At 37.0% G+C, this 72089-nt stretch overlaps 3 protein-coding genes and 1 pseudogene across 3 annotated transcripts; 2 read left to right on the forward strand and 2 right to left on the reverse strand.

Moving 5' to 3' along the window:
• Positions 1 to 6748: 6748 nt before the first annotated feature.
• Positions 6749 to 7828, forward strand: LOC142635574 (uncharacterized). The gene has a single exon (XM_075809710.1). It carries the CDS (start codon positions 6749 to 6751, stop codon positions 7826 to 7828), a length of 1080 nt encoding a protein of 359 aa, XP_075665825.1.
• A 21-nt stretch (positions 7829 to 7849) lies between these two features.
• On the forward strand, positions 7850 to 10403 carry LOC142635575 (uncharacterized). Its single transcript, XM_075809711.1, has 5 exons — positions 7850 to 8081; positions 8448 to 9030; positions 9122 to 9290; positions 9661 to 10106; positions 10235 to 10403. The coding sequence occupies exons 1-5, from the start codon at positions 7850 to 7852 to the stop codon at positions 10401 to 10403; spliced, it is 1599 nt and encodes a 532-aa protein (XP_075665826.1).
• Positions 10404 to 19170: 8767 nt separating this feature from the next.
• Positions 19171 to 29123, reverse strand: LOC142633706 (alpha-glucosidase-like; annotated as a pseudogene).
• A 3968-nt stretch (positions 29124 to 33091) lies between these two features.
• Positions 33092 to 43853, reverse strand: LOC142633707 (alpha-glucosidase-like). Its single transcript, XM_075807948.1, has 5 exons — positions 43559 to 43853; positions 37669 to 38369; positions 35848 to 36078; positions 35115 to 35761; positions 33092 to 34138 (listed from the first exon to the last, which is right to left on the reverse strand). The coding sequence occupies exons 1-5, from the start codon at positions 43834 to 43836 to the stop codon at positions 33260 to 33262; spliced, it is 2736 nt and encodes a 911-aa protein (XP_075664063.1). The 5' UTR covers positions 43837 to 43853; the 3' UTR covers positions 33092 to 33259.
• Positions 43854 to 72089: the final 28236 nt, after the last annotated feature.

A 72089-nucleotide genomic window follows, 5' to 3' on the forward strand; every position in this document is an offset into this window, starting at 1 on the left:
ATCAAATACATGATTTTTCAAAGCAAAAAATAATTCTTGTTTCACAACAAGGTGGAATGTTATATGGTTCGGGGTCTATCTCTTTTTATCATTTTTTTTTAAGATTGTATTTTTATTATTAGGAACTGAGTTAAATACTAAATAGTTAAGGGTGGGATTTATTGTTAGGCTAGTTTTTGAATAAATCATATCTAGTTTTTCTCACTGATAGATATATAGCTTGAATAAGGAGGGTGAAAAATCTTATTATTGAGTGAAATTTCACTTTACAGGTTGGTTTCCTCAAAAAAAAGCGAAATGCTTACCAATTTATGTTGTCATTCTGCCTTATTGGGAGGTGCCACAAATAGATTATGAACATTGAGTTAACTCAAATTTTTGTAGTGTACGTTGGCTTCCACTTTTGTGTTATTTTAAAAAGATAATTGGTAGGTAGTCTTATCTCAATTTTCTTATGAAAAAATATATGGTAGGTCTTGATTTTTTTTTTTTTTTTCACTATATAAATTTGTTTTAGACTGGATTTGATATGGATGTGTTGTATGTACTCTATGTTTGTAGCAATAGTTTGGTTTTTTTTTTTTGACACTGAAATTGGAGTTTCTGTGAATCAAGCTGGCATGCCAAAATTTTAAATTTCTTTCACATTTGACTGAGTACAATTGGGTGGCTTTCGGAAGAAATTTCACGAGTGTGACATAAAATGGTCATTGATAACGTTTTAATTTATTTAAGAAAGCAATTTGATAAAGTATTGTTTATCTTGTGAGTGATGCTTGTGTGTAAATCAAAAGCAATATCTTGCTTAGTGACCCTCCATTTCTCTCTTGTTCGATTATTTTACTAAAAGCAATAACTGTATATGGGAGTAGAGAAATAAACAATTCTTTGCGATGTCACATCTCAATTCTCATATGATATAATTTATAGGACTTGCCTTTCTACTAATTTTTAATTGTTTAGGATATTCTGCAAAACTATCCCCTTTTCTTCCTTAGGTGGTGGTGTATTTCAAATTTCCACTGCAGGTGATAATATATATCCTTCCTAATTAAGGTCTTTCAGAAGAAAATACAAAAAGACCATAAACAATTACATTTAAACATAGATTGAGTACAAACAATTTCATATCATTGCTATTTCCATAATATCTTCTTCTAATTAATTGTTACTTCCTGGTTTGATTCTTCTCTTGAATGCTCATTCTATCATTCCATGAAATAATTCCTCTCGTTTTGGGAATGTCAAAAAAGGAAGATTAAGGGATATTTGGATTTCATTTCTTAGTTCAAGTTACATGTAAAAACTTCTTCTTTGATCTTGTCTTCTACTGTTCAATTTTTCGAGTTCAAGATTTGATATCAGCTTTCGGTTTTTCCTTAATAGCAAAATCGCCCAGCGAAAATACTCAAACACATGTCAATTCTTTATATATAAAAAAAAATGTATATCCCTAACTTCATCCTAAATGTTATCATTCATCGTAAATCCAAAGATGATATATGGTCACTCCAAACTACACATTACTTCTATAGTTTCAGGACGAAATGGCATAGTATGCCAAAATGAAGATCCGAGACAAGTTGTCGGGTTGAAACTTGTTCTTGTATGAGTTGATGTTTTAGATCACCCATGGTTTAGAAGACTTTTCTTAGAATATTTTTGTTCACTTTTGTAGACAACATGGTATTTTATATTATAAATGAATCTTTTAAGAACTAAATAGATGATAACATATGAATTTTATTATATGCAAGATCATGAGTGAACATAATTTTGATTTGAGACACTAAGTTATTTATTTGTTTATTTTATATGTCTAATATCAAACTAGACCATACTTATTACTCGTTAGAGTTTTTAGGACATTTTTACCAAGTCATTATTGATAATGTTTTAGTTTTGTTTGTTATTATTATTTTTTTTTTTTGGTAGATTTTTTAGTTTAGTTAGTTAGTATGAATATTCATTACCATTCATATTATTTCACATCTTGGCAACTTAGTATAATTGTAATTATAGCAACTGATAGGGATACAATTTTTTTTCACAACTTTTTTTTTTACTATTATTGCCTTAATTTATTGTGATCAAAGCAACATAATTTTTACATAGGTCAAACATTGACAATACTTTTTTGTACTACTCAATCATAATGGATCACGTCAGCAGTTATATCAAATGTTATGTTTACAGACTCTTATAATGACTCATAGACAATCAAATGAAATAATGTGATAGGAAAAGCGGTAATAGTGGTGTTACAAAAGGGTCAATGGAATGACAATTATAATGGCACTAAGAAAACTAATGGCTAGGAGGGCTGTGATAGGGGTAGTTGGCAAAGTGGTAGTGATGTTACAACAATTAACAATAAGGGTGGGGTAAGTAATGCTGGTTGGGGGGACTGTATATATTTGGTACTTCTACAAATGTTGGTTGGGGAGCTAGTGGTGCCATTTTTGGCAAAAAGGGTGTAGGGAATGAAAATTGGGGCAATAAGAAAACAATTGGCTGGGAGGGCTGTACTAGGCAAAGTGGTAGTGACGCTAGTGTGGTTGGGGTAAGTTGTGCTAGATGGGGTGCTAATTTTGGATGGAAGTAAAATAGTTTTGGGGTGGTGAAATCATGTGCACAGAGAGTTAACAGTACTGAGATCCTCTTTAATTGTTTTTACCCTCGTGACCAAATATTATTTGTTGATTTGTTTAATTTTTGTTTTCCATTTTCAAAATTGTAATATTTGTTTGTCTTAGCTGTATAATTCCTGCTTCAATTACAAATTCTATTGACGGAGTGCATTCGTATTGCATGTCATATTGAACACTTAAGATTAACGTCATTCGTATAGAAATAGTAGAAACAATAATTGATGAATCATGAATGCACCAAAGACAAAACTTTTGATTTTAGTTGAAAATGTAATTATTGAAGGGAACAATGTCGTCAACTTTGGAGTCAGCTAATGATGCTTATTAAATTTCATTCATTGAAGTCTTTCATAGAAATTTGTTGCTAAACCCCTGAAGTCATCCTTGGATTAGATCCTCCCTCCACTGGTGGTTTCATCCCTACACACACACACACATGTGCACGCAACTATAGCTGTTACAACAACAGTTCTAATTATTGTACAAAACCCTTGTAAATAGATCATTGTAATTTGTAACTGGCTTTTCTATAATGAATTTTTCTATAGGACTGGTTGTGTCCCCATTGTGATTTTCACATTAAAATGCACTTCTTTGGTTTTTCACTTGCTCACCAAATTTTGTGTCGTGCTTTTCTACTTTCTTGTATTACTTATAGATTTGGTAATTGCTTAGCTGTGGTGAAATATAATTATCTGTGTGGATCACATGTGGGTCTAAACAAAATTTTTCAAAGTCAAAACTAGTTAGGGAGGAGGCGAGGAACTTCACCTCTTATTCACAGTTGTGAATATATAGTGGTATTATATGGATAACAAGAAACAGGCTTCTAAAGTGACAATATGGGGAAGTGCTAGATCATTTGACCTTAATTTCACAAGTTAAACCATTTATTTTCTTGGGAATTCGTAGATGAAACTAAAGCTAAACAATGGATGGGAACTCCCCCCCTTCCCTCCTTAATCTCCTCCTTTTGTGAAGTTTAACTTTGATGTTGTGGTCAAAGAGGACAAAATGTGCATAATTGTTGTATAAAGAAACCAGAAAAGTGATTATTTTTGTACATAAATTAGCCATTATGAGTGGATGTCAAATGTAGATAAATTTTGATTCTTTTTGTGAGTTTCTATCTGAGCTCTAAATCATATATGAAATTTATCTTCAACCAATAGCATACGATAAGTGCAGCTTTAGTGTTGTAATAGAAAAACATATGGATGATCAGAACAAGTTAATGCCAATTATTTTTTGAATAAGCATTTGCATTTGTGTCTCATTTTGTGCATGAAAATTAAGCAGTACCTCTTGAAGAGAATCTGTAGTATTATATTTTTGTTATGATTGTTGCGTTGATTGATGTTGGTGATTGGGCTTCATGTGGACCTCGAAAATTTGGGCTGGAAAATAGGCAAAAGAGGCTAGGAGTCACCGTGAGGGCAGAGTGCTACTAAAGATACAAAGTGCCTAGGTTAAAGAAGGGCAGCCATATTAGTATTACGTTGTTTTTATTTTTTATTTTTTAAAAGAAAGTAAAAGCTTTTTTATTATTCATAAATTGTGCAATACCAACGTTGCCCCTTTTTGAGCTTTTTCTCTACCTATTTGGCTGCTTCATGCCCCTTTTTGCAAGATGGAGATTGTATTTAATAATTTGTTTTTACTTATAAAAAAGAATAGAAAAATAATTTTTTTTCTTGGACTGTTAAATTGGCTTTTTGACTTTTCTACTAGCTAGCTAAATCTTCTGTGCATAAGAACATTTGGTTTGACAAGCTACTTTTGAAGATGTTAACACATAATTCTCTATGCAGCCATTGATCAACTCCACTATCAGGCTACGGGACTCATTGCTTCCAAAAGGACGAACCAAAGCTAGCTGTTCCTCTTTTGATACTTATTGCTCAACATCGTTCTTTGTAAGGTGTAGAACTGTAATTGTTATATATATATATATATATATATATATATATATATATATATCTTTTTCCTTGGGATACATTGTTGATTACAACGTGTTTTGTTGTTACAATATCTTGCTTCATTTGATGCTTTTGATGCATCGTTGTAAGTCTTTATGTACATTCAGATTTGTATGATAGGGCCATATCTAAGACATATGTAGGCCCTATCAAACAAATTTTCAACAAAAAAGAATTGTAAAACAAACACAGTTGGGACATGCATGCGTGCAGTACCCTATTGGAAAGGGAAGTGGAATTATATTTGAATGGGTGAATTTCTCCCCCTGTAAAGAGAAGTGGTACTATATTTGAATGGGTGAATTTCTCGCCCTTGAAATTGCATGAAGAGACGCTTGAGTGTGTGTGCGTGTGTATACACACACACACACACACACACACACACACACACACACACACACACACACACACATATATATAAATGCAACATGAACTTCCTCTGATCCTTATTCCAGACTATATGTCTTCTCTTTTGGCTAACTTATTTCATAAATGAAATCAAGTTTCATAAATTAAATTAATTTTAACCTTTTGTACAAATTGATATTGCCTAACGTTTTTTATAAATTAAATCAACTTTAATCTCCCTAAGAAAATGTGACAATCGACTCTCAACAAGTAATTAGTTATTAATTACATGGATGCATTAGGCTCTTTCTCACTAATTGGATCAACAAATCTTATCGTTTTTTCGAGGCAACTTAGACCAACTCTTGGCACCTCAAAGAAGTGGGCAAAGCCCCATGCCTATATATTTTGAAATAACTAACTTGTTATTTTTCTTGTAAATAGAATTTAAAAGCCAAAGCACAAGCTCTCATTCTATCTGGTGCGGGCAGTAGATTTTGGCCTGCAAGTGACCTGCCTAAGGTTCTGATAATTATTTTCTTACATCATTTTCTCCTTAACTACAAGTGAGTTCCCTCAAACCTTTTACTATGTGGGCAACAATTTTATTTATAGCCGAAATGAAATATTACCATAGCTTTGTATTAGTATATGTGCTCTATTACAATTCTATAGAAAGGCCTAAATTGAGTAAGCAAGATAACCCTTTTTCTATTCTATTTTGTCATTAACCAAATATTAGTTCCAATGAAATAACAATTAATGATTCTTGTCGAGGTCAATGGTGACGTAAGTCACAAACTGTAAATTTTTATTACAAACTAAAATGAAATTTCTCATAGTTCGTGTGTAATATAATATTTAGCTTTCTTATACATCTTACATGTGTGCATGATTGTTACCAAATTTTCAACATGTGGTCCAATCTTCTACATCTTACCGTACTTCTTATTTATTTTTGTTTCTTAATGGGAGTTTCAGGTAGGAAAACACTGAGCCACTTGTGATTCTTCATCTTTCACTGCTTGCTGAATATAAGGTAGTTTTATTTTAATTACTCGCCTTGTGGGACATGCATCTGGGTCTAATATATGAATACAAAAAAAAAAATAAGTAAGAGTATTCCCTAATCTAGCTGTAGTTGCCCTATAGCCGTTTGTTATAAATGCAACTAAAACCCACCACCTATACAAGTGTTTTTAACAACGTAGCTATAGGTCCCCTATGTAATAAGTAATAACTGTCACATGATCATAGCTGCATTTAGTTTGACTGTCTTAGTTGTTTGAAAATACAACTATAGTCACAATAAGTGAGACTTTAAAAAACTTTACATCCTTTGTTGGTGAAATTCAATTTACATTATAATCTTCAACAAATTTGTTTAAATGCCACCTTAGCTTATAAGGTTCATGGTTAGGGGTCTACTATTTTGTAGCTAGAAAATGTTATTGTCAAACAAAACATCCTCGATCTTTCTTACCCACGTGAAAATCATCTTCATATGAATACTATATTTATTGCAAACCCATCATCCAAAGACACATTCTATATTAGTAGCCAACAATTTGACAATAACCTAAATGCACTAGCATGCTTTTGGTGAAAGATAGGATTGTTTGACTAAAATTTGTCCTCTATTTGAAGAACATTTGGTTCAACAAGTTTCAATGGTCACTCATATAATTTCATCTTAACTCATTTGAAGGGTTACTGGCTATGCATTACCAAATGTTGTTGTAGGTCAGAATTTTGAAATCTTGTATAGCAATGGATAAAAGTTGGATGAAGAAGCAGAGGGGTTCAATGGAATATATTGAAGGTGTACTTAATTTTGTGGAATTTGCATCTGAACATGCAAGCGATGGGAAAATCTTTTGTCCTTGTACCAAATGTGTGAATTTGTGTTTGGTCCCGCCAGGGGTGGCACGTGAACATCTGTGGAGAAAAGGGATGCTTCAAAGTTACACACATTGGAAATGGCATGGGGAATTGGCCGATGTGCCAACGGCCACCAAATGTGGGAGTAGTCATGTGCAAGACTCCCTCGAACAATATGGTGACTTTCATGGGATGTTGCATGATTTGTGCCCCACACATGAAATGCCACCCGAACCAATGGAAGAAGGTGAAAGAGTGCAAGAACCGGCTGAAGGCCAACCAACTGATGGTGCACAAAAGTTTTACAACATGATAGATGATGTGGACAAACTCTTATATGCTAGTTGTACAAAATTTAGCATATTCTCAGCCATCGTTGTGTTGTTCCAGTTGAAGACTCTTTGTGGTTGGACGAACAAGTCATTTACTATGTTGCTTCAAGTCCTGATGGATATGCTTCCTTCAGATGCTAAGTTGCCAAAGGACCATTATGAGGCTAAGAAGATTGTACGAGACTTGGGTTTGGGTTATGAGAAGATCCATGCTTGTCCCAATGATTGTATGCTATTTTGGAAGGAGAATGTTAACCTCGAGGCATGTCCTTGTTGCAAAATTTCAAGGTGGAAAACGAATGAGGCATCCGTTACAGGTAATAATGCATCATCTAGTAAGGGAAAGAAGAAAGCTGCAAAGATCTTACGGTGGTTCCCCTTAAAGCCAAGATTGCAGCGACTGTTTCTGTCACCCGACCTAGCTAGTTCTATGAAATGGCATGTTAATGGTCGTACAGTTGACGGGGTAATGCGGCATCCTGCTAACTCGGATGCATGGAAAATGTTTGACAGTACGCATTTACAGTTCTCGTCTGACCCTCGTAATGTCAGACTTGGTCTAGCTGCGGATGGGTTCAACCCCTTCGGAATTTTGAGTACTACTCACAGCACTTGGCCTGTCATGCTAGTCCCTTAGAATCTCCCGCCTTGGCTGTGCATGAAGCGGTCATCTTTGATTCTATCACTAGTTGTTCCTGGTCCTAAATCGCCAGGGATTGCGATAGATGTGTACTTACAACCCTTAGTAGAAGAACTGAGGGAATTATGGGATGTTGGAGTAGAAGCGTATGATGCATCTTCAAAAAATGTATTCCAATTGCGTGCAGCATTGATGTGGACCGTACATGATTTTCCTGCGTACGCAGATGTGTCAGGTTGGATTACGAAGGGTAAGTATGCGTGTCCTTGTTGTGCATTAGAGACTGACTCTCAATATTTAAAAAATGGTCACAAATTCTGTTACATGGGACATAGGCGATGGTTGGGTAGGGACCACGAATTTCGGGAAGAAGATACATTATTTGATGGATCTACTAATATGTGAGTGGCTCCTATGCCACAAGTTGCCGCAAGCATAATTGTGGACACTAAAAGTTTAGTTGGACGTTGTCTGGGAAAGAAATGTCAAGAAAAATACAAGAAAAGAAAGAGAGGTGAGGCAAACCAGTGTGTTTGGAAGAAGAGAAGTATTTTTTTCAACTTGCCTTATTGGGAGGATCATAAGTTGCGACACAATCTTGATGTGATGCATATAGAGAAGAATGTGATGGACAATATACTTGGCACGGTGTTGAACTTGAAGGACTGGACAAAAGACAATTACAAGGCCCGCCTTGACTTGGCGGACATGGGAATAAGGAGTGAGCTCCACCTACGGCGAAAAGGTGATGATAAGTACACGATACCGCCCGCGTGTTTTCGTATGTCTACATTGGAGAAAGATGGTTTCTTGCAAGTTTTGCGGGACGTCAGAGTGCTTGATGGATATGCTTCCAACATCTCACGCCGTGTCAATCTGAAAGAACGCAAGATTTATGGTTTAAAGAGTCACGATAATCACATCCTGATGCAACAACTCCTTCCAATTGCTTTACGAGGATCTTTGCCATCGCACGTTACTAGGCCTTTGATAAAGTTAGCATGTTTCTTTAGGAAAATTTGTTCGAAAACCCTTACGATTTCAGATATAGCAAGTGCTGAGGCAGTCACGTTGTGTGAATTGGAACAGATATTTCCTCCATCTTTCTTCACTGTGATGGTACATTTGGTCATGCACTTGGCTACTGAAGCCAAGATTGGTGGTCCAGTTCAGTACCGTTGGATGTACCCCATTGAGAGGTAAGTCGTATGTGATACATGTACAATATAAAAGTAATGTGCGCTTTGTAAAAACTAGTGTCAATTGCTAACCTTCTCATGCGCATTATAGGTACCTCTCACGTCTTAAGTCTTACGTAAGAAATAGGGCTGCTCCAGAAGGGTGTATTGCCGAAGGATACATAGTGGAGGAATGCTTAACGTTTTGTTCACGGTATATGGAAGGAATTGAAACTATATTTAATCGACCCACGAGGACGATGGAGGAGTCAACAGGGGCGGTTTCAAGTGTGGCACTAGGCAATAGGAGTTGACCCAAGCTCATCGCTACGTTCTATTCAATTCCGACAACATTTACCAATTTCGTGAGTAAGTACTACGAACACCAATATAATTGTATGAAAATCCAATGTTCGCTATGTGTGTTAACACTAATACAATTGCCATCGCATGCAGGATGCACAAAATTTTGATGGAGGATGAACTTCGAAGGGGCCACAGTCATATATCCAATGCTATTATTCATAAGCACCACATGGAGAAGTTTTGTGGCTAGTTTAGGTCTCACGTAGGTGTCACTTCTTAAGCTTGCAACTTTCCCATAAGTAGAATGACTGTACTAATGACGATAAGTTTGTTTGGTTATATTAGGTGATGTCTATGACTGATGCTGATAGGGAAAGTACTGCACTTACTGATGCACTTGTCACACTTTCCAAAGGGCCATATACTTTAGTTAATCGGTTGAAACATTATGTCATAAATGGGTTAAAATTTAGGAGTTCTGATGTCGAGGCTAATAGAACAACGCAAAATAGTGGAGTTAGTGTTGCCACTGAAGGTGGCATTACGTACTATGGTGTGTTGAGAGATATTATTGAGTTGAATTATTCTGGTAGTATCAAACATGTGTTGTTCAAGTGTACATGGGTTGATGATCAAAATAGGAGGGGATATAAGACTGATGAGTTTGGGTTTCCTATGGTGAATTTTACTCACTCCATACATGGTGGGGAGGAAATGGTGCATGAACCATATGTCTTGGCGTCTCAAGCTATACAAGTATTTTATGTTGAAGATAAAAGGGACAAAGATTGGTATGTCGTCGTTAAAATGAAAGCCAAAGATATCTTTGATGCCGGTATTGGCCCAATTGCAACAAGGATGACACAGATGGGTTTCATGAGAACATTCCGTATAGTATAAGTGGTAATGATGTTCATAGGGATGACCTTCGTTGGGGTCGAGATGATGTGGAGGGAATCACAATTGATGCCTCTGTCGTTGGCAAAAGAGATCTTCATGAAATGGACAACTTGGATGATTGTGAGTTCATTGATGATGAGTCCAACGATGAAGATGACAACGCAGTCGAGTACAGCGATGATGAGTAGTGTAATAGGATACTGCTGTTGTATGTGTAATTATGTTATAGTTATTATTGAAATTGTAAGTAGAATTTGTAAAGGTCTATTGTGTGCAACGTTTGACAATGTTGCATATATATGTGGAAATTGTTTTTTCTTCATGTTGTTAAGAAATAACAGTTTTAACGTATATAATTATCTTTACAACTGACATTTCTTCATGTTCTTATTTCTTCATGTGATTGCTTGTTGGCTATAATTATCTTTATTTTTGTGTTGTAAAGGGGTTGGACGCAAGAATGGTGAGGAAACGTCAATTAGGGATGGTTTACGTTGGGCAAGGATCATCGAATTCCCAACAAAGGGTGGAGGCAGTAGATCAAGAAGCACATCATTCTGAGGAGGCAAGACCGGTGGGAAGTGAGGATGAGACACAGCCCCCAAGTAGTTAACATGTCACATTATCTAAAGTTTGATGTTTATTGCTAGATGCATAATTCAGTTCTAATAATCTATATGTTGAATGAACATTAGCGTAGCATTTCGGTCCACTTTGGTCCATTCAGTATATGCGGTCCACTTTGGTCTGTTTGGTCCATTCATTTCCCTTGGGTCCAATTTGGTCTGCTCTATCCATTGCAGTACCCTTCAGTCCATTTCGGTCCAATATGGTCCATTTGATCACTCCGGTCCAATTTGATCAACTCCGGTACATTCCATCCACTTTGGTCTATTTAGTGCACTTAAGAATGATAAAAGATAAGTTTGGGTTGGAATTATACATTCTAAATCTGAATTTATTAAGGAAAAATGAAGGCAACCCAAACGAAGTGAGGTTGCTCATCTTTTCAAAGTAATTGATCCCACAAAATCTTGTCATAGTAAAAGGTCATAATTTGATTTTCTTTTTATTTTTATGAGTGCCAACACATAGTTTTGGTAAAGTGCTCTCCTTTATAGTTGAAGTTACAACCTTTCTATGGGACTTATAAGTTACTATTAAGGAGAACTGGTTGGAATGTTATGAACTAGTAGTCATTCTAATTATAATGCAAGCTAGTAACCAAATGTTATCAACAATTAACTTGGTCTAGTAGGGGAGGTATTGGTTGGTTGCGACCTCATTAAATCCAAAGTGAACTGAATATGTTGCTGTAATACATGATTGAAAGTTACACTTGCACAACCAATGGGTTACATGAATGCGTGGGAGAAAGGCCTAAATTTACTCAAGTTTTGTTTAAATGAAATCATAAACTTTTTATTATTTCTGTTAGTAGGTAGATGCATAATTTTTGCGTGGTGTGATATTTTTTAGTACTTGTGAGCTTTGATAAATCAGTCCTAATATTGGTGGTTTTGTATATACAGATGATTACGTTCAAACCCCAGCACCGGTACAAAATCTAGCACCAGAAAATAGGCGTGCAAGACGTGGCAGAACAAAGTTGGCTGACATATGGGCAATGACTGGTGACGAGTACAAAATCCCATTGCCATTAAATGCTGAAGGCCAACCGATTGACCGAGCCGGGTCTTTGTTCAAACGGTGGTTGGGCTCGTTTTGCGAGAATGGCCTATTATGCCCGCTTACGCCTGCTGGGTGGCCAAGCGTTGCTGAAAAGTATAAACGGGATTGTTGGGTGGAAATTGAGGTACTATGAAAATAAAGTATAAGTTATTACATTTATAGCTGCTGTCCAATTGTAAATATCATATTCAGCCGCTGTTCTAATTAAGTTACTACATTTTGGTAACTCCACTTTTGCATTTCAGAAACGATATATAATTGATCCCACCATTGTCACACCACCCAATCAAAAGGCATGGGCAATGCATCAGCTAGGGGAAATTCGGAGAAATCGGAGGACGAAGTTAAAGAAGAAAGTAAAAAAAAAGAGGCATGACACGTGAACAGGTATTGGCTGCAATACCGGATGACGTTATGGGGGTCCAATGGAGGGAGATGGTTGAGTATTGGTTCAATGACAAAACAGAGTTACTGACTTTCTTCGTCAATCTCATCTTTGTGGTAATTTAGTCAAGCGATGTATTGTTTTGTTTTTTTAGTATTGATGGTAATGTGGTTGCAGACATTAAGTGGGAAAAACGCGGCTAGTCGAGGTAAACAGGAGGAAATAGCCAGGTCTGGGGCCAAAAGTTTTGCACAAATTTCTGATGAAATGGTAAGAAATAAACTTAGAATTCGTGAACGCCTATTTATGGTTTTAACCTCATTTCATATGCTTTAGGAATAAGGATAAGTTAGTTAACTTATCTTATTAATTACATGGATAGTCTCATCATTTCGTAGCTATTATTCATAACTTAATAACTAATAATAGACATCTGTAGAGGCCTGCTTAATCCACCAAATGATGTAATATATTGGTTGTGAGAATCCTCTAACTTATTGGTCAATATAAATTTATCTTTATCAAAACATACACTATGAATTTATCCTTTGATTCCTTTTCTTTATTTTCATTTATATGTTTATTTTTTGGTTGAGGATTGCATCATTTTTATGTTGGGCAACCAACTTTTCCACCATTTCCTCAATTCTAGTAGGGTTGACGAGTGCTAGCTAGGTTGTATTAATGACCTATTTCCAATGAAGAGAATCATTTTTCCACCAACGTAATGAAGAGGATTTCACAAAATAAACCCACAAACTCAAGAAAAATAAAAGCCGCGTTATGTTTTTATTAGACAAAGTTCACCCACTTGAAAAGCTTTGTGTTCGAACTACTTCGAAAAGTTTCCTTTTTGATTGTGTAGCCAAGCTTTGGAGAGCTAGTTTCTAAGGAAGCTTTGAAAAAAAATTTCCTATCGTAGAAGCAAGTTTTTTCTCAATTCACTATGTTTCATTTGTCTCTTAAACAAAAATAAACCCTCTAGTTGGGGATATGGAGAAGTTGCTTTTATAATGAAAATTGGAATTGTTGGCCGTGTGTACACGGTATGTGCAGCAATGTTTTGATTATACTGGACATACCTGTTAACAACATGAATGCCTTAGTGTTTAGTGTATGAATTTTGTTCGTCATGTAGGCGAAAGCTAAAGGGGCGCCCGTTGAGCGCGCAGATGTATATCAGCAAGTATACCGCACCAAAGATAGAGTTGCTATTAGTAGCCGTGTACAAGAGAACATGGTAAGCACAACTTGATCTCACGGAATTGTAGTGTATGTTGTGTTTGTATTGTTTATGGTGTGTAATATGTTGTGGTTTGGTTCTTGTGGGAAAACAGGATAGGATGGCAGCACTGTTGAATGAACAGGGCATGCGACTAGAAGGAGAGATTGGTAGTGAAATCCTCTGGTTGAGAGACGATGCGTATGCTCGGGTGATGGATCGTCCAGAGTGCCCCGGACGTGTACGCGGGGTAGGTTTTGGAATCACCCCATCAGGAAGAAGTGCCACCAACAATTCACTAACTCCATCGTCGTCAACCAGGACAACGCAAAGGATTTCAGGGTTAGAGACGAGTCATGAAGAGCTTAGGGAGCAACTAACTCAATCAGAGGCAAGGTATAGGGAGGAACTGGCTCAATATGACGCGAGGCATAGGGAGGACCTGGCTCAATCTGAGGCGAGGCATAGGGAAGAACTAGCTCAATCTGAGGCAAGGCACAAACAACAATTGGACGAACTGAGGAATTCAATGAGAGAGATGTTTGACAAATTTAACTCACTTGGCCCAGTTATCCATGAATTATATCCTTCTCAGGTAGCAAACAAATGTTATTTAACGAAACTCTACTTTTTACAATGCATTGTTATGTGATATTAATACAATGCCTTTAATATATATGTAGAGTGGCAATGCTTGATGGGAATGATGGGAATGCAACTGTGTATTCGAAGGTAAAACAAAATTTCTTTAAAAATTTCTCTAAAAACAGTATATATATACATATGTACATACCATGCTATGATGGATAAAGAAGGAACCTCAGCACTCAGTATAGTAGGAAAGAAAACTTTATGCTGGTGAATATGTTATAAAATATTATAAGTTGATTCAGGATGCATTTCGAAGGTTTTGGGTTTTGATATAGTGACTACTCTAGAGTATCGCATTCTTATTTGGCACTTGAAACATGAAAAACACACTTGCTTGGCATATGCACATCTCCATGACTAGACACATGAAAAATAGGTAATGTAAAGGGAAAAAACAATAGCTCTCATTATCAATCTGAACCATGTATTGCTGAACTTGATTGAATTGAAAGTTTTGACTAGATTTTTTTATTCTCTCTATGTTTTAACGAAGGGTAAATTGACTACACAACTTACTACACTACTCTTGTTAACGAATAGTTGAACTACAGCTAGCCTTCCTCTCATGTTACTAAGTTGATGAAAACAACATAACTGATATGGGGCATAGATTGATTCGTAGTACTATATTTTCGTTGTATTGTATTTTTAATTGAAATGAGCTCTCCCTATTTTTAAATAATTTTTGTCCCTTCCATTTTGCCATTTGAAAAGCGAAATCACTCCATAATTAGGCAAAAATAATGTCAAATTATGTCTCTCTCCGTCATAACATTATTCTGCCAAATTGTTCCATGATCATGCCTTTTGATACAAATGTTTGAATTTGAACTAATGTTTAGAGTATTATGTATTGCAAGCAAAAATTTGGCAAGTTTAACTTGACAAAGAATAATTTGTGCAGTTTTACCATGAAGTGGACAAGAAAGCGTATGTCAAAATGGAGCCAAATGCCACTGAGGAAACTCTTGATGCCTTACAACATGTTGTCATTCTGAGCATGTTGTAAACTTCTTTGTGAATAGACGCAGCTACAAACGTTTGTATATATATTTTTGTTAATAGCCGGTTTGGCTATTTGTGATGTTGTTGGCTGTGGCTGTGGCTTTTTTTGATGTTGGAAACTGGTTTATTTTGGCAATTTTTGTGTTGTCCACTTGTTTATGGAACTTGTGTTGGGAAGTTGTGATAGCAGGGAACTTGTGTTGTGTTGTGATATAGCAGGGAACTTGTTTGTTTTGATAAGTTGTGTTGTGTTGGAAACTTGTGATAGCAGGGAACTTCTGTTGTGTTGTGATATACTGCAGGGAACTTGTGTTGTGTTGGAAACTTGTGATAGTAGGAACTTGTTTATTTTGATAAGTTGTGTCCATGATTTGGAAACTTGTGATAAGTTGTGTTGGAAACTTGTGATAAGTTTTGTTTGAAACTTGTGATAGCATGGAACTTGTGTTGTGTTGTGTTGAGATATACAGCAGGGAACTTGTTTATTTTGATAAGTTGAGTTGGAAACTTGTGATGTTCACTTATGACTGACGAACTTGTTTATTTTGATAAGTTGTGTCCATGATTTGAAAACATCTGATAAGTTGTGTTGGAAACTTGTGATAGCAAGGATAAATCAATTCAGTTGTGATAACAGGGAAAAACGAAAGAAAAAAAACAGGGAAGAGGGAAAAAAAAAAAAAAAAAAAAAAAAAAAAAAAAAAAAAGACGCTATAGCCGCGTTTTTTATAAACGCGGCTATAGTTCTAGGCTTCTCAGCTGACAGAGGGCTATAGCCACATTTTTTATAAACGCAGCTATAGTCCGCAGCCTGTAGCCGCGTTAATAACCGCGGCTCAAGCGGGTCTGTAGTCGCGTTTTTGGAAAACGCGGCTATAGGTCGCTGACTATAGCCGCATTTTTCTATAGACCTGATGCCTATAGCCGTGGTTCAAAAACCCGGCTTCAGGTCTAGTCTGTAGCCGCGTTTTTAAAATTGGAAGCTTCAAGAGTTATAACAAGAACACAAAAGCAAGATCAAATTTTTTTTTTTTTTTTCATGGTGCTTAGCTCAAAAAGTTTTATGTATCTCCTTGACTCTCTATTTTGTTTCTCCAACAACTCAATTCGGATCAAGGCAAGCAATTATTGTACTTTTTTTCTTTGGTTTTCAGAAATTTATTTTAGATATGGTATTTGGGTTCTGATATAATTTGGTTTATGCATGTTTATCGTGGCTAACTTTACCGTTGCCTTGGTTGAACTATAGAGAGATGGTTGTTGTTGTGGGCAATGAGGGGGTGGTGTGACAGTGGAAGATTAAGCAGTATGTGAACCTGCAATTGTTGCTGCTTTTATCGTCACCACTGCCCTTAGCAGGAGCACTTGGTTTCTCCGCCATGGACCTTGACTTGAGGAGGCTGAGGTTTTTTTTTTTTTTTTTTTGGGTTTCATTGATGGTAGGCTTTGATTCTAGTAAGATGGTTTTTTTTTTTGGGTAGGTTGCTGTGTTTATGGGTTGCTGGGTTTCTTTGAATGTTCTCGAACCTATAATTGAAACACTATAAACTTTCAGTCCCAGCAAAGTTCTCATAGCTACACTCAGCAACTTAATTCAACTCTATCTATCTCAATTTTTAGGGTCATAATTTCTTTAGCCAGGCAAGTAAAGTAGTAGTAAACTAAAACATTCAAATGTTGCAGTAACTCATTTGTGCAGTTTTTTTATCTATCATATTGTAAAGATACAACTGTAAATGGATTTGGATTTTCAGCCCTCCCACAATACGGTTTAAGGCTTTGCATTTACAATAGAATGTACATATACAAGAGTTTGAATTATATTGAATACAAATGAGTTTGAATTACAAATAACTCTATCTAACCGTTATCTTATCCCACACCAAATCTTCACCATTTTTAAGTTTTAGATCTTGATTTTTATAATTTTCTTATATTTTTTGTGTTTTTAACTATGAAAATATAGAGGTGAGTTACGGAAGTTTAACGGAGTGAATCTCAGGTAGATAAAGTACTAACTTTTAAACCAAAAATAGACAACTTAAATTTTGGTTAAACTATAAGTAAGTTGTAATTTACCTTTAGAATATAGAAGATTTATGAATATCTAAAATGAATTATTATATTTCAATATAATGTGAATCGAAAAAACATAAACAATAAACACGATAGCTTTCCAATCAAGTTTCATCAGTGTTTGAGAGTGTTTCAAAATTAACCCTCTCTAAAAGTGTCATTTTCTTCTTTACTCCAAAGAACAAATTGAACATTCTGAAAGCATTGTCAAAAATGGTTTCCATATATTTTTATTTTAATCCCATAAATGGATTTGTCAATATTTAAATATAAGAATTGGAAAACCTGAAATTTCAAATGTCAATATCTAATCTTATTAGGTTGGTCATACTTCTTCCTCCTTTTTTTTTTTTTTACATAAAAATCAAATTTTGATCATATATCTGCCTATGCCTCAACTGTATCCAACGTTGCTACTCCTGCTTTATCCCTACCACTGCAAAAATACACTATCAGCTTATCCAATCGCCATGTAGGTTTTCCTTGAGAAGATGCAATGTGCAATAGTAATAATGAGAAAATCTAAAGATAATCTCTAACATGGATTTTGGTGTTTCCTTCTTCATAATAATTTCATTGATAATTATTTTTAGTTGAAATGTGTTTTACATGTTTTCCCCTATGTTCACATGAATGCCTAAATAAGATAAGTCTTGAAGCGTTTAAAAACCCAATCATCCCCCTTAAAGTGTATTACAATTGTTATGCGCTACAGTGTAATATATTGTTCAAAGTGCCAACTATATTCTCTTATCAATATTATTAATTTTAGGGGAAAGGTTTAAATGCCTCCGAAACTCTTAAATCCTATTGTATGATGCTATATATGTATGACATTATGTTGTGATTAATAAAGTTATTTTATTATTATCTAAAATAATGGTAACATGAATATTTAGACATTAATGATCATATAATCTATGAGATATATAGTATGTTATTTAGTCACAGCAGATATAATAAGATGCATAACATAATTTATATATATATATATATATATATATATATATATAATTTAAATACTATTGATAGTCATTTTTATATTTTGTTAACTCTTTAAAAAAAATTTGTAAGGATATTATTAGTTGTAAAATGTAAATTGTCTTTTTTTTTTTTTATAATTGTGAAACACTTTTTTTTACGATTCATTTATACTAGATTCTTTGATTTTTGTACTTAATAACTTACTTAGATAAATATTTATGATGTAGTCTCACATTTAATTATAAAATTAAGAAATAAAACTCTTTAAGAGTAAATAATTTAGAACATATGTCGCAAAATTAGAACTTTAATTTGCAATTCTAATTTAAGTTTCTCTGAACTTCACATAATATATATATATATATATATATATATATATATATATATATATATATATATATATATATATAACTAGTATGTAACCCATGCAAACACATGGATATATTTAAAATTAAGCCAAATTTTTATTATAAAATATAAATAATTAGTCTTGTAACACATGCATACATATAGATGCATATAAAATTAAACACAATTTTTATCATAAAAATATAAATAATTGTCAATGTTTTTTTAAAGTAAAAGTAATTTGTCACATACTAAAATTCTTACCAAAATTTAATACTACTTATGATTATTTTTTTTGAAATTTTTAATAAGATAGAACATGTAATGATCTTTGTTGTGTAATGACTTTTATTGAATGTTGAGGGCGTTTTTATTTGTGTATGAACATATATTTATTAGAAAAATAATAATTTTATCAGTGCTAATTGTGAGTGAGATTCATTAATTAGATAATGGCATCACTCTAAAAAGAAGAAAGAGAGACCCATTATTTTTTTTATATCCTTCTTGGTAATTTTCTCTCAACTTCAACCAAATCAAATGCTCATTGTAAACAATACATGTTAATAGAATTTACCAAAACTCGAACAGATTATTCAATTAATACTTAGAAATTTATTAAAATAGCGATTTTTTCCAGCAATAAAATTTCAAACAGTTATGACAGTAGAGTGCAACTGATACTTATTCTCTTACGAGTTGTCACACTATTTCAGAAGTTTAACTCCAACTTGAACTCCTTTCCTATAAGAAGTGACAATTTTGAGACCTCTACAGTATGAAATCCCAGGCTGTCGAAGCTTTCCTTTATAACTGAGTTTCCATTCAAGTTTGTTCCATTTATAGTTTCTATTTCATATCTCTTCAATCTCTTACCCTTCTTCAATCCTATGAAAACCACTTTATCTATGATCCACTTTTGGCTTAAAGCAAAACCTCCATTCACAACTTGTGATTTAACTGAGACTTTATTCCCTATTATTCCACCATAAAATCTCACTAAACTCCAATTCCCATCTGCTCCTCCCATCTCAACTTCCTCTCCATCATCCAAGAAAACTTCTCCACTGCTATTTCCACCATTGCTGACAACCACCAAGAGTTGGAATGCAGTCTTCCGAGCTGCTTGTGTTGTCATGGCCTCTCCTTGCATGGCCAGAATATTACCTTCCCGAACATGCACGTTTATATGATCGGGTGGTGCATCAAGCTTGATATACTTTCCTGATTTAACACCCAACGAATGGGAGTAGTTAAAGAGGTCAAACCAGTTTCCTGCAGGGAAGTATGCATCAACTGAAACAGCTCCTGACTTCAATACTGGTGAGACCATTACGGCTTTACCAATCAGAAATTGTGCACTGATTTCGTAAGTGTTGATATCTTGAGGGAAAGAGAAAAAAAGGGGTCGTGCAATGGGGGTTCCTCTTTGGTGTGCTTCATACATTAATGTGTAAAAGTAGGGGAGAAGCCGATAGCGAAGCCCAAGCACCTTCCTAGCTATTGCAGCAACTGAATCCCAAAGGTAGAGTTCTTGACGAATAGTATACTTCTCAGAGTGATCTCTTGCGAAGGGATAAAAAGCCCCTAGCTGCATTTGGAAAAAGTACAGATATTAGGTGCATAAATATATTCAATCAAATAATAAGAACGATTTTTCTTTATTCCCTATTAATAGCACTCAGACTTCTACGCCTAATCACTTTGTCTCTCGTAGCATTTGCAAAGATATTCAATATATTTCTACAAAATGATATTAAAAAACCAGAAAGATAAACATGCAGAGAGAGAGTGAGAGATTGCCGCCAATGTTATACAAACTTTGGAAGCATCACTTCTTATAAAATAACAAACAAACAATAAAATTGAAACAGCTATAATACATTTTGGTTTCTCATCAAAATTAAACAAACAATCAATTTGGTCCCTAACTCCCTATAGTTAATTTATACCATATTATCATTAAAGCTTTGGATTATTGTCAATATAGTCCTTTAGCCTAACTCTATTCACTAAATGCCATTAAGTGTCACATGAATAAAAAAGAAATCAAAATCATATCAATTTGGTGAAAATGTTATAAGCATAAAAGGGTAAATAAAATTGTAATATTGTGAGAAAAAATCACGTTAATTTTTTGTTTTTCAAGCGAGCATAGGAATTCCTCTTCATCATCATCCTCATCTGCTTCATAGGGAAGTTCATTGGGATCCCCAGATTCAAGCAACATGAGTATGAAAAGATCACTACCCACCAACAGTAACCTTTAGATCAATAAATATTGCATGACCATAATGAAAAGATCCATAGCTAGTATTCAGAGTTTCTTCATCCCAATTGAGCATAAATAGAAGACGCTCCATAGCAAGTCCAACACCCTCACCACCCATGTCAAGGCCTACTTTGACCACAGCAAAAGAACAGCACCAACCCTTCCTCCTCCACTATGTCTGTCGTGCAAGTGCCCTCTAACCCTTCTTCACTATCTTTGTTAATGACAGGTGAATGTTGAGACTTGTGCACTCGATATGGGTGTATATAGATCATATGACACTTAATGGCACTTAATTAACAGAGCTGAACAGTATGACAACAATTTAAATTTGAAGGGATCAAAATCACTAAAATTAGAACTATGGGTCCGTTTGGATAGAACTTATTGCTGAAAACTGAAAACTGAAAACTGAAAATACTGTAGCAAAATAATTTTAAAATGTGTGAATAGTACCGCGGGACCCATTTTTAATGAAAAAGTTGCTGAAAAGTAAAATTTGTGGGTCCGTGAACAGTGCACGAATGCACTGTTCACAGAAAATTGGGTCAACACTTGCGGCTGGAGGAAAAAAAAAAAAAAAAAAACAAAACACAAAACGCGGACGCAGAAACGCCTATCCAAACTCCACCTATATTGTTCAAAGAGCAACAAGTCTAAAGTTAGTGGGAACAAAATATTACTTAATAAAGAAAGCAGAAGCTGGGGGGGGAGGGGGGGGGAATGCTTCACATAATCAGGTCATACACTCCCTTTATCTACTACAAAGTCTACAAAACAGTAAAATATCATATCAAAAGCTAACTAGAGCTTGAGAGGAAAAAAAAAAAAGTGCAATATCAACTAATCGTTTTGACATCTATCAATTTTTACCTGAATCCAACGCCCACAAAGTTCTTCAGTTGTATTTCCTATAAAACCACATATATCTGCTCCAACCATTGGGATGCCAAAAAGTCCAAAATTCAAAATTCCCGGAATTGAATATGCCAAATCATTCCATGTAGCAGCATTGTCTCCAGTCCAGTGTGCCGTGTACTTGCCAGAGGTTACAAAAGTTGACCTGGCAAGTATAAATGGCCTTTTACCAGTCACATTAATTAAGGCTGCATTAGTGGATTTGGACTCTAGGAGTCCGTATAGGTTGTGGGCATTGTACTCCGTAATGTTACCCCAGTGTAAGGATGTTGCAGGGACAGTTCTATTATTAATGGGCCGCGAAACTCCAGCATTGTTAATTTTGTAGGGAGGGTCATCAAGAGTAGAATTTGGAGTAGGAGGAGAAGTTATAAAGTTAGAAATCTCATTCATGTCAAGCCAAAGACCATCGAAGGGAAGAATATCTTGAAATCTTTTTACCTCGCCACCCCAAAATACTTCACTAGCTGGATTTAAAAAATCAGGGAAGTAGACTAGGCCAGGCCAAACTTGGCCCAAGTAAGGGACACCATCACGTTTTATGAAGACATCAGCTTGCATTCCCCTTGTGTAGGTTCCATCTGTCTTATTCACACTGATACCTGTAAAATAACACATTTTTACATTAAATAAGAGAGTGAGAATAGTTACAGCTGAAGAAAACAATTGCATGTCAAGTAACGCATACCAGGATCCAAGATGAGCACATATTTCTGATCATTTTGATGAAGAGTATCAACAAATTTTTGCATTTTGTCCAATGGGAAGTTGATGGGATGAAGGGTAAAATCCTTTAAGCCATCCATGTAATCAATATCTGTCCACATAACTTCAAGTGGTATACCAGCTTTTGCATAGCCAGCAACCACGCCTTCAAGGTCAGCCACATTCTTGTAACCCCATCGACACTGATGAAATCCTTTACATAAAGTTAACAATAATCACTTGGGTTAGAATTTCTTATAAAGTATGTCATGATAAACACATTGCAGGTCAGATCCTAATTTGGAGTGAGTCACTCCAAGTGACGATTATATTGGCATACAATTGAAGCCTGAATATAATGGAATGTCTTAAAAGTATCTTTAGAAAAGAACAACTCATTACGGCAATTAATTTTTTCAATTGGTCCATCAAAAAGCCTTGTTTCAAATTCACATTACATCTTCTAATGTCACACTTTTCTTTTTCTTTATAAGTACTCTGTAACCCACTATGTTCCCAATAGAATTACATATGGTGTCTTTCTATAAAGGTGACTATTACTGGTAGTATTCATTAAACTTCAATTTGGTCAGGATTTGTATTGCCCTATGTGATGGACCACTACCTAACTTCTGAATTGACATTGGGAATTATAATAATGCAATATCTAAGAAAGCAGTGTAGAAATTGAGAATAGAAATAGAGTCACATCTGGATTTTTAGAGACACTTACGTACGATGTACTGTCTCTTAAGCTTTGTCACTTTTATGTATTGGGTCACACATGGATACAGGATCATTATGCACACCTTGCCAGGCATGCTACTCCTTTGTTGATCGCAAAAAGAAGTTCATTAATGTATGCTAAACACATCTAATGTTGAAGTGTACTCATAAAAAAATAAAATAAAAAATCTAATGTTGAAGTGTGTCAAACGACATTCTTATTTTAGCTCTTAACTCGATGGAATTGAGTTCTTTTGGAGTCAGAAGTGATGGCACTATAGGTTGCATGTATAACCAATATTTAGAAATAAAATAAAAAGTTAAAGAAAGTATTACATATGACATGATATATGAAGGTAATGTTGTAAATTCATAATTCCAATCATAAGAATCACAAATTAATATGTTTATGCATTCATTCTTAAAACAATTTATTAGATTTGAGTCATTTGACCATCCATCAATATTAAAAAGAATGTTGACTATTACAATCCAATCTACTCATTTGAAACTAAATTGATGAGATTTTAAGAATTCTATTGCAGAGTTATCTAATAAGAACTTCAGTTGTGAAGGCTAAGTTTGTAAATGTTACCTTGTAAATTTTGCAAAATCTTCAGCATTTTTCTATTCAAAACTGAAAAGGCAAACAAGACAAGAGCTGAGAGAAGAGAAAAGTTACCGAAGGACCAATAAGGCATAGGCGTGGGGCGGCCGATGAGTTCCGTATACTGCTCCATCACCAACTCCGGCAATGGCCCAGCAAAAAAGTACAAGTCAATAACCCCACCAATCACCTTATACGTAATCCTATCACCACTGTATATCACATCCATCCATTACTATTCAGCAGCAAAACACCATGACTTTGAATGGCCGGTGATGATGATGATGATGATGATCTAGCGTCCATGTAAAACGGGTGCGACCCATAAAGATTGACATCGAGATTAGCACTGGCGATATCGGCGTTCCACAAAGTGAGCGTCTGAGTGTCATCGGGAACAAGCTTGAAGGACCGCTTGGTTTGCTCCCCAAGGCCATAGAGTGAGGACTTGGTTTTGGGGAGCGAGGAAGAGAGCTCGATGTACTGATTTTTGAAGATGAAGGGAGTGGAGGCGGTGTCGAAGATGGTGTCGTTTGTGGATTTGCGGGTGATGGAGAAGGTGAAGGGAGTGGTGGTGTGGAGAGTGAGGATGAGGTCGGAGTTGGGATCGGAGAGGGAGTAGGAGGTGGTGGAATGGGAATGGGAATGGGAATGGGGTGGAGATGACGGAGTTTCGGGGAGAGAACGGTGTAGTGGGGAGTGGGTTTGGCGGGGGATGATGTCTTGTGGGATCTCCCATCTGCGGTGGTCGGAGTCTTTTATTTGAATTCTCAGCCGATCCTTGGTTTCAAAGCTGTGGACAGACAGCTACCGATCAGCCAAAATTATTGTGTTAATTATCAGGCTGTGCCCAAAAATTTTAAAAAAAAACCCGCCTGACCCGAACTGACGCCACCCAATTTGTGCCAATCCATTAAGTGAGGTGTGTGCTGGTGTGGGCTGGTTTGACAACTAATTTAGTGTCCACTTATATTTATGAAATTTGAGTACGTGTCAAATAATAGATACCCTTTACTTTACTTTACTTTACAAGACATTAAGTGTGCGTTTAGATACCGTTTATTTTGTTAAAAAATAAAAATATAAAATAATAAAAATATAAAATTACTGTAGAGGCACGAATTAATATTTATTGACCTAAATGCACAATACAAAAGATGCTGAGCTGAAAAAAATAAAATAAATAAATAAAAAAGTAAAAATGCAAAAGCAGCAGACGTGAGACATATCCATACGGAGCTTAAGTTAAAATTGATCATAAACATAATTTTAGTTATAATTATAAAACAATTTTACAATTATAATTAAAATCATGTTTTGATTATCAAAACATTATTTTAATTGAATTGTGTACGATAATGTATAACTTAGTAGGGAAACAATAATTAGCGAATAATTTTTTTTTTTTTGAAAGCTTTCAATTTTAATTACATAAAACTACTTTTAACTTAAATTTTTTTTTTTTTTTTTTTTTGTCCATAAAGGTTCTACCATTGAAAAATAATTTATTGTCCAATGACTTGACTGGCGGGTTGAACCGGGAACTGGACATTAATCCAATCATGTTGTCATTAATAACCAGAAATGAGGGAAAAAAGTAACTTCATCTAAAAACTGCCAATTCGATCACTAAAATCGAAAACGGTTCCGGTTTGACCAATTGTGGAAAGGTCAGGCAAAGTGACAAAATAAAGCATAAAAGCAGAACACGATACACCATGGAACTGTGTTTCCCAAACAAAATGCAAGACTTTTTTTTTTTTTTTTTTTCCGTGGAACAAAATGCAAGACTTGATCTATGTAATGGAAGAGCCATGTATGCACCAACAACAATTTTTTATATATACTTTTAATTTTTTTTATATAAGATCTAGCCTCAATTAAGTTTATAAGTAGGTAAAACTTCTTCTTAAATACTTGAATTTTAACTTTTGCCTTGTATACTTCACAAATACTTATATTTGTAAAATAACCATTACTCTAAGAGTGAGCTGTGTAGCAACACTTCTTAATTGATCTGGCTTTTGCGAGTTTAGTAGATTGGTGGAAGATGTTCTAATAAATGGTGAAAATGTAAATCTGGCAGCAGCAGCAGTGGCACTAAAGTGTGGCTTTTGTTTTTTTGTTTTTGATGAACAAAAGTGTGGCTTTTAGGCTGCGTTTGGTTGAGTGTAAAATAATTTCAGATGAAAATATTTTCAGGAAAGGAAAATATTTTTAGGTGTTTGGTGGCATTTTAAAAAATACTTTGGAAAATATTTTCAAGTGTTTGGTAACATTCTAAAAATGCAAATTTTTTACTGATTTTTCACATTTTCTCAACCATTTTCTCACATTCCAAACAAATTTTATAATAGAACATTACAATCCATCAACTTCTAAACAAACAAAAATCAAATAAAACACCATGGTCAAATCATTCGGTCAAAAACTGAGAGAGAGAGGTGAGACAGGGAGGAGGAAGAGTGAGATCGGTGGGTCACCGCACGTCGATCTCGCCCGGCGCAAGCTCGACGGCGGGCCATTGGATTGAGAACGGCGTGATCTTGGCTTCACCGGCGTGATCTGACCGATTCGGCTCTCTCTCTCTCTCTCTCTTTTTTGGTGTGGGTCGTTGCTCTCTCCCTCTCCTTCTCTGTTTTCCAACGAAAAACTCCATTTGAAGATAAAATAGACATGGAAAATGTTTTACGGGTGGGAGGGTTTATTTTACGGTCAATGGTTTTGATTTTCCGTTTGACCAAAATTTTAGGTGTTGCCAAATACCCGCAAATGCTGAAAACATTTTCTGAAAGTTATTTACTGTTGAAACAATTGGAGCCTTAAAGTCATAAATCCAACCCTAGCAATATCAGATGATATAATCCTCACCGTTCAATCATTCAATGGTACACCTGTCAATATGCCTCCTATGCCTCCTTATTTAAAATATTCTTAGACGCGTGATGCACTAGTAGATCCCAAATAATAAAGTAATAATATCAAGTTGCAAATGCTTGTATCAAAAAAAGAAAAAAAAGTTGCACATGTTACAATATTCTGTGATAAGATAGTCTAATCGTGCAGGAGAATTATCATTATACGTAAATTACTTTTTGATGATGCGAAGAAAATCAGTAGGCTGGATGCTTCGGACTGGAAAGGACTACTGGATCTTTCTACGGCCTGAAAAAGAAAGAAAAGCGTATCAAAGGCGACCGGGGCTGCCGGCCAAAAGTCCTCCGATGGCAAAGTTAGTTTTTTCCTCTAAGTTATTTGAGTTCCAACTTTTTTGGAGTAAAAACTGAACATACCTTGGGTTTGTCTGAAACGGCCTTTATATAGTGTTATCATAGGCGGTTACCAAAATTGGAACTTCTCCTGGCTTCAAAGAGAGATAGAAATCAAACGTAACTTGCATAACCGTCTGGAAGTTATGCTCTTGTTTCACAACGGATACCTGGCGGTTACGCGTGGGATAAGGGATTATCATATCTCATTTGGAGATTTTCCTAAGTGTGACACCCTCGTCCTTGAGTTCCTCAGTTGGGCGTGCTTTGTTTCACACGCGGGGGCTGCCTCGTCTAACGGGTGAATTTGCTCAAGACGAGGATGTCGACACTCTGGACGAGTGCATCACTCTGATGGTGCGTACCTCGTCTTGAGCTCTTCTTCCCTGGACGAGGCACTTGTAGGTAAGTTTCTGAGTGTTTATGGTAGTAGGTGGGCTATGGACGACCTGTATGGACGACTTGGAGATAGGCTATATTATTCCCCTATCACTTTTAATATTTAAATAATGTTTAATAGACAAGTTGTGCGTAAAATTATCAGCATTATTAAAATTATGAAAACTTGTTAACTTTTTCAAAGTTAAATATTCACATAACTTTTTTTCTAGAATGATAAATATACACATAACTAATTGGCAACACTTTATATTTTTATTACTTAAAAATTATTAATTAAAGTTTGTAGTATAACTTTAGTATTTTTCATAATTCAAACATTTATTTTTTAAGCAATTAAACAGTTGAAATTCAACAATCACATCAGTTTATAAGTTTTAAATAGTATAGTTTGTAATATTTTTAGCATTTCATGAAGAGGCCTAACATGAATAGAGTTGTTCTTATAAAATAAAATTTGAATTCTTATCCATGAATGTCCAGGCCTAACATTCTTATCAAAAAAAAATTTTGAATTAAAAAATAAAAATAATAAAGTTAACGTGTGTCAGGTGGTAGTCTGAGACTCTTGAGTGGTCTTGTCTAAGTAAGACTAGTATCTCCCATTTGCATTTTTTGAAAAAAAGATTATTAAAAAAAAAAAAAAATGTATGGCCGCATGAGTTAGTGGGTTACAGTCATGCCACTTCGTTTTTTGAAAAAAAAAATTAAAAAAAAAAAAAAAATGCACCATGAGTTAGTCATTCTCTTGCCACTTGCGTTTTTTGAAAAAAAAAAATATTAAGAAATAAAATAAAAAAAATAAAAAAACGATGTCTGTAACTGTTTGAGTCAGTCATTATGCAAGATATTTTTTTTCTCTTTTGATCTCAGCCACAGACATCTTCTCTCTTAAGTTGTTTTCAACGCAGATTTCTCCTCTTTACTCTCATTTTTCCTCTTCACTCTCTAGACTTTTGCTCTTCTCAAGTCTCACACTCTCACCTCTCAGACTCAGAAGTCAAAACTCAGTTTTCTGGGTTTGATTTTAGTTTTAGATCTCTCTTTTTCTATGTGTGTGCGATAGACAGGTGGCCACCGACCACCGCGCCGACTAGAACCACCACCGATGTTGCCGGAGAACGGTTCCTCAGGCGCGGCGGCGGCGGCGGCTCGGGTTTTTAGGAAACCGAATGTTCTGGTGCGGTGCAGAAACGGCCACAAAAACCGGCCGCACCGCACCATGTACAGCCTGTTTCACATGCTTAACAGTTAACAGCATTGGTAACTTCCAAAAAAGTTAACAGTGATAATATGAATATAAATATGATGAGCAGATTTTTTCAGATAATGCACAGAGAGCAATAGCATATAAGCAAGCATACCTGGCAATGAAGTTGAGATTCTGAATGTCAGGCCCAAATATGGAGGAGCTGTTAATGACGCCAAGATATGCGGTCAATGATTTGCCGGAGGGATCAATAGACACGGATCGTATTCTGTATCCATGCCCAGCTGGGACTGCATCTTTTTCTTCTAATCTGCCGTTTGAGCGGGGCAAGTAACAAACCAAGATACAGAAGAAGATGAAAAGTAGAGTCTGGTTTTGTTGATGATGATGTTGAGGATAAGATAAAGCTATTGCTTTATTTTTTTTCTTCATTGTTCCTATTTTCTATAGTGAGTTCACTTGGGTCCTGGAGCCTTTTACAATTTGTAGTTTTATACTGATGTAATCATGTATTAACAGTGAAATACATGATAATGATATCAATAATTTTATAATCAATTTAGGGACTGGTTGGTTGGATTGAAAAAAGGGACGATGAAAAATAGGAAAAGGAGATTAGAATAAAAAATAATATTTTTTACCATTTGGTTGAGAGAAGGAAGGAAAAAGAAAAGTTATGGATTCATAAGTTTTTTCTCTTCCTTCTTTTTAAATACAATTTTTTTAAATTAAGAAAAATATTAGAGTGTAAAGTGAGAAATTTGTTTTGACAAAATTACCGCCATTTTTTTGATTTTTTTTTTATTTTAACATGGGAAAATATTTTAATTTTTTTGGTTTTTTTTTTCTTTTAACTTTTCTACTGTAAAGTTGGTTTTTTTTTTCTTTTTCTCTTTTGACTTTTTTACTGTAACGTTGTTTTCCTTTTCTTTTTTTTAACTTTCTTTTGTTTGGTGGGTTATTCTTTTCTTTTCTTTTTTATCTTTTATTATTTTTTAAGAAAACACTTTTAGATAATTTTTTATATATTTTTTTTGAAATATTCATTTTTATTTATATATAATTTTTTTTAAAGGATAATGTATTACTTTTTTTTTTTTTTAAAGGGATATAATGGTAAATTTAAACTTTTTTTTTCAACCAAACTAAAAAGTTTTTCATCTCTCTACTTTTCTATCCTCTCAACTAAACACAACTGAGAAAAATTAAAAACTTTTCTATCGTTCCACTTTTCCATCCTCCTTCTATTTTCTATCCTTTCACTTTTCCATCCTCTCAATCAAAATATAAATAAATTTTAAAAAGGATGTTGAAAAAATTATATTATAAATAAATAAAATAAATTTATAAAAATTAAAAAAAGTTATCAAAAATAATTATAACATTAGAAAATATAGAATTTTATTTCGTGAGTGGTTTTGATTAATACAATTGGATTTTACAATTTTTAATATCTTTATTCCAACCAACTAAAACATTTTCTTAAAACAAAATAATGACATAAATTTATAAAACTAATGATATATGAGTTAAAAAGTCATTTTCCACTAACAATTTTTCTCTCTTTGTCATGTCATTTATTAATTTTTTATGAAAAATTTTGATACCTTTAGATTTGTTGATTGGTAATTTGGTAGGGAGGGGGGGAGAGAAAACTGGTAGGGCTCAAATATTTTTTTTCTAAGCCAACCAAATTACAATCTCTTCAAAATGGAGAAAAAACAGGAGAGAAAACTTGTGTGCATGTAAAAATACTATTTGCACCTTGCTTCTTGGTGCTTCTTTGTTCTTTCTCCCTTTTTTTTTGTGGTAAATTCCACTAGCATACCCTAAGGTTTGGGCAAATACCAACCAGGTCTAAGACATTTCAAAATTGACCAATTTGGTACTTAAATACAATTTAATTCCCAACCACGTTACCCTCTGTTGATTTCTCTCTCTTCTCACCGTGACTCTCTCCTCCTGCGTTCCCCTTCTCTCCTCTCTTTAGTCATCCCAATCTCTCTAACCTCAAATCAGCCACAACCAGAGCTAACTAACAACCCAATTCTACCCACCTAAATCCTTAAACAAAAACTCAAATCCAAAAAACTCATAGCAAACCCACCACCACATCACGACCCACCTTGAATTGCTAAGGAGGTATGAGGAAGCATCAAGTCAAGTAATCAATAGGCTAAAGACGACAATTTTTTTCAGTTGGAACACAAGACTGGAGGTTAAAATGGCAATATAGGGAATAATGGAAGCAAGGATAATGGAGAATTGTGAAAAGTATTTGGGCCTTCCAATGGTGGGGGGAAAGTCTAAGGTCAATAGACTCAACACCTTTAGAGATCTTAGGGAAAAAATTACAAAGAGATTTATGGGATGAAAGGAGAAATTTATCTCTAAAGGGGGGTAGAGAAATCCTAATCAAAATGGTTGCGCAAGCAATCTTTACTTACACTATGGGAATTTTCAAAATCCCTAAGGCCCTATGTGATACCATAAACTCTACGTTGGCAAAATATTGGTGGGGACAAATAAAGGATGAAAAGAAAATCCATTGGATTAATTGGAAGAAGCTATGCACTTCAAAGAAAAAGGGTGGCATGGGTTTTTGGGACATCCAAGCTTTTAACTTAGCTTTATTGGCTAAACAAGTATGGCAGTTGATTCATAATACCCATTCTTTATTTTATAGGGAATATAAATCAAGATATTTTCCAAATTGTTCTTTCATGGATGCAAATTTGGCAACAATCCATCTTATGTGTGACGTAGTTTGTTGGCAATAAGGGACCTTATTCGGGAGGATCTGATGTAGAACAAACAGCACAAGCCTTCTTGGAGCAACAGAGGCACAAGAAGTCACAACGCAAGATCAAAAGGGGTGCGAACATAGGCCATCAAGGTGATAGTGTCGAAATTGCATGAACAGAAAACGACATTTTGATCTAGATTCATGATAGATGCCATGAACGTCGCCAAAATTTAGGTGAATTCCTTCATTAAGGTCCCAAAAACAATGTTTTTGCTATTTATAGTAATATTTGTTTTTCCTTAATAACTTTTAGTTTAAAAGTCAGAATAAAGTTCTGTTTGTTTTTGGATGACCCTAAGGTCAATAATTTATAATTCTGCATTTAACTCACTTTTTCCAGTTTTGGTTAATTTCGGTATTTTTGTCACCTAATCGCGTAATTAGTGCAAATTAGGGTTTTAAACGTTTTTCTTGATATTTATATGTTTTGTAGCCATCAGAAGCAAATCAGACTATTATCAATAAACACAGACTTTTGCCAAATTATTTCTTTGGTGGATTCCGGTTTCCTTCTCCTCGTGGATTTAGGGAAACCCCTCGCGGATTCGAGATTTACTACCAGGGCTAACAGTTTAGCTTTTATTCCATCAAGGGAGCATTGCGTGTGCTTTATTTAGGCTTCCATGACATCAGGTTCAATTTGGCATGTGGGTGATGGAAGGAATATTGAAGTCTCAACCCACAAGTGGCCATCACAGTAGCCTGTCTTCATTGGAGAGCCTTGGCCAAAGTTGATGGTAAGTGAGTTAATGGATGCTAATTCTTGGCAGTGGGTCACACAGAAAATCTTTGATCTCTTTGCCTATCGTACTTGGATGGCAATTATGGCCATCCCATTGTCACTGGCTGTAGATCGAGACAAACTGGTTTGGAAGGAGAATTGCAAAAAAATCTTTAGTGTGAAATCAGCCTATCAAGTGGCACTAAGGATGAAGGAACATTCCTAAGTTGAGCACTCCACTGCAGCATCGGATAGGCCTACTTGGAACAAAATCTGGTCTCTAAATGTCCCTCCCAAAGTTCCAACTTTTATCTGGCGAGCTTATTCAAACATTCTGCCAACCCGTGATAATTTACATAGGAGGAAGCTGAAGGTGGAGCCAAGCTGTGGACTTTGCTGCCAGACCACAGAAACAGCTGAGCATGTATTATATGGATATGCCCTTTTGCCAGAAATGTGTGGGCATTATGCAGAGGAAAAATCCAGAAATGCTTCAATGCAGTGACATTTTTTCTCTGTTTCGGCTGCTGGTGGATAGACTGTCTGGTGATGAGCTGGAAAAGTGGTCTACGGTGAGTTGGGCAATCTGGACTGTGAGAAACAAATTTTACTTTGAGAAGGTACAAAAGCATCCTAAACGACTTCTTGGCAGAGGCCCTTGGTTACTTGGTGGAGTATCATAGATTGTGTGCTTCACAGGGATAGCTCGTTTGTTCTCCTTTGCTGATAGAGTTCCCTTCTTGTTGTTTAGCAGATTTCTTTTGGTCTGGAGACACACGGCCCAAATGTATTTGACTATAGTATTTTGACATCAATAAAGTTTTTTCTATCTTCTCCCTCAAAAAAAAAAAAAAAAAAAAAAAAAAAAACCAAATGCTCATTTGACGTAAACAATACATGTTAATAGAATTTACCAACGCTCGAACAAATTATTCAATTACTACTTGGAAATTTATTAAAATAGCGATTATTTCCAGCAATACAAATTAAACAGTTATGACAGTTGAGTGCAACTGATACTTATCCTCTTCCGAGTTGTCTCACTATTTCAGAAGTTTAGCTCCAACTTGAACTCCTTTCCAATAAGAAGTGACAAATTTGAGACCTCTACAGTAACAAATCCCAAGCTGTCGAAGCTTTCCTTTATAACTGAGTTTCCATTCAAGTTTGTTCCATTTGTAGTTTCTAGTTCATATCTCTTCAAACTCTTACCCTTCTTTAATCCTATGAAAATCACTTTATCTATGATCCACTTTTGGCTTAAAGCAAAACCTCCATTCACAACACGTGATTTAATTGATAATTTATTCCCTATTATTCCACCAAAAAATCTCACTAAACTCCATTTCCCATCTGCTCCTCCCATCTCCATGTCCTCACCATCATCCAAGAAAACTTCTCCACTGCTATTTCCACTATTGCTGACAACCACCAAGAGTTGGAATGCAGTCTTCCGAGCTAATTGTGTTGTCATGGCCTCTCCTTGCATAGCCAGAATATTACCTTCCCGAACATGCACGTTTATATGATCGGGTGGTGCATCAAGCTTGATATACTTTCCTGATTTAACACTCAACGAATGGGAGTAGTTAAAGAGGTCAAACCAGTTTCCTGCAGGGAAGTATGCATCAACTGAAACAGCTCCTGACTCCAATACTGGTGAGACCATTACGGCTTTACCAATCAGAAATTGTGTACTGATTTCATAAGTGTTGAGATCTTGAGGGAAAGAGAAAAAAAGGGGTCGTGCAATGGGGGTTCCTCTTTGGTGTGCTTCATACATTAATGTGTAAAAGTAGGGGAGAAGCCGATAGCGAAGCCCAAGTACCTTCCTAGCTGTTGCAGCAACTGAATCCCAAAGGTAGAGTTCTTGACGAATAGTATATTTCTCAGAGTGATCTCTTGCGAAGGGATAGAAGGCCCCTAGCTGCATTTGGACAAAATACAGATATTAGGTGCATAAATATATTCAATCAAATAGTAAGCACAACTTGCAAATATATTCAATATATTTCTACAAAATGACGTTAAAAAACCAGAAAGATAAACATGCATAGAGAGAGAGAGAGAGAGAGAGAGAGAGAGAGAGAGATTAACCACCAATGTTATAAAAACTTTGGAAGCAACACTTCTTATAAAATAACAAACAGACAATAAAATTAAAACAGCTATAATACATTTTTGGCTTTTCATCAAAATTAAACAAACAATCAATTTGGTTCCTAACCCCTCATAGTTAATTTATATCATATTATCATTAAAGCTTTGGATTATTGTCAATGTAGTCCATCAGCCTAACACTATTCACTAAATGCCATTTAGTGTCACATGACTACGTAAGAAATCAAAATCATATCTATTTGGTGAAAATGTTATGAGCGAAAAAGGGTAAATAAAATTGTAATATTGTGAGAAAAAATCATGTCAATTTTTTGTTTTTCCAGAGAGCAGAGGAATTCCTCTTCTTTATCATCATCCTCATCTGCTTCATAGGGACACACCAAGATCAGGTGCTCAACCCTCAACCCTCAGCCACCAACCATCAACCTCACTCACATACACCCTTACTATCCAAACTGTCCTACAAAGATATATGTTTCACAATTCACTACCCACCAACAGTAACCTTTAGATCAATAAATATTGCATGACCATAATGAAAAGATCCATAGCTAGTATTCAGAGTTTCTTCATCCCAGTTGAGTATGAATAGAAGAGGCTCCATAGTAAGTCCAACAACCTCACCACTCAGGGAATGTTTCACAGAATCAGGTCATACACTCCCTTTATCTACTACAAGTCTACAAAACAGTAAAATATCATATCAAAAGCTAAGTAAAAGCTTGAGAGAAAAAAAAAGGGTACAATGTCAACTAATCATTTTGAAATCTATCAATTTTTACCTGAATCCAACGCCCACAAAGTTCTTCTGTTGTATTTCTTGAAAACCCACATATATCTGCTCCAACCATTGGGATGCCAAAAAGTCCAAAATTCAAAATTCCTGGAATTGAATATGCCAAATCATTCCATGTAGCAGCATTGTCTCCAGTCCAGTGTGCCGTGTACTTGCCAGAGGTTACAAAAGTTGACCTGGCGAGTATAAATGGCCTTTTACCAGTCACATTGATTAAGGCTGCATTAGTGGATTTGGACTCTAGGAGTCCATATAGGTTGTGGGCATTATACTCCGTAATGTTACCCCAGTGTAAGGATGTTGCAGGCACAGTACTATTATTAATGGGCCGCGAAACTCCAGCATTGTTAATTTTGTAGGGAGGGTCATCAAGAGTAGAATTTGGAGTAGGAGGAGAAGTTATAAAGTTAGAAATCTCATTCATGTCAAGCCAAAGACCATCGAAGGGAAGAATATCTTGAAATCTTTTTATCTCACCACCCCAAAATACTTCACTAACTGGATTTAAAAAATCAGGGAAGTAGACTAGGCCAGGCCAAACTTGACCCAAGTAAGGGACACCATCACGTTTTATGAAGACATCAGCTTGCATCCCCCTGATGTAGGTTCCATATGTCTTATTCACACTGATACCTGTAAAATAACACATTTTTACATCAAATAAGAGAGTGAGAATATTTACAGCTGAAGAAAACAAATGCATGTCAAGTAAAGCATACCAGGATCCAAGATGAGCACATATTTCTGACCATTTTGATGAAGAGTATCAACAAATTTTTGCATTTTGTCCAACGGGAAGTTGATGGGATCAAGGGTAAAATCCTTATAGCCATCCATGTAATCAATATCTGTCCACATAACTTCAAGTGGAATGCCAGCTTTTGCATAGCCAGCAACCACGCCTTCAAGGTCAGCCACATTCTTGTAACCCCATCGACACTGATGAAATCCTTTACACAAAATTAACAATGACCACTCTGGTTAGCATTTCTTATAAAGTACGTCATGATAAAAACATTGAGCCTAATTTGGAGTTAGGATTATATTGGCATACAGTTGAGACTGAATGTAAGGGAATGTCTTAAAAGTAACTTTTGAAAAGAACAACTCATTACAGGAATTAATTTTTTCAATTGGTACATCAAAAAGTTTTCTTTCAAATGCACATAACATCTTCTAATGTCACACTTTTATTTTTCTTTATAAGTACTCTGTAACCCACTATGTTCCCAATAGTATTACATGTGGCGTCTTTCTATATAGGTGACTATTACTGGTAGTATTAATTAAACTTCAATTTGGTCAGGATTTGTATTGCCCTACGTGATGGCCCAACATATATTTTATTGTTCTAGAAATTCTTCTTCATTCTAAAGAAGTAGTAGATTTAAATTCAGAATGAAGTGTCACACTTGCCAGTTTTGACCATGTCTTTCAAAATCAATTTTACTATAATTGAAAAGAAAAAATCCTAAAAGAAGTCAAAAGGCAATTAAAAAGTAAGGAGTTAGAAGTTAGAACAACTTGAAAATGAGATTTGTGAACCCCCTGATGCTAACTTGAAAGTTAACTTTAATTACCTAGATCTAGATGGTGAGGGTATGACAGGTGTCATTTATCTACTTTTCACAGTCACCAAACAAGATGTTCAAGTGAACCACTACCTAATTTCAGAATTGACATTGGGAATTATAATAATGCAGTATCTAAGAAAGCAGTGTAGAAATTGAGAATAGAAGTAGATTAGCATCTAGATCCTTATCATATGATATGGATCACTAATATAATATTAAATGTTGATAAATTGTGCCTTCACTTTTGAAAGAAGCAAGCTTAAAGAAACACTTACGTACGATTTACTGCCACTTAAGCTTTGTCACTTTTATTTTTTGGGTCACACATGGATATGGGATCATGATGCACACCTTGCCAGGAATGCTACTCCTTTGTTGGTTGCAAAAAGAAGTTCATTATCACATATGCTAAACACATCTAATGTTGAAGTGTACTTATCAAAAAAAAAAAACATCTAATGTTGAAGTGTGCCAAACCACATTCTTATTTTTAACTCTTAACTAGATGGAATTGAGTTCTTTTGGAGTCAGAAGTGATGGCACTATGGGTTGCATGTATAATTTTCCAATACTTAGAAATAAAATAAAATGTTAAAGAAGGTATTACATATGACATGATATATGAAGGTGATGTTGTAAATTCATAATTCCAATCATAAGAATCACAAATTAAGATTCTCTAGAGTTTTTAAAGTAACTCCACCACTGTAGAGTTCTTAATATGTTATGCATTCATCCTTAAAAAAATTTATTAGATTTGAGTCATTTGACCATTCATCAATATTAAAAAGAATGTTGACTAGTAAAATCCAATCCACTCATTTGAAACTAAATTGATAAGATTTTAAGAACTCTTTCGCTGAGTTATCTAAGAACTTCAGTTGTGAAGGCTAATCTTCAGCATTTTTCTATTCACAATATATGAAAAGGTAAACAAGACAAGAGCAGAGATAAGAGAGAAGTTACCAAAGGACCAATAAGGCATGGGCGTAGGGCGGCCAATGAGTTCCGTATACTGATCCATCACCAACTCCGGCAACGGCCCAGCAAAAAAGTACAAGTCAATAATCCCACCAATCACCTTATACGTAATCCTATCACCACTGTATATCACATCCATCCCATTACTATTCAGCAGCAAAACACCATGACTTTGAATGGCCGGTGATGATGATGATGATCTAGCGTCCATGTAAAACGGGTGCGACCCATAAAGATTGACATTGAGATTAGCACTGCCGATATCGGCGTTCCACAAAGTGAGCGTCTGAGTGTCATCGGGAACAAGCTTGAAGGACCCCTTGGTGTGCTCGCCAAGGCCATAGAGTGAGGACTTGGTTTTGGGGAGCGAAGAAGAGAGCTCGATGTACTGGTTTTTGAAGATGAAGGGAGTGGAGGCGGTGTCGAAGATGGTGTCGTTTGTGGATTTGCGGGTGATGGAGAAGGTGAAGGGAGTGGTGGTGTGGAGAGTGAGGATAAGGTCGGAGTTGGGGTCGGAGAGGAAGTAGGAGGTGGTGGAATGGGAATGGGGTGGAGATGACGGAGTTTCGGAGAGAGAGCGGCGTCCTGGGGAATGGGTTTGGCGTGGGATGATGTCTTGTGGGATCTCCCATCTGCGGTGGTCGGAGTCTGTAATTTGAATTCTCAGCCGATTCTCGGTTTCAAAGCTGTGGACAGACAGGTACCAATCAGCCAAAATTGTTGTGTTAATTGTGAGCGTATATAGATCAGGCTGTGGAAAAAAAAGAAAAAAGAAAAAAGCCTAACCCGCTAGCCCACCTGACCCGAACCGATGCGACCCAATTTGTGCCAATCCACTAAGTGAGATGTGTTGGAGTGGGTTAGTTAGACAACTAATTTATTGACACAGCTCGACCCACTTATATTATATTAGCCTCATCACACGAGTTAGTTTAGTGGTCCCATTTTATAGCAAAAAAAAAAACTGTCTTTATTTTCTATGTATATTTTTTATTTTGATAATTTAATTTATAAATGGATAAAGTAATTAGAAAATCAAGGGAAGAGAGACTCTACTTTTTAGGCAATATTTTTTAGTGGGAGTTAGAGTTATATTTTTACCGAATTGTCCTTTAGTTATATCTCTACATAAACATAGGGGCGTAGGGGTATTTTTGAACCAATAAATGAGTATCCCAAAAAAGAAAAGTCTCTTAAATAATAGTATAGAAGAAGAAAAAAAAACTGTCTTTATTTTCTATATATATATATTTTGGGAATTTAATTTATAAATGGATAAAGCAATATGAAAATCAATCGGAGAGGGACCCTACTTTTTAGGCAATTTTTTACTGGGAGTTAGAGTTGTAGAGACATTTTAAAACCAATAAATGAGGATCACAAACGGGAAAAACCTCCTAAAATAATAGTATAAATTATCTATCTATCTATATATATGTATATATATACATATATATATATATATATATATATATAAAACCGAATCTTCTAAGGCTCCTACAATTTTTCACGTCAGCACAATATTTAAATAAAATTATTATTTTATTTAAAATAAGATTATTTTTATTTAGTCCAAACTTAACAAAGACCGAAACTCTCTCTTTAAAAAGTGCAACTAAAACACAAACTTTTTATTATCATTTTTAAAAATATTTAAATAAAATTATCATTTTAATTTAAATAAAATTATCATTTTAATTTAAATAAAATTATTTTTTTTAGTCCAAACTTAACAAGAAATGAAACTCTATCTCTGTAACAAGTTCAACTAAAATTCAAACTCATCATTATCATTTTTTTAAAACAAAAACCAAAACTCTTGAAGCTCCCACAATTTTCCACATAAGCACAATATTTAAATAAAATTATTTTTGTTTAGTCCAAATTTAACAATGAGTAAAAATCTATTTCTATAACAAGTCCAACTAAAACTCAAACTCATCATTATCATTTTTTTAAACAAAATTATTTTTTCTTAATCCAAACTTAACAAGGAGTGAAACTCTATCTCTTTAACAAGTCAAACTTTAACTCAAACTCAAATATTGATAATTTATTTCCAAATTTGTGAGGTTAATTATGAACACTATAAAAGTAAAGCAAACCCCAATATTTTTTATTTTATATAAACCGAGTAGAGGTATGAGTTCTTCTTATGTTATTTTCTTCTCCTCTATTTTGTTAAAAAAAAATTATTTTATGGTTTTTCATGTATTTTTTAAAAAATTAATTTTAGTACATAAACCACTAAACTCTCTCTAGCTAGTTTTTACAAGATAAAAAAGGTTGCAATAATTGAAATTATTTTTTTGAATATAACTCATCTTTTTTTTATATTTCTCTATTGTTTAGTCTTTTTTTTTTCTCAATAATTTCTAAGCAATGAATCATCTGATTTTTTTAATATATTTTGGTCTTTTAGAAGTTTTAATATCTGAATTTTTGAGTTATTATTTTGCTGTATCTGAAAATCTGACAAATTTTTTGTAAGCCATTGTAAGTTCAAGCAATGACTTCTTCATCAAATTGTAACACAAATTGAAGTCATACAAGAGCAAATCATGAAATGGTGTAGTTTCTTAAATTTTTTATAAAATTATTTTAATTTACCTCACAAATAGATGGGTTCTCGTGCATAGCACGGGTTAGTGACAAGTATTATATTATATTTATGGAGTTGACTCGAGTTCAGTGTTCTTCTGCATTGAATTCGTTGAAATTTGAACATATGTCATAATAGATACACTCTATAGGACATTAAGTTGAAATCGTGTTTTGATAACACAATTTTAGTTATAATTATGAAAAAATTTCACAATTATAATTGAAATCATAATTTAATTATCAAAACATGATTTCAATTGGACTGTGTATGAAAATGTATAACTTAGCATACAAACAATAATTAGCGAAAGCTTACAACTTTAATTACATAAAACTACTGTAACTTACAATTTTTTTTTTTTTTTTGTCCATAAAGGTTCAACGATCGAAAAATAATATATTGTCAAATGACTGGATTGGTCAGTTGAACCGAGAATTGGACACTAATATAACCAAAAATGAAGGAAAAAGTAGTTTTAACCAAAAACCTCCGATTCAATCGCTAAAACCGAGAAACGTTTTGGTTTGACAGGTTTTGGAAAGGTCAGGCAATGTTCTTGTGCACAACACAACAAAGCATAAAAGTAGAACACCAGTTGCACCATGGCAGAGACCAATGGCGAACCAATATTCCCAAACAAAATGCAAGACTTTTTTTTTTTTTAATGGAACAAAATGCAAGACTTGATCTCTATTAAAGAGGATGAAATAGTCTTTGGAAATGGAAGAGCCAATATATGCACCGGCAACACTTTTTTTTTTAATTTTTTAATTTTTTTTATACAAGATAGAAATTCTATTCTATCATAATCTAAGTATATAAGTGTGTGAAGCTCCCTCTTAAAGATTTGAACCTCGACTCTTACCTCCCACACTCCACAAGTACTTATACTTATAGAGTAACCATCGCGAAAAAGGTCTTCTTAACATAGAATTGATTTAGCTTTTGCAAGTTTAGTAGATAATTGGAAGATGCTCTAATAAATGGTGAAAATGTAATCCAGCAGTGGTACTAAAGCATGGCTTTTATATTCATGAATATCAAACCCTAGCAATATCAGATGATTTAATCCTCGTAGTTCAATCATTAAATGATCCACCTATGAATATGCCTTTTTATTTAAAATATTCTTAAACACGTGATGCACTAATAATCCCAAAAAAGTATTATCATGTGATGCACTATTATGGCAAAATTTGCTTAACAGTACTTTTTAAGAAGAAAGCAAATTTAGTGAATAGCATATGTTTAAAGTTTTTTAGTTAGTTGGACTGTTTTTGTAAGTCGAGTTTGGCAAACTCGAGTTTGGGCTGGAAGTTGAGTTTGACAAAACTCGACTTTCAAGCAATATTGATGCATCCTGCTTGGTTCAGCTTGGAAATCGAGTTTGTCAAACTCGACTTCCAACCCAAACTCGAGTTTGCCAAACTCGACTTCCAAAAACAGTCTAACTAACTAAATAACTTTTTTCGTGTGCTGTCCTAAAATTTTTCTAAAAACATATTATTTGGCAAATTTTGCCCACTATTATCATTATTTTGATTTCACATGCTACAATATTCTGCGATAAGATAATCTAATAGTGCAGGAGAATTATCATTATATGTAAATTACTCCTAATATTTAAATAATATTTAGTAGAAGTTGTGCGTAAAATTATCATCATTATTAAAATTATAAAAATTTGTTAACATTATCAAAGTTTTATATAGATATAACTAATTGGCAACAATTTATCTTTTTATAATTTAAAAGTTATTAATTAAAGTTTTTAGTATAAGTTTAGCATTTTTCATAATTCAAACATTTATTTATTTATTTTATGTGATTGAAGTTCAACAATCACATTCATTATCACATCAATTTATAAGTTTCATGTAGTAAAGTTTGTAGTATTTTTAGCATTTCACAAATACTATAAATTTTATTATATAGAGCTTACAAATTGTTGTGTCATTAATTGAAATAAAAAAAATATTCAATCATACATTTATTTGGTGTGCTTGGTGTTTAAATTTCATCAATCATATTCATTGGCACATTAATTTGTATACTAAAATTTGTGGTAGTTTCCAAAATTTTCTTTAAAATATAGGGTTTAATTTATTAAAATAATAAATGATGTGTAAAATTGATTTATAAGACCATAAGTGGAGAATATTATATTTCCCTAACATTTTAGGCAAAAATAAGATACTATGGGTCCGTTTAGGATCTGCTTGTTTTGTTGAAACTAAAAACTTTTTGTTGAAAATACTATGGATAAAGGTAAAAGTTAACTGAAATAGTATAGTGAGACTTATGAATAGTACTAAAAAGTGCAATGAGACTCATGAATAATAGCAAAAATAAGCTAAATAGTAAAATAAGTTGGCAAAAATAATCTTTGTCAAACAGACACTGTACTTAACTCTTGCCTTTCAATTATAAATATTAGATAAAACTACTATGCACCTTTGGTTCACTTGTCAAACCACTATTTAGAAGGGAGTTTCACACACATAATCTAAATTTTTTTTTTAAAAATTATAAATATTAGATGTCATCATTTATGATATATATATCTCATCCTCCACTATTTCCTAGAGTGTTTTCATCCACTAGTTATTTAACTATTTATTGCATGTGACTATTTGGTAGGCTGGGTGTTTAAATTCCAACAATCATATTCATTAACACATCAATTTGTAAGTTTTCTGTACTTAAATTTGTGGTAGTTTCCAAAATTTTCTTTAAAATATAGGGTTTAATTTATCAAAATAATAAATTATGTGCAAAATTGATTTATAAGACCATAAGTGCAAAACTGGATAGAACTTATTGCTGAAAACTGAAAACTGAAAATACTGTAGAAAAATAATTTTTAAAGGTGTAAAAAGTACTGTTCATGCCAAAATTACTGTTCATTGGCCTAAAATCACTGTTCATGACTAATGAACAGTGACAGACACGCTGAAAAAGAAAAAAGGGAGCCCAGACGCTGGACGTGGACGTGAACGCACTATCCAAACACATTCTATATTTCCCACGTTGTATACCTAACATTTTTATAAAAAATGAGATACTATACCTCATCCTCCACTATTTACTTGAGTGTTTAACACTCAGAGTCTTAAGTGAGCGGGCTATGAGAATAAGAGTTTAGAATATTCGTGTAGGAGAATTGGTAATCCAAAAAAGTCAACGGTGATAAGATAATATGAATATGAATATGAATATGAATATGATGAGCAGTTTTATGGAGATAATTCACAGAGAGCAATAGCATACCTGGCAACGAAGTTGAGATTCTGAATGTCAGGCCCAAATATGGAGGAGCTGTTAATGACGCCAAGATATGCGGTCAATGATTTGCCGGATGGATCAATAGACACGGATCGAATTCTGTATCCATCCCCAACTGGGACTGCATCTTTTTCTTCTGATCTGCCGTTTGAGCGGGGCAAGTAACAAACCAAGATACAGAAGAAGAAAAAAATTAGAGTGTGGTTTTGTTGATGATGGTGTTGAAGATAAGATAAATTCATTGCTTTATTTTTTTTCTTCATTGTTTCTTATTTCTACGATGAGAGAAATGATCCACTTGGGTCCTGGAGCCTTTTGCAATTTGTAGTTTTATACTGGATGTACTCATGGACCGACCTTTTAAGCTAAGCTAAACAATTTAAAGTATAAATAAATATTATAAATTTTAAAAAGGATATTAAAAAATTTAAAGTATAAATAAATATTATAAATTTTAAAAAGGATATTAAAAAATTTTAAGTTATAAAAAAAAATTTTTAAAATTTTTAAAAAAGTTTTGATTAATACAATTGGATTTTACAATTTTTAATATCTTTACTCCAACCAAATAAAACATTTTCTTAAAACAAAACAATAACATAAATTTATAAAACTAATGATATATAAGTTAAGATGTCTTTTTCCACTGCTAATTTTTCTCTCTTTGTCATGTCATTTATTAATTTTTTATGAAAAGTTTTGGTGCATGTGGATTTGTTGATTGGTTGGGAGAGGGGAGAGAAAACTGGTGGGACTCAAATATTTTCTTTCTGGGACAACTAAATCACAATCCCTCCAAAATGGAGAAGAAAAAAAGAGAGAGAAAACTTGTGTGCATGTAAAAATACTATTTGGTCCTTGCTTCTTGGTGCTTCTTTGTTTGTTCTTTTTTTTTTTTTTTGGGGGGGGGGGGGGGTCAAATTCCATTAACATACCTTAAGGTTTAGATAAATACGAACCAAGTCCAAGACATTTCAAAATTGACTAATTTGATCTTTAAAGGCAATTTTTAATCCCTAACCACATTACCCTTTATTAATTTTTCTCTCTTCTCACTGTGACTCACTCCTCTTGCGTTCCTCCTCTCTCCTCTCTTTAGTCATCCCAATCTCTCTAACCTCAGATTTGCCACAACCACGGCCATAGCTAACTAACAACCCAATTTTACCCACCCAAATCCTCAAACAAAAACCCAAATCCAAAAAACCCATAGCAAATCCACCACCACATCACAACCCACCACCAACCCCACTACAAATTGATCCACCCTGTATCAGAACCCCCTACCACTGCCACCAAAAACCACCATCAGCCACAAAATCCAGTCAAACCCACCGCAACAAAACCCAAATCATACAACAAAACTCAAATCCAAAAAATCCATAACAAACCCACCATCACCCCTTCTACAAATACACCCTAGATTGGAAACCACCACCACCGACCATAAACCCCAGCCAAAGCCATAGCAACAAAACTCAAATCCAAAAAAATCTTAACAAACCAACCCACCACATCGGAACCCACAACCACTCCACTATAAATCTACCCCATATTGGAACCCACCAACAACACTGGCCACAAAACCCAAATAAAAAAACTCAAAAGCTCTCCATAAACCCACCGCTGTTGTTAGAGCACACCACTAAGTGAAGAAAGAGACAATGAAAGGGTGAGTCATAGAGAAGGGACAGCTTGGAGAGAGAGGGATGAGAAAGAAGAGAGGCTTGAGAGAAACAGAGAGTGTAGGAACATAAAGTCTAGGGAGAGAGGGTGAGTCATAGAGAAGGGACGGCTTGGAGAGAGAGGGATGAGAAAGAAGAGAGGCTTAAGAGAAACAGAGAGTGTAGGAACAGAAAGTCTAGAGAGAGAGAGAGAGAGAGAGAGAGAGAGAGAGAGAGAGAGAAAAGAAAACTGAGTAACGGAAGATAACGAGGATAGGGATTAAAATGTCTCTAGGGACCAAATTGATTAATTTTGAAATATCTTTAACCTAATTGGTATTTGCCCAAACCTCAGTGTATGTTAGTGCAATCTACTCTTTTTTTTTTTTTTTTCTCTGCTCCTCCTGCTTTCTTTATTCACTTTCGACTTCTTTTATTTTTCTTTCATCTTTTGTTTTTTAGTCAGCTACTGCTTTCCTTTCTATGATTCTTTTTTTTTTTTTCTTCGCTTCATTTCTTCACTTCCAATAACTTCTAACTCTTTTTCTTTTTCTTTTTTTACTCGCTTATGCCTTGTGCTTCCTCTTCGCTTCTATCTTTTGTTTTGTTTTATAACATGGATGCCTCTATTTTTTTGAATTGAATTAAAGAATATTTTAAATTTTTTGGGATATGGTTGTCGTTAATTCATATTTAATAGTCATACTTACTTTTTATTCTTCTTCATTAAATTATTTTTTTATTGACATTGTAATTTTTTTGTTTATCCGGAAATTTTATAATAAAGTGTGTATTTATTTTATATAAATTAAAAAAATTAATGTTAGCTAAAAAAAATGCAATAGGGATATAAGTGTAAATATATACAAACTAAATTTTCTATCCTCCAATTTTTCTTCTCAACCAAACAAAAAAGTTTTCTATCCTTCCACTTTTCTACTCTCAACCAAACAAAAATGGGAGAAACTAAAATCTTTTTTATCCTCCAAATCCAAAGGGATAAACCATCTATCCTTGTCCCCCTTCCTCTCATTTGTTTTCTACAAGTCTAAAGGCATCCAAATTTTCTCATATAAAGTCAATTACACACTATCTTTTCTTTGTGTTTTATCGGATGTGAGCACCATAATGCATGATCAGTTGTAGTCACGTTCATCTTAAATATAGGTTTGAGAGTATGCTATCGGTCAAGTGGGTAGGGACGAAGCCGGGAGTTTAATTGAGTAGGGGCTGGAGTATTAAAAAAAAATCCACTTAACATCAACTTTTTAAAATTTTACATAAGAATAATTGGAAAATAGAATATCAACGTTTTATGGAATTGAAATATCAATAATTTTTGGAATTGAGACCAAGATTTTTAATTCCATTTCGGATTAACTATTGGAATGAAATATTTTGGTATTTGAGTATACTAATACACTATTTTGCAATTAACATCAAATATATATTGACACACACAAACCCACACAACACATACCATTATTAAACTAAATGAAAGTATAATTTATAATGAATTTAATATTTTTTTTCTACAAAAATCAAATAAAATCATTAGATTGTTATTAAAAATAAAGCAATTATGGTATTTTTGTATATAAAAAAACATGTAGGATATTTTGTAAACTTTGACTAAGTAACTTTTTTTATTCCCAATCCCACCCATCCGTGTTTTTACTCTTTATCTCACATCCAGCCTTTAAACAAGTGTTACCCACTTTTCTCATTTCTGCTTGCTCCTCTTCGTCAGTGTGCCCCTAAATCTGCCTTCTAATAATCTTCTTCTTCTTCTTCTTCTTCTTCTTTTCAATGTGTCTCTTCTATTATTATTATTTTTGTTACATCATGTCCTTCATTTTTCTCTCACTTTCCTCTCTCTCATTGTGCACTTTAGATTACTTTAGTTAGACTCAAATCCATCATCTTATTTTCTCCTCTGGTTTTTTTTTTTTTTTATAGGAACAACTTTTATTCAGAAAACAAAGGAAAACTCATACGTCCTGAGTACACGAAATTGCGATTGGGCTAGGACATTCCTCTAGCCAAGTGACATAGTCATCAATATTACATGCGTGTTGTGCCAATACATGGGCTGGGACATTCCCCTGCTGTTTAATATGTGAGAAGGCAAAGGTTCTGAAACCTTGGGCTTGTCGGAGTATGCCGGTAACACAGCCATCCTCTTGCACATCGCAGCGATCACCTCCCCTGAGCTGTTCCTAATGACCACGCCGATACCCGTTTGCTTCCGTTTAGTGAATACCGCACCCTCGACGTTGACCTTATACCGGCCCTGTGCCGGTGGGCTCCACTTCACCGTCAAAAGCGTCCTTTCCTTTATGGCATCAGGATTCTCATTTGCTCTCTGATACTCTTCAAGGAGCATAAACGCACTTGGTACAACAGCTCTGCCCGACTTGCCCTTTCCTCCATGATGTAACTCATTCTAACTTTTCCATATTCCCCCATAGACATTACAATTCGCTCCACCAAACCCAGCATAGCTTCACTCCACTTTTGCGCCTAACACAGGACCTCCATAAAGTCCCATGATGGCCTCACCTCGAAAGGTATAGATAATTTACTAAAAGACCTTATATCTTTGGCGTGTTCACAGAATTATAAGAGATGACTGACTGTTTCAGTTTGGGTCCCACAATAATCACAAAGGCCATCACACGTGGTATTTCTCTTGTGCAAATTTTCTTTCATGGCCAAAGTATTCCTACAAGCTTTCCATGCAAAGTGTTTTAATTTGTTTGGTATGTTCAATCCCCATAAACTCTTCCACACCTTCCTCACCTTGGATGAACTTGAGCAACTCGCACTTCCCCCTTCCAAACCATCCTCCATAGCCATCTTGTATGCACTCTTTACCGAGAACCACCCATTTTTATTCTTCGCCTAAACTATTTTGTCTCGAGCTCCACTGGCACTCAACGGAATGCTTAAGATTGCCTCAACATCTTCGGGTAAAAAATTTTGACGCACCACATCAACTTTCCATTCCTTGCTCTTAGTATCTATGAGGTCACATACCATTGTTACCTATGAGTTTCCTCTCTCGGGTGTTACAACTTTGTATGTTTTTGGTGTAGGAAGCCATTTATCTCTCCATATTCTGATATTTTCCCCATTACCCACCTACCACCTCAGACCCCTTCTTACCAGTGCTTGAGCTGCATGAATACTTCTCCAGGTGTATGATGGCTGTCCACCCAACTCTGCATCCACGAAGTCACACCTAGGAAAATACTTGGCTTTATATACACGGTAAAGCAATGAGGATGGGTTTGTCTGCAACCGCCATCCTTACTTTGCTAAGAGAGCTAGATTAAACATTTTTAGGTCCCTAAAACCCATCCCACCTCTCTCATTTGGTAAGCACATCTTCTCCCAGCTCATCCAAGCTAGCTTCTTTTCATCTTTCACTTGTCCCTACCAAAATTGTCTCACCATACCTGTTAGTTCCTCGCATAGTTTATTAGGGAGTTTAAAACAACTCATGGTATATGATGACACCGCTTGAGCCACTACCTTGATTAGTACTTCCTTTCTAGCACTAGAGAGAAGTTTTTCTTTCCAGCCTGCTACCTTATTTGCTACCCTTTTTTTAGCTGAGCAAATGTATTACTTTTTGACTTGCCTACCAATGATGGGAGTCTAAGATATGATATATGTGTTCGAATGACCTGTGCACCGAACATGGCTCTAAGTGACTCCTTCATGTTTATTTCTGTGTTGGGGCTGAAAAACATCTGTGCATTCCCAAATAAGGCTACTGGGCCTAAAGGGAGTTTGGGCTCACAATTTATTTGTATGGTGGGCTTTTGGATTTCCTACCACGGGTGGCACTAGGCTCGGCTGCCCTGTTCCTTAGTCTTCCTTCTTTCTCACTAACGCTCCCCTCTCTTCCTTGGGGATGATTAACATTACTCTCTCTCTCTCTAGTCTTTCCACTCTTGGATTGCCAGCCTCTCCAACTGAGTCATCCCTACCTATTTATAGCCATACTTAGTGGGGTGGCCACGATTATTCCCCTGGTGAGTGGAAAGAGGGGTCCAATATTGTTAAGCTTAAGTGGAGGTTTAGTTGGGGGTGGGAGGAAGCGAGAGTGGCATTGGAACTGGTTCCACCGATGGTTGTATTGCTCGGCGGGGGTGTTCTCGTAGCCTATACTGGATTTACGGGTGGTCATATTCTCTGAACGGACGGAGTTTTGCATTTACAGCCTGCCGTTGGTGTTCCCTTTATCCCGAATTGGGTGCCAAGAATCATCCGGACGGTACTCATAAGCCCGGTTTCACAAGTGATCTTCAAACGTGACAATTCTCGAACGCGAACCCCAGCCATTCGTGGGCTCTGTGTACGTGGCACTGTTGGGATAGGCTTTAGTGAGTATTGGGCCCGCGAATGAATAGCATCCCGTACATTAGTCCCCCTTTGACTCGTGTTCGGTATCGGGCACGGGTCAAGTCGAGGGACAAATGCTATGCGAGATACTGAATAGACAGGGATCTAGAGCGGTTCAGAAGAGATCATTTAATGCCCCCCTGAAAAGTCGTGCGTTACGTGACGGCTGGCTTTGAATTTCACCACAGCGCGATGGTTCGCGAACTGAAGCGGTGTGCGTGCGACAATTGGAGTGGGGGTTGGTGAGATTTCCTACTCCTCATTTATTGATTAGTACCAACCCCATTTCTCATGGTCCCTATAAATAGGTCACTTTATGATCCTCTTCGCTTTTACAATCTCTAGTCTCTGAACCCCCCTCTCTGCCGAGCATTCATCTGGTGTTAATCCCTCAGCCCAGAATACTTCTTTACCTTAGAGCCCGAAGTAAGTCTTCTACCTCTTTCTCTTTTACTTTAGTTCTGCACTTCAACCCTGGTGTCTTGGATGGGTTTCGCTCACCTTCTGAACACCGATGTGTCTCTAGCCACCTTTAGGCAAACGTTCAACATCCCTGAGGATGTGGATGTGGCATACTGCCATGAGAGCGAATTTTTGCTTTACAAGGGCTCCAATACTGCCTTTTTCCCTTTAATGTCCATTCTGGAGGGCGGGGTTAGATTTCTAGTGGACGCCCTTTTAATTGATACACTTAGGTTCTACGGTTTGTGTCCGGACCAATTTCCCCCAAACTTTTACCGGGTAGTTAGTTGCGTCAGCAGGCTGAACCAAATATACGGTCTGCAACTGAGCCACCATGACATAAACTACATGTACAGCCTTTGTGGGAGTAAAGAGACCAACTATTATTTGAAAGTCAGGGATATGCGGGTACGACTAATTTCGTGTCTACTCGATTTGAACAGGAACTCTGCCGGAGAGTTTGTTCAGGTACGCGGTAATTGGTTTACCGGTGATGTCCCTTGTCCTCTCTCGCGGCGTGAAGTTGGTTCGTGCTGAACACTAATCAGTCGTCTTTTCTTTCCTTGACTCGTTTTGTTTGGATACTAACCCCTTGTATTTCTATGTTGCAGACGACAAAGCATTCATCCAGGATCTGAGAGTAAAAATAAGAGATTTAAACTTCGTGCTTCAATCCGAGATATTCGTCCACACCGACGGACAGCTCAGGGCATCGCACCTCATACTCGGTTGCACCCCCGTGTACAAGACTTGGCAATCCTTCAGCCAGGCACTCTTGGTCGACAGCCCACTGTTGTCCTACATAGACGTTTGCCACACCAACTTCCTGCCCCCCTCGTTGACTACCGGCGAAGCCCGCGACCTCGGTCCCTGCTATACGACTGCTGAAGACCTCGCTTCGGTCTGGGACGAGTCAGCCGAACGAGTTTCGCGGGCTCTTAGGGAGTTGGCACACGTTCTTGTTGAGGGGAATAACACCCAAGTCCAAGAGGCCGAGAGAGCGGTTGAGCCAATTGGCACATCGGTGGTCAAAACTAGTCCGCCTGAGAAAATGGTAAGCAAAAGGACAATAACTCTCTCTCGGTTCCTGCCCGGGGCCATTCCCGCAGCTCAGCCCCCATCCCCCTTAGGAAAGGGGCCGGGCCTTCCTGCTAGAGAGGGCAGAAAAAGGAAACGGCCTGCCGAAAAGGTGACTTCCCCCCCGGGCGATGCCCCCCGAAAAATTCGTCGTGTGCGAAAACGGTCCCCAAGGCCCAGGGGATGGCAGTTGCTGTTCAGGCAGCCGCCCAGGCCAGGATAAAGGGGGCGTCTTCCTCTCAGGTCGGGGCTAACTGGCAGCCAGGCTAGGTGATAAACCCTTACCGATAACCACCTCTGTTCGGATGTAGGCGCAGGGCGAAGGAGATTGGGTTGCTCAGAGCCTGGCACAAGGTCTCTTACTGCCCAAAGATGCCCACTTCTTCTCGGACGGCGACGATGAGTCACTTGCTAGATGGCTGTAGTGGCATACTATAGCGGTAATTGCTACTTCCCTAGTTTCATGCATCGCAATACAATGCTTTTTTAGTTTTATTATCTCAACACTGTTCTTGTTTTCAAGCCGCGCAGTTAACCAGTGTCATTAATGGGAGGTTGAAGGAGGCAGCCGAGCTTATTGATCGAGCCAATGAGAAGAGGACCTCTGTCGAGAACATGGTCAAGGAGAGAGAAGAGGCTGCTAACGCCTCTGAAAGGAAAGCAGTGGATTCTGAAATGGCCCGTTTGGCGGCAGAGAGGAAGCTGACCAGTCTGACCACCAGATTGGGCGAGACCAAGCTGAGGTTGGCTGAGGTGGATAGCTTGAATTTGTCCCAAGCCGACGAAATCAATGGCTTGAAGGATGCTCTAGAGGCCTGTGAGGACAAATGGTATAATGTGGGGTTTTCGGAGGCCGAGAACTCTGTGGAACCTATTATCCATCAAGCTAGGAACCACGGGTTTGAGGAAGGGTGGATGGATGCCCTCTAGGTGATGGGAGTAGCCGAGGACTCCCCCCTGTGGAATCCTAACCAAATCCTATATTCGGTTCCCCCTCCACCCGTTCAAAGTCAGGTCGGTGCCGAAGATGAGGGAGATACGCCAAGCATAAGGGACCTCATGCAAGCGATCAATTCCCATGTTGAAATGGTTGACTTATAAGCCTCAAGCAACGTCCGTGTTGAAGCTGAGACCGTACGTGGACAGACCCCCCTCACGACTCCGCTAGCCAAGGATACGCCCGTTTAGCCCAATCCACAAACTCCGCCCCCCAGCGCACCTGAATAAAGGCTTATTTATACTTTGTTTCGTTTTGTTTAACATACTTAGGTAGCCGGATTGTGGCGATGGAACAATTTTTGTTATGTTTGAATAGTTTTGATCAGCACTGCCGGGATATAAATTCGTACGTTCCTTTCCTATTTTTAAGTTCTTGTACATTCGTTTTTACAAAATGCCTGCTCTGCACATGATTAGGGTTAGCCTAACCATCATATCTTACTTTCTCGCTTTTGGGGGCCGAGAGTAGTCCCTTTGAATTCAAGTCGTAGTGGCTTACGTTACTAGATGCTCGGCGTTGCTGGACATGCCGAGGATGAGTCCTTGTACCTAGGCAAGAATAGTGTAAGGTTTTCACCTGCTCGGTTATAGGAATTGAATCGGGGACATGTTTCTGTCCTTAGATAAAATAGCCTAAGGTTTTCACCTGCTCGGTGATAGGAATCGAACCGAAGGCAGGTTTCTATCCTTAGAATAACCTAAGGTTTTCACCTGCTCGGTGATAGGAATCGAACCGAGGGCAGGTTTTTTTCCTTAGATAGAAATAGCCTAAGGTTTTCACTTGCTCGGTGATAGGAATCAAACCAAGGGTAGGTTTCTATCCTTAGATAGAATAGCCTAAGGTTTTCACCTGCTCGGTGATAGGAATCGAACCAAGGGCAGATTTCTGTCCTTAAATAGAATAGCCTAAGGCTTCCACTTGCTCGGTGATAGGAATTGAACCGAGGGCAGGTTTCTGTCCTTACCGTGAATGAGTTGCCTTTACCCTCGCGATTCTTGTTATAATTCTTGCTTGGCGATAATAACTTGAAATAAGAAAAGGGGCAATCTAGCTAAATAAATGCCTTTGTATTAAACATGCAGTAATGCAGGATCACATTAAGTTTATATCTTTAGAGGGTGTCCGGTCACAGATAAATTTTTTTCAAATTGCGAACATTCCATGGCCGATGGAGTGGTTTTTCCTTCAAATCCTCCAGATAGTATGCCTCTGCTCCGGCAATAGTAGTCACACGGTAGGGCCCTTCCCAGGACGGAGCTAGCTTACCCGTGCTCGTCTCTCGCGTATTCCCCACGACCTTACGGAGGACCAAATCTCCCACGGCAAACTCTCTCCCTTTGACGGCTCTATTGTACCTCCGGGAAAGCTTTTGTTGATATTCTGCTAGCCGAATGGTGGCCACATCTCAGTGTTCCTCCAGCAAGTTTAGCTCCTTAGCCATCAACCTCTCGTTCTCGTCAGAAGCGAATCTCGCAATTCGGGTGCTACACATGTTTACTTCAGCAGGGATGACTGCCTCTGCCCTGTAAGTTAGAGAGAATGACGTTTCTCCTGTGGATCTCCTTGGAGTGGTTCGGTATGCCCATAGGACACTTGGCAACTCCTCGGCCCACCTACCTTTGGCACCCTCCAATCTTTTCTTCAAACCGCTCACGATAGCCTTATTGGTCGCTTCTGCCTGGCCGTTACTCTACGGGTAGGCTGGTGTGGAGTATCGGTTCTGAATATCGAGCTTCTCGCAGAACTCCAGAAAAACCCTGTTGTCAAACTGCAGGCCATTGTCTGATATCAGAGATTCCGACACGCCAACCCTTGTTATAATGTTCATCCACACGAATCTCTTAACGTCAACATCTCAGATGTTGGCCAGTGCTTCAACTTCTGCCCACTTTTTAAAGTAGTCTACTGCCACCAGCACGAACCTTCGGTTGCCCGTTGCTCGGGGAAATGGTCCGACTAAATCCAGCCTCCAGCGGGCTAATGGCCACGGGCTGCAAACTGGGTTTAAGTTCCCGGCCGGTTGGTAGATCATTGGCGCGTGCACTTGACACTGTTCACACCTCTGAGCGTACTCAGTAGCTTCCTTCCTCATATGCGGCCACTAAAACCCCTAGGTCATGGCTCGGTACGCCAGCGAGCGTCCCTCCACGTGGCTACCGTAGACTCCCTCGTGCAGTTTAGCTAATAGTTCTTTGGCCTGGCTGGGGCGAAGGCACTGCATGTATGGCCTTTCGAATGATTTGCGATATAGCTTCCGATCGGCAAATAACCAGTACTGGGCAGAAGTTCACCGTACTCTGGCTGCCTCTTTCTCATCTTCCGGGGCTCAATCTTTTGCAAGAAAGTCGAGGATTGGATCCATCCAGCACTTCTCGGCTTCAATGACCTATAGAATTAGTGCCCTAGCGGTAATACTTGGTTCGGGCACCAACTCCACCCTGATTAGCCGAGGTACCTCGTCAGCTATTGATGATGCTAGAGTAGCCAAAGAATCAGCGTGTCGGTTCTGTCCCCAGGCTATCTGCTCGATCTTAACTGTCACAAAGTTGCCCATCAACTGCTTTACTAGCCGCAGATATTCTATCATCCGGGGATCTTTGGCCTCAAAGCTCCCTTGGACCTGACTCACTACTAGGAGGGAGTCCAAGTACACTTCGACCTCCTTTGCCCCCAGATCCATGACAACCCTTAATCCAGTCAACAGAGCCTCATATTCAGCCTCATTATTAGAAGCCCTAAAGCCTAATATGAATGAGTGTTCTAGTTTCAAATCTTCTGGGGTGATGACCATGATCCTAGCCCCCGCTCTAGCCACATTGGATGCTTCGTCCACAAATACCTTTCATGGCTTGACTTTTACTAGGCAGGTTATGTCTGTGCCTCTTGGCAAGAACTCGACAATAAAGTCCACAAGTACCTGTCCCTTCACTTAGTTCCTCAGCTTGTATCTGATATCGAAAGAACCTAGCTGAGTTTCCCACTTGGCTATCCTCCCCGTAAAGTCAGATCTCCTCAGTAATGACTACAGTGGGTACTCGGTCAAGACATGGACTATGTGGGCCTGAAAATAATGGGGTAATTTTCATGTGGAATGCACGAGTGCTAGCACCAGTTTTTCCAGTGGTAAATACCTGGTCTTTGCGTCGACTAACGCCTTGTTGATGTAATAAACTGGGAGCTATACACCGCTATTCCTCAGTAGTACGACGCTCGCTGCATGTGCGAATACCGAGAGGTACATATACAAGTCTTCTCCTTGTTCTAGGGCTGACAACGTCGGTGCCCGCCCAATGTAATCCTTTAGATCTTGGAAGGCTCTATCACACTACTCGTCCTACTAGAACCCCTTCCACTTCTTCAGAAGTTGGTAAAAGGGCTGGCACCGAACAGCGAACTTGGAAATAAATTGGTTAAGAGCAACTAGCATAACAGTCAGTTTTTGAACCTCTTTCGGATTGCTTGGTGGTTTGAGACGTTTCACGGCTTCAATTTGATCGGGGTTAATTTTGATTCCATGTCTAGTAATCAAATAACCTAGGAACTTGCCAAATCCAACCCCGAAGGCACACTTATCGACGTTGAGGCGCAGCTGGTGTCGTCAGAGTATCTCGAACACTTCTTTCAGGTCGTCAATGTGCTATCCTTCTTACTTGCTTTTTATCACCATGTCGTCAATGTACACTGTGACTGTCCGTCTAATCTTATCCCTAAACATCCTCGTCATCATTTGTTGATAGGTGGCTCCCACGTTCTTCAAACCGAACGGCATCACGGTATAGTGGTAGTTAGCTTCAGGCGTTAAGACTGTCGTTTTCTCCTGATCCTCGGCGGCTAGGGCAATCTAGTGATAGCCCTGGAAAGGCATCTAGGAAACTCATTCTTGGGTGCCCGTATGTAGCGTCCACCAATTGATTGATTTTTAGCATTAGAAACGGATCCTTCGGACATGCTTGGTTCAGATCAGTAACATCAACACAAACTCTCCACTTATCGCTCTTCTTTTTCACGACCACCGTGTTTGTGAGCCATTCCAAAAAGAACGTTTCTCTTATGGCCCCCGCTTCTCTCAGCTTCCTAACTTCCTATCTAATGGCTTCCACGTGCTCCTTAGCAGACTTTCTCAGTCTCTGTTGCTTGGGAGGGCATAGAGGGTCCACATTCATCTTGTGAACTATGAACTCGGGGTCAACACCAGGCACCTCATACGGATTCCATGCAAACACATCCACGTTTTGTATGAGGGACAGCAGTAGCTGCACCCTTTCCCCATCATTCAAGCCTGCCCTTATCTGAAAACTCCTTTCACTTCCTGGTAAGATCTTTACGCTTACCAAATCCTCGACGGCATTGGTCCCCTCCACCTGGGGAAGCTGTAGTTGCTATAGGGACACCTTCTCGGCTGATTCCCTCTGCTCCATTTGTTTGTTTGCCGCGGCTACCAAACACTGTCTGGCCGCTTGCTGATCACCTCTTATTACTGTAATCCCTTCGTTGGTTCGGAATTTGACTTTCACGTGCAAGGTAGACAGTATAGCCCCCATGTCATGTATCCATGGCCTTCCAAATATTGTCGTGTACGGCGAGAAAGAGGCGACCACTATAAATGTCACCATCACCTCCCTACCTCCCATGATAACTGGGAGCGAAATCTGCCCTTCTAGAGTCACCATATGTCCATCGAATCCCATTAAAGGTGTATCATACTTGGACAAGTCCCCCTTTTTCAGGCCGAGCCCCCTATATAGGTCTAGGTACATTAAATCTACGCCACTCCTTTGATCTATCATTATCCTCTTCACTATAAAACCCCTTATTCGGGCCATGACTATTAAAGCATCGTGGTGGGGCTGAGTAGTACCTTCCAGGTCATCGTCGTCGATCACTATAGGTTGTCTATTGTACCTCGGCTTCTTCCCCGGGGATTGCTCGCTCGCACTTCCTTCTGCTGACACCACGGTCAACACCCCTTTTGCTGTGGGTGCTATAATTGCCCTCGGTGTGGCGTGGATGACCTTTATGACTCCCAAATGGGGTGGGATAGGGTTTTGATGCAACCGATCTACCTACCCGGTCTCCTGATTCCCTATCTCTACTAGAAACTCTTTCAAATGCCTCGCCTTTACCAACTGTTCCATGTGATCTTTCAACACCCTACACTGCTCGGTGGTGTGCCCTTTATCTCTGTGATAGGTGCAATATAAATTCTGGATTCTCTTTGATGGGTCGCCCGCCATTCTATTCGGTCGCTTAAAATACGACTCATTTTTTATCCTATCAATGATGCGGTGCACGGGTTCCTTGAATGTCGCGTTGACTCTCCCAACCGTCGGGTCGGGCTCTTGAACTCTTAAATCCTTCCTGTGTCTGGGGTTGAAGCCATTTTTTCGAGGATAATTGATTATCGGCTCCTTCCCCTTGGACTGCAGCCGATCATCTTCTAAGCGTTTGTACTCCTCGATACGCCTCATCAACTGCCTCATATCCTCGGGAGGCTTTAGGGTCAATGATTCTCTCAGCCCGGATTCTTCAGGAAAGCCCATCCGAAAGGTGCTCGCCACGATCTTTTCATTACCCTTGTCGATCTCGTTATACAGCTCTCAGTATTGACTAGCATAGTTGCAAAGGGTCTCTCCAACCCCCATCTTCATTGATAGCAACGCATCCACGGGCTGCGGCACCTGGCTGCAAGTCATGAACCGCACTCCAAACTCCTGGATCAGTTCCGAAAAACTATGGATCGAACCCTTCTTCAACCCGTTGAACCACCTCAAAGTCGTAGGGCCAAGGCTCGAAGGGAAACCTTACACATCAATGCATCATCGTGGGAGTGTAAGGACATCATCTGAATATAGTGACTTACATGTTCCACCGGGTCTGTCTTCCCAGTGTAGGAATTGAACAGTGGGCGTGCGAACCAGCTCGGCATAGGCGCCCTCTCAATATCTCTAGAAAACAGAGATCGAGCAGCTTGACGCAGTGCTCGACTCATGGTGTCCATGGCTGCATTACATGGTCGCCCCGCGTCGGGGGAAATCAATTCACGGCCCGCATTCTTTCGTGAACGGTCGCGGTGCCTACGAGACATGGATTTAAGAGATCTTGCCTCACGGCGATTCCCCACACTTACTGATCTTTCCCTTCGTTCTGCCTGGTCCCTTCTCCTGCATCGGCCCCGTGCTTGCAACTCCAAATCCTTGACCGCCCAGCATAGGTGATCGAGCTCTTGATCTCTCTACTCAAGCTCCTGGTCTCTTCTGTCAAGGTGGTTGCGGCCCGAGGCGTCAGACATTGTCCAAAGGGTTTGGTACGACCCTTTTTCGGGCCCAGATTCTTCTACCTCCTTATGCCTTCTGTCCTTCTGCCTTTTTTGCCTCCTTTCTCGCCATGTAGACCCCCGCGATGATCCTTTAGTGCCGCTCTCTGCATGGCTTCTCTGTCCACTTCCAGACATCCTTACGAGTGTACCAAGATAGCACCACAGCCACGTAGGAGATTCCCACAGACAGTGCCAATTGTGCATTCCCAAATAAGGCTACTGGGCCTAAGGGGAGTTTAGGCTCACAATTTATTTGTATGGTAGGCTTTTGGATTTCCTACCACGGGTGGCACTAAGCTCGGCTGCCCCGTTTTCTTAATCTCCCTTCTTTCTCACTAACGCTCCCCTCTTTTCCTTGGGGATGATTAACATTACTCTTTCTTTCTCTCTAGTCTTTCCACTCTCGAATTGCCAGCCTCTCCAACTAAGTCGTCCCTACCTATTTATAGCCATACTTAGTGGGGTGGCCATGATTATTCCCCTGGTGAGTGGAAAGAGGCGTCCAATACTGTTAAGCTTAAGTGGAGGTTTAGTTGGGGGTGGGAGGAAGCGAGAGTGGCATTGGAACTGGTTCCAGCGATGGCTGTACTGCTCGGCGGGGGTGTTCCCGTAGCCTATACTGGATTTACGAGCGGTCATATTCTTTGAACGGATGGGGTTTTGCATTTACAACCTGCCGTTGGTGTTCCCTTTATCCCGAATTGGGTGCCGAGAATCATCCGGACGGTACTCATAAGCCCGGTTTCACGAGTGATCTTTAAACGTGACAATTCTTGAACGCGAACCCCAGCCATTTGTGGGCTCTGTGTACGTGGTACTGTTGGGATGGGCTTTAGTGAGTATTAGGCCCACGAATGAATAGCGTCCCGTACAACATCGATGTCTTACTCCGATTCAGTTGTTGTCCAGAGGATGTCTCATAGACTTTAAGTATTCTCTTTATCTCAGTGCACTCCATTATAGTAGCTCTTCCAAATATGAGGCTGTTGTCGGCAAAGAATAAATGTGATATTCTTGGGCCTCCTGCCAAAGCCACAACACCCTTCAAATTCTTTTCTTGGACGGCTTTATGTAGTAATGCAAACAGACCTTCGGTGACAATAAACAAGTAGGGTGACGATGGGTCCGCTTGATGAAATCCACATGTAGGTGTGATCTGCCCGTAAGGAACACTGTTGACCCGCACTGCATATGTTACCAAAGACACACAGCTCATGACTAAATGAATACATTTCTCATGGAAACCAAGTTCCCCATTATTTGTTGCAGGCATTCCCACTCCACTCTATCATATGCTTTACTCATGTCTAGCTTTAACGCCAGCTCACCTGTCCTCCCTTTCCTCTTCTTGTTAATATGGTTCACTAGTTCATAAGCTACCAGCACATTGTCCATGATGAGTCTCTCGGCAACAAATGCACTCCGGTTTTCGCCTACAATGTCTTGTAGCACCACTTTTAACCTATTGGCCACTACCTTTGATGCTAGTTTATAAACCACGTTACACAGACTTATCGGTCTATAGTCAGTCACATTTGTCGGGTCCTTGGTCTTTGGTATAAGCACAATGTGCGTTTCATGAAATTTAGGAGGTGCTACACCATGGTTAAGAAAACCAAGAACAATTTGTATAATTATAGGATTTACAGTAGGCCAAAAATGCTGAAAAAATAAGGGAGGCATACTGTCGTGTCCAAGCGCCTTCGTTGGATGCATCTGTTTTTATGCTTTCACTACTTCATGGGCTTGATAATCTTAGGTGAGCATGGAGTTCATTCTGTCAGTCACCTTGGTATATAGCACATCAAGCATTTCATCACTTACTACCGACTACGACGATGTGAAGAGCTTCTCAAAATACTCCATAAATATACTACCTATTCTCACGTCTTCATCTTGCCAAGCACCATTAGAGTCCATGATTTTTGAAATCATGTTTCTTTGGTTTCTATTCGATGCTTTGGTGTGAAAAAATGATGCGATACTATCCCTGGATTTCAACCAACAATTTCTCGACCTTTGGTTCTACATATCCTCCTTTGCCTTTAGCATTTTGTTCAGCTCCATCTTTGTTTTGTGAATTTCCTCCATGGCTGCATTGTTTCCACCTTTCTCTTCCAAGTATTGGATCTTTTTCTGTAAAGAGGATATTTTCCTCCCCACGTTCCTAAATGTATTCTTGTTCCAAGACACAAGGGAAGTTTGGCACTCCTCCATGCACTTTGTGAACGGCCATTCCGACCCCCCATGCACACTATTCTCCCATGCCGTTGTTACTACCTCGTCACACCGATCATCCCTCAACCACATAGCTTCAAACCTAAAAAGTTTTGGTTGTCGACGATTACGTCATCTCGTACTGTCTGCTTTGAGAACAAGCATGCAATGGTCCGATGCTGACGTTGCCACATGGAAAAGCCGTGTTTGTGGAAAACATGAAGCCCAGTTTGTGGACACCAATGCCTTATCAAGCCTCTCCCAAACCTAAGCTCGCGATCCCAAGCGCCTACTCCACGTAAAATCTAGACCACTATATCCCATATCCCTCAAATTACACTTATTTACCGTCTCATAGAAATTTCTCATCTACCCTTTAGGGCGTGCATAGCCACCTTTTTCTCCAAGGTGCATTATCTCATTGAAGTCTCCCATGCACACCCATGGAAGATCACAAGCCCAGCTCAGTTGTTCCAACAATTTCCATGACTCCTCTCTTTTATTTGTCTCTGGGTTACCATAGAATCCAGTGAACTTCCACTTCTTATTTCCTTGTTCTTCAATAACAATGGCGTCAATATGGCGTGGAGAGTATGCCTAGACATCCACTATCGTAGAGGTTTTCCATAGAAGCGCCAATCCACCCCTGCGCCGAACACTTGGCACCGGCAATCCTTGTGGCCTTTCCAATTTCCTTTTGATGCTTGACATCTCCGATACGTCAAACTTGGTCTCTATTAGAAAGATCAATATGGGATCTTCCTCCAGAACTTTTTTCTAAAGAGTATTAACTATACAGGGGTTCCCAAGCCCCCGACAATTCTAACATATCGAACTCATGGCTCCTGGCCGGGCTGTCGAACAGTCGCCGCCGCTCCAAGTTATTGTGCCAGTAGCTTACTGAGGGTCAAAACCTCTCCTTCCACTTTTGGTTTCTTCCCTATCAACCCATTGTTTAATATCTCCCTTAACAGAGCATGTGCACTTCATTTCAGTCCTCCTTCAGCATCTTCGGTCCCCATCACAATGTCCATCTCATTATCTTCTCCCTGTATGCCTTTGCCCACCTCCTCCTTCCTATTTTCCTTGTTCACCAAATTATATCCTAGTTTAGTCTGTTTCTAGGTCAACGTTTTGCTCTTCCTTGTTTTACCATCCCCCTTAGGCCTTTAAGTGCCCAAGCCTATTGTGAATATGTCACTAGTCTTTATAGAAGCCTAGTCTGATTTACCTCTCCTATGCACTTTTCTTGTTTGATCCGCGGACTCCCTCATTAAGCCCTGAGTACTGATAGGCCTTAAAGGCAACCCAACACTATTTACCTTGTCCATGGTTTGACTAGCATTTGTGTCTTCCAACTGGTGTAGCCCCGTCAATGCTTCCTTCTTTTCCATCGTCCGTATGGTACTGGCTTCCTTTTTTAAACCATCCACATATATCGCTTCATCAATTTCCTTTAATTTCTCCTCAAATCCTGGACCTTGTGGAATGCGTGGGATACTCAATTCCCCATGCTTGTTTGGCACGTCTTATGAAGCCATCTCTGCCCTACCTGTTGACACGTCGTCAACCTCATGTGTACTATGCATGATATCCACCGTCAACCTCCTCCCCTAATTATCCAACAGCCCTGCTGTCATGGACTCCGCCCCCTTCCCTTCCTTGTGTTCCTGCCTACTCTCCTTCTTTGATGCGACTACCAACTGAGGCCGCTAAACACGCTCTGGTATTGGATGTAGCCAAGGTCCATATTGCTTGTCTTCAGCCTTGAGAGATTCCTTACTCTGCATCCACTACATGCAATCCTTTTTGTGGTGATCAACCATCCCGCACCAATAACAAAAGATGGGTAACCGTTCATATCTAAAATCCACCCACGTCACAACGAATCTCCCATGCAAACCAGTCGACCCCTACACAACGATGTAGATATGTCTATTGACACCCTAATCCTTAAGAAATTACCCAGACAGAAGCCCTTGTCATTGACGTCCACTTTCTCCACTCTTCCCAAAGATTCACCAATGCGAATGCTGACATCTTTCATTTGGCTCATTGTGGGGAGACCATGGATCTGGACCCAAAATGATGCTTTGTTAAACTTGAGTTAGCTCACTGCCTCCCTACTTCCTAGTTTGTGTAACACTAGAAGATATTTGTCAAAAGACCACAGACTAAGCATAAGGACTCTGTCCATGTCCTTCTTCTGCTGAAAAAGGAATAGGATCTTATTTTCACCCACATCGCTAACTTCAAAATTCTTCTCAGTTTGCCAGACTGTTCTCAAAACTCTCGCCACTGATTCAAGGTTCACCCTTCTCTTCGTGCAAAACTTTCTAGTGAGGACCCAACCCATTTCCTTCTTTGGTATACTTAGGTCCACCTCACTCCTTTCCCTTCCTGATAGTCGTAGTCCTGCGCACTTCTTCGTAATGTCCTCCATTAGACCCCGATTGAAAACGAGGGACCAGTTTCCATCGTTTAACGAAGAGAAAAAGTTTGCCTTGTGGCAAGCCTATTTTTCCCTTTAGGGCTTCATAGAAGACCTAGAGAGAAAACTCAGGTTATAGGCCTTATTTTCTCCTCTGTTTTAAATAGGGATGAAGAGTAACCTCGATAGTGGTTCACAGAGTGGCCAACTGGCCATAAATTGATTTGGGTCCAAAATGCTAAGCATGAGTTGATAATAAGCAAGAAGAGACAAATGATGACCAATTTTTTTTTTTTAAGGCTAATTGAACATTAAATATGCTTATAGAATTTTTTTTTTTTTTTTTTTTTCAGTTTTTCCCCAAAATCTAGGGGGGCCCGGCCAAAGAGTATCTTTATCCCTGCAATTGGGCCAAGTTAGTGAAATGATAGCAGACATCTGGTATAGCACAATAAACCAACTCTGGAAACTAAACTATGAGTCTAGAATTTGAGTACGAACTAGGGAATGTATTAGGCACTTAAGATTGTATGACTAAGTGGGCTAGTCTCCACTTCGTGTTGTTAGAGGATTTTTAAATAATGAGACACTTAAAGGATCCTTATCCTAATCATTTGTTTATTGCATTAAATAAAATACACTCATTTGACACATTTTTAAAGATCACATCAAGCAAGGAAGGAAACATACTTGAAATTAAATCAAATTTTATTGAGTAAGAAAGCTGGCAATCAATTAAACATTTACCAACAATGGAAGATTTCATCATCTCTAAACATATTCATATCATATCTAACTTACTGTGCTAGTGTTGACTAAACAAATCATAGAAAATTATTGCAATTGCAGTGCATTTCTCTGTGCGATCTTTGTTCGAAGTGCTAACTATTTGCTTTTAACAATACTATTGTTTTGAATGCATATATGTTTACATTAAAAGGACCAGACGTGTCCCTTGTTTTAAACACTTGTACAACAACTATTAAACACTTGGCTTGCCCAGTTCCTACTAGGGTTGTCCATATTCATTCGATTACCAGACCCACCCAAAGAACCGATCGGATCCGACCCGAAACCGGCTGACCCGACTACTCTAGCAGGTCTTTACCACCAGAAACCGATTCCAGCGAGTCGGGTTTCAGTTTTCCTCCCTTAAAACCCGAAAAACCTGAACCGATCTAAAGATTTCCAGATTTCGGCCAAAATTTCCAGATCCTGGCCAAAATTTCCAGATTCCAGCCAAAATTTTCCAGAATCCGGCGAAAAAAACCCAGATTCCGGTGACAATTTTCTAGATTCTGGCGCTATTTCCCTTAAATCCGGTGAGAGTTTCGCCGGATCTGGTGAAATTCGTCGGATCTAGTGAAATCTCATAGCATCCAATGAGATTTTCGCCGAATCTGTGTTTTTTTCACCATTTTCTTGCTGTCTTGAATCCGACCGACCTGCCCACCACCTGTTGATGGTCTGAATTTCCCGACCCGATTACTTCAGTGGGTCGGCGGTAGGTACCTTTTTTCCCCCCTAATTCTGGCAGGTCGGTTTCGGGTTGGACACAAACCTGACTCGTGGACAACCTTAGTTCCTACAGTTAGCAATATATGTTTCTTTCAAGCAATTCTTACATGGATAACATCATAACAAAACCTTGTAACCAAACAACCCACAACCCAACTCTAGATTTCTTCACGTGAAGTCGCCATCAACGTCAAGCAGTCTAGTCCCTTTTCCACTGGTGTGGCTCGACTCACAAAAAATGTATATATACACTTGTCAAAAAAATATTATATGTTAAACTAATTTATTGTGACTATCTTGATAAAAATGTTGAACATTCTGATTTGAGAATTACAAAAACTTGGATTCAACAAAATTGAGAGTAATGTTACATTCCAAAATTTTCATAATAATTTCACAACAAATCTAATATGATAAGCTGCTACTGATTCTAATTTGAGCCCAATACTAATATTATTTTTTTACCCATCAATATTAGCTTTTTGCTCAAGATTTATTATAAAAATATTATGGACATAACATTACTCTAAAATTAATTCTGCCCCTCTAACATAATCTTTAATCCCTTTTATTATTAAAAAAAAAATCCCTTTTATTATAAAAAAAAAGATCTTAAATAACAATAATAAATACTACCTCAAATAACAACTAACATAAACCAAACAATAACAAGGCAAGACCAAATAACAAATGAACAAATTATTGAACAAAAAGCCTATCATAAAACAAAAAGATAAAAATCTCTAATAATTCAAATTTGTAGTTCGTTCAACTTATTCAATAAAAATAATTTCTAATCTCATTTTTTTAATAAATGGTATCAAGAAAAATATTGTTATTGTGGGTCCTTGATGGTGACAACAATTATACTCTTTTTGGCTTTATAATCACAACAATTTTGCTCTTTTTAGCAACTCGACTCGTGATTGTAACAAATATTCAAATTATCACTTCGTTAGATTTTGAATAATTTAAATTTCTTAGTAGCCACTTTAAAAAAAAAAATTCTAGAGCTGCTACTGCACTATTCCCCTAAGAACGATGACCATTGTGACAAATCAATCAACAGCATCTCCTCCGCAAAATGTACTTCGGCAAAAAGAATTTTATGCACAATTTATCAGCCTGCACACAGTACAACACAATTAGTCCATAATTTTCCTTATTATTTCAATGAAGTTCTTGCTTCAGAGCGAAATTTGTAAAAGAATAATAAGTTTCAAAATTTTAATTGAAGTCGGCTTAAACATCTGGATCATCCTTTGTGACATAAAAAAATGGGCCCCTTTACCGTGTAAGCCATGTGAATATATTTGGGTATTTGTGGTGCTTTATTATTATTACTTTTTTGTTATTTTTCCCCATATAAGCTCGAAAGATCGAGTGGGTAGACTCTCTCTATCTCTTCTTCTTTGGTTTCTACAAAATACAATGAAATTAGTGTTTTTTTTTACTCAGCTCACTAAATTTCTTGGCTTTTTTGCTACTTATCCCAAAAAGTTGGAAAAATCTTTAAACTTCAAAGAGTGATAAAGTGTGAGTTTCAGTTAGTTCTACTGGTAAAATTTTTAATTATTAAATAAAAGATATGAGGTTCAATCTCCATCTATACTAAAAAACTGATTGTGGTCTTAATCTAATTAAAAAAAGTACAATCATAAGAAGCAGACACCATACATTGAAACTATACACATACTCTACTACTATTACAACTACTACTGCTACTATTACTATTGATAACAGGATTCCTTGTTTAGGTTTCATTATTATGTGTATTAAAATATACTCACACAAATTTTTAAATTCTATAAAATATTTCTATCTTTTAGTTAAATAATTTTAAATTTAAAAACATAATCTGGTTAAAAGAGTAATTTACTATTTTTTTTTAAATATCCTAAGTTTTAGGATTTTTTTATTTCTCTTCTCCAATCTAAATTACAAATTTTTATTTTAAATTCAAAATTTCAAACTTTTATCCGCTCTTATGTAGTGAAAGATCCTAAAAATTGGAACACTATCTCTACCTTACTTGTCCTATTTGAATTCCAATTCTACATGAGAATTGGGAAAAAAAAAATCAAGAGTTTCAGTTTCAAATAGTTTTTTTTTTATTCATATCAACCACTAACTTGCACACAAATAACTAATTAGCAAAAAAAAAAAAAAAAGTCACAGAGAGAAAGGTCCTAAGAATTAGGGCACTATCTTTATCTCACTTTTAAACATTATGACACAAAACTCAAAAAAAAAAAGAAAAAAAAAGAGGCTCATTGCACGTGCAAAGTGAGTGTGATGAGGCTAGTAGACAAGTCAATAACCCCACCAATCACCTTATATGTAATCCTATCATCACTATCCAATATCCAATAATTATTTATTATTTCCAAGTGTATATTTTTTTTCAAGAATAATTTTTATACAGTCATCCAAAACCTATCTCATGATAAACTCAGTTAGCCAATTGATTGCATGAGCAATCCCTCCTCCAAATCCTTTAAAAGGGAGGATCCCGATTGTATATGTGGTTCTTACACCTGAAATACAACTCGAATTTTATAAGTAAATAAAAAGACACCAAAATTGGGACCATTGGTCTAGCGGATATGACTGACAACAAAAATAAATTAATTTTGGTTAAATCACAGGTGGGTAAGTTGTAATTTACCTCAAATAAAAAAATTATTAGGAATCAATTGAGATGTGTAACATTCACATGACAAGGTATCTTTAAGATATTTTCTTATCTAGCTAACAATATGCCATTTATCAATTTGGAGGAAATTACTCTAATCCGTTTTGTACATTAACTTTTTCCTTCTATTAATGTTCTTATTTATAGCATATGTTTTTTCTTGTTTATAATTGAATATGTTTGTATTCTTATCTACATAATCATAAAAGTAAATTAATTTTTGCAATATATCCATCAAAAAGCATCATACACATCTACTATTGGTGTACTTCAACGTTTTTTATTTATTTATTTAAATTTTCTATATATAATCTTATTTTGTATAAATAGACTAATAAATTCTAACATACTAATTGTTTTATACATAGTTTTTTTTTTTTAAAAGAGGATTATTAATATATAATAAGAATGATTGATTTTCAATATCACACAAAAAAACAATTAGACATAAACATAAACAATAAATGTTTTTGTTAACATTTTTGGATGGAAGCTTCAACAAAGAATTAATAGGGTTTCAGTAAGTTTTTTTTACTATAATTTCTTGGCACTTTCCCGTATTTCTATTCAAGGTCTTATTGATGACTTGATGGAAAAGTAGAGGCATTGAGTTGTCCGATAGTTCATAGCTCACAAATTAGGTTGACTTATCACTTTTAATAAAAGGAGGGCATTGCACTGCAAAACTCATGCCAAGGTTATTGTTCACCTAGTTTACCATGAAATGCTATTTAATTATTCATCTAAAACAAACAGAGATGAATTTATTTTGCATTTTCTTAGTTTGTTTTCTCATTTTCTCTCTCTCTAACTTTGTCATCAGTCATCATGCACAGAAATTTACTCAGGAGTATTGGTGTATTTACCAAAAATCCAAATTGATAAGGATCATATATAATTAAGAGAATATTATATCAAGCTTTTTGCAAAAAAACTTGGGAGAAAATAAAAACACCATAGGCTTTACTTAGAAATATATAGAGGCTGCTTTAGGGTTGCGGTTGCTTATTAGTTTTAGTATTTTTCTATATTGTGCATTGAATTCTTTATATATCACACAATTTACCCCTGCTAAAGTTGAGAAGGCTCAATAAGCCTGAAATATAAATTGATGAAAGTTGCATTAATGTGCATGTCATGATGTGTAAATTAGCTACATTAATGCTTTGGTGTCTTTTGGCTATGGTAGGCATAAGGCAAGAAGTGGTAGTTCAAAGGGAGTTGAGGCGTATACAAATATATAGCCAAAAATTGATTTGTATGTTCAAAATAAAAGAGGAAGAAGTATAACTAGCTTAAGAAGTTTAGATGTTGTCATTTGAATTTTCATATTTTTCTTTTCTTAAATTTAAATAATGACAAATCTATTTGTGGGTTCAAAATTAAAAATATATATATTTAAGTTTGTGTTTATGTTTATGTTTATGTTTTAGTATTTTTATTATATTGAAAATAGTAATTCTTATTATATATTCATAATTCATCTATATTTATAAATTATGTATAAAAAATCCATTAAGTTGAAATTTATTAGGCAATATATAGAAAAAAATATTACATAGAAAAATATAGAAAACATTTATATACATACAAATAGTGGATGTGTATATTGTTTTTAGTTAGATATATCATAAAAATTAATTTACTTTTGTGATTAGGTATATAAGAATACAAATATATTTAATTAAAAAGAACAAAAAAATATGCTATAAACAAGGACAATATCAAAATTTGTAACCAATATAAAAAATAAGACTTGTGTTTTGACAAAATCTCCTAATGATAGATTTCACCTTACATAATCGATCGGTGCTTTAAGACTCTTGGATGTCTCTCTCATAGGATACAATGATCATAGCAAATGGAAAAAGCACAATAATCCAGCCAGTACAATGAAAAAAATCTGTCTTTTTCTCTCTCTTTGACAATAATCTGATTGCGCTGTACTATCTCTTAAGCTTTGTCAACTTTGTTTTTTGGGTCACACATGGATATGGGATCACGATGCACACCTTGCCAGGCATGTTACTCCTATTTTTTATGGCAAAAAGAAGTCTATTATCACATATGCTAAACGCATCTAATGTTGAAGTGTGTCAAATTACATTCTTAGTCTAGCTCTTAAATCAACGAAATTGAGTTCTTTTGGAGTTAGAAGTGATGGCACTATTGGTTGCATGTATAATTTACCAATATTTAGAAATAAAATATAATGCTAAAGAAAGTATTACATAGAATATGATATAGGAAGGTGAGGGCGTAAATTCATAATATGTTATGCATTCATTTTTAAAACAAGGCAAAAATCACATTTTCGTCCCTACATTTTTAGGCGATTTCCACTTTGATCCCTAGATTTTATTTTTACCGCTTTTAGTCCCGATCTTGAAAAGAGCTTCTCATTTCGGTCCTTGCCGTTACATTAGAGGCAGAAAATGCACACATGGCAAACGGCGGAATTAAAAAATATTAAAATAATGTCCACGTGTCATTGCAAGCTCCACGTGGCTTCCCGCCTTTAGTTAGTCACGTGGCCCTCACGTGACATTCTTTCTAAACCAAAAAACCATAAATCAGCAAGCATAATCCCAACCTCTTACTCGTCGCTCACCACATGACCATAGACTTGCACAAAAAAAATCCTAAATTAGCAAGCACAATCCCTAACCTCTTACCCAGATAGCTTCAGAGTGATTGTAGCTTCAGTTCCCATCTCGAAGCAGCTCTGTGTTTGTGAAAGGCAGATTGCGAAGGTTCTATCTGTATCTCTCTCTCTCTCTCTCTCTCTCTCTCTCTCTCTCTCTCTCTCTCTCTCTCTCTCTCTCGTTATGTCTTACTCACACTCTCTCTTATGAATGCTATTTTTAAGTGTTGGGTAATCGGTCTGGGTCTAAATCTCAGCTTTTGCGTTTTAAGAATTTGGGAATTTTGAGATGTTGTGTTTTGTTCTTGCTCTGGAATTTCAATCTAAGGCACTGGGTTCTATCTCTATTTCTCTTTCTCTTTCTCTCTCGTTGTGTCTCACTCTCTCTCTCTCTCTCTTCCTCTCTCCCTTTATAGCTTTTGTAGTGGACATAATATTGACTGTGATAGTGAAATATTTTTTTAGATTTGCACTGTTTGGTTGCGTGTTACTTTTATTTATAGCTTTTGGTATTTGTAGCTTTGTTTGTTTTACTTTTTTTATCAGGGTCCACAATATTGATTGTGATAAACAATGGAATATTTTTGTTGGTATTTGTATTGTTTGTCTGTATTGTGTGTCACTATTGTTTACCAGGGGCCACTATATTGACTTTGATAAACCATGGAATCTTTTTGTTTGTATTTGCATTGATTGTTTGTATTGTGTTTTACTATTGTTTATTAGTGGCCACAATATTGAATGTGATAAACTATGGAATGTGATAAACTATGGAATATGTTTGCCGGTATTGGTTGTGTTTGTCTGCATTGTGTGTTGCTTTTCGAGAAGTGGTTGGGTCCATGTGTTCCCTTTGTCTGTGTTGTATGTTTTTTTATTTGTTTATTAGCCTAACAAAGTATTATTAATTTCAAAACGTGGATATCTATTTTCATTCTGTTTTCTTTTCGTGACCTGCATGCAGTATGGATGAGTGTTTTACTCTGCATGTCCACCATGGTGGGCATTTCACGTGGGACCCTCAAGTGTATGTGGGATAGACAGTTGATATAGTGGATAATTGTGACCCAGATAAGTGGTCAAAAGTAGAGGTTGAGAGTATCTGTAGGGAGTTTGGGTACACTGTAGTGGATAAGCTATGGTTTAAAATGCTTGGTGTAAACCCAGAGTAGGCAAATTTCCATCAGGTGGTTGATGATAATGTTGTTGTGTTCATGACTGACTTGGTGAAGGGATATGGGGAGATTCATGTCTTTGTGGAGCATCCAGTGCATGAACCACTTGAGTTACCAGTGGAGGATTTTGAGCCCTTAGCTGCTAGACAACTTGGTAGTGAACTAGAAGATGTAGATGCTAAGGCCTTAGAGGTTTTTGTTGATGATCAACAAAATGAAGATATGGTTTATTATGTTAGCAGTGACAGTGAGCTTTAGAGTGATCACTATTATAAGTATGCTGAATATGAAAATGATAATGATGATGAAGAGTATAGACCTGATTTTTCATAATTTGGAGGCTATGATAATGCTGAAATTACTAATGTTGACCATGGTGAGCCATATGAGGTAGATGCTGAGCAGGTTTATGCTAGGAGGGCTTACAATGCACTAGTGGAGAGCTAGTGAGGCTGAGGGGAGTGACTTAGAAGAAGAGCTAGAAATGCAACCAATGAACATTGGTGAAGATAGTACTGATAGTTGGGACAGTCAAGCTGAAGATGATGAGGTTGAACCAGGACAAGTGGGTGGTGGTGTCATGAATTTTGACTATGAGAGTGAGGAGCTGCTTAGCCTTGACGAATCATCATTAAATAGTGAGCATGGTGATGATTTAAGTGATGATGACATCCCTATTGCTGAGGTTGACAATTCTATTAGGAGGAGCGAATACCCAATCTTTAGGCCAGTAGCCAAAGCTGAGCACCTTAGGTTTGAGAAAGATATGTTGTTCATCTCACCTAAAAAATTTAAAGATGCTATAACTGATTATGCAGTCCATGCTGGGTGGGGTATAAAATTTGTGAAAAATGACTTGGTGAGAATGAAAGCCCGATGCCAACCAGGGTGCAAGTTTGTTGCC

This window comes from Castanea sativa, chromosome 5, assembly GCF_040712315.1.
Source record: "Castanea sativa cultivar Marrone di Chiusa Pesio chromosome 5, ASM4071231v1".
Lineage (NCBI taxonomy): Eukaryota > Viridiplantae > Streptophyta > Magnoliopsida > Fagales > Fagaceae > Castanea > Castanea sativa.

Excerpts from the sequence above, each read along its gene's own strand:
- LOC142635574 (XM_075809710.1), top strand. The coding sequence starts at position 6,749 with ATGGATAAAAGTTGGATGAAGAAGCAGAGGGGTTCAATGGAATATATT.
- LOC142633707 (XM_075807948.1), bottom strand. The coding sequence starts at position 43,836 with ATGAAGAAAAAAAATAAAGCAATGAATTTATCTTATCTTCAACACCAT. Across the intron at positions 38,370-43,558 it reads AATCTCAACTTCGTTGCCAG|CTTTGAAACCGAGAATCGGC; the intron begins GTATGCTATTGC and ends GTCTGTCCACAG. Across the intron at positions 34,139-35,114 it reads TTTGTGGGCGTTGGATTCAG|CTAGGGGCCTTCTATCCCTT; the intron begins GTAAAAATTGAT and ends GTCCAAATGCAG.
- LOC142635575 (XM_075809711.1), top strand. The coding sequence starts at position 7,850 with ATGAAGCGGTCATCTTTGATTCTATCACTAGTTGTTCCTGGTCCTAAA. Across the intron at positions 9,031-9,121 it reads TGGATGTACCCCATTGAGAG|GTACCTCTCACGTCTTAAGT; the intron begins GTAAGTCGTATG and ends TGCGCATTATAG. Across the intron at positions 10,107-10,234 it reads GATAAAAGGGACAAAGATTG|GGATGACCTTCGTTGGGGTC; the intron begins GTATGTCGTCGT and ends TGATGTTCATAG.